Source organism: Adiantum capillus-veneris, chromosome 16, assembly GCF_014529385.1.
Source record: "Adiantum capillus-veneris isolate H3 chromosome 16, ASM1452938v2, whole genome shotgun sequence".
Taxonomy (NCBI): domain Eukaryota; kingdom Viridiplantae; phylum Streptophyta; class Polypodiopsida; order Polypodiales; family Pteridaceae; genus Adiantum; species Adiantum capillus-veneris.
Window position 1 is genome coordinate 107,264,912 of NC_140946.1, and position 72,089 is coordinate 107,337,000.

The window sequence follows — 72,089 nt, forward strand, 5'->3', positions numbered from 1 at the left end:
CCTAATCCAGAAGTGGAAGAGTTCTCCAGGCAGTGGCTCGAGGAGTACGTCAAGAATTTCTTGAAAAATAAGAAGTCCAGTGTGCGGAGGACGGCAAAGCGAACATTTGAATCTGAGGGTCACAACTATCGTCCTAGAAATGTTCACGACGAGGACTGGGAGAAAGCGCAGGGCGAGCTGGAGGACGAGAGAGCGGCAGGTGCTAGGACGAACACTCGGCAGGTGGAGGCGAGGGCGCAGCAAACGCCCACGCATTATGACTCGAGCGAAAAAGCAGCATGCAAAGATAAATTTGTGAGTGCGCGTATTTTCATTTGAATTGATTTAATTTGTGGTAATAAGGTTAGGTTTGTGATATTTTTTAATTGATATATAGCAAAATATTATTATGACCCGCCCAAGCCGAGAGATCCAGAGATACAGAGAGAGCCACTCTGAATATCAGACATGGTGCTGGCTGTATGAAAACAACAAAATCAATCGCGAAGAATTTGAAAATGCATGTCGTACACTACATCCTGTAAGTGTGAACTTTTTTTTTAAATGAGTGCGTGCAGAATTATGTATCCATTTGTATTAATTAAAGGTTTTGTTGTTTTTTTTCTTTTCCAGAGTCAGGGAGTCCCTCGAGAGGTCCCAGGATCCGAGTAGCTCAATCCTCTGAGTGTTTTTGGGCCCGTCTTCTTTTGGCCACAGTTGTATAGCCCCCATGTATCGCCTATTTGGGCAATTTTGTAATATCCAATATAATTAAACACTTGATTTTGGCCCAAAGTCTTCTTTTGGCCACAGTTGTATAGCCGCCATGCATCGCCTATTTGGGCAATTTTGTAATGAACAGTTTCTCCAATATAATTAAACATTTGATTTTGGCCCAAAGTTTTTGTGCAATGAAATTGTTGTTTTTTTATTAAATGTATAGGAAAAAAAAAAGGCAAATGACCATTTGGATGGGTCCTACCAAGGACCATCCAAATGGTCATCTGCTTTTTTTAAAAAAAATACTCGCGTTCGCGGTAATGCTTGCGGTAATGCTTGCGGTAATTCTTGCTGTAATGCCCGTAGAAATACGCACGGAAATATAGCCGGGCCGATTACCGCGTGCATTTCTGAAGGACCATTACCGCGAGCATTGACTATAGCATTACCGCCTCCGAGATTTTTTTACTTGAACTTTTCCTTTGTTTTTGTGCGTCTAGCTGAGCGGTAATGTGCTCCAAATGTCATAGTGTGATTGCACAAACTGGTACAAACTTAATGCATGTGACTGATGCAAGTCTAGGCTATGTTGATGACGACGAGAGACGGGGATGACGAGGCCGACACTAGGGCTGAAATCTGCAATCTTTCTACTGTTGTCCAAAAACGCTATGGGCTGAAATCTGCTAATCTTCTATCTGCTGAATTATGACTCTATGTCAATGACGACGATGCGAGGACGACGCGTTGAAAACGTAGATGCTAAAATCTGCGTTTTTCGAGCTGAAACTGTAAACCTTGCGAAAACTGACCGTGCAACAAGGAACTGCTACGAGAAGGTGAGATCTACAAGGTTCGGGACTTGATCTGCGGGTACTAACTGTTGAAAACTGAAAACGCTGATATTCCTTGACTTTCCGTCGCGAAGAATCTGCAAAACGTTAGGGCTAAAAATATGCAATTATGACGCCAGTTGTCTTGTAAATGCAAAAAGCTAAGCTGTCTGATGTCCTGCTGCTACTAGAATCTGCAAGTGCAAATCGCTCGCTAATCTGGTTCAAAAACACTAGGCTATTGCTATGGAGCAAAAATGCTAGGTCTCTTGGGGGGGTTCTACTGGGGTTCTGCTGAGAAGGTGCCTGTTGAGCATGTGCTCCTACTGCCTCTTCTACCAAATAGTGCTAGCTCTAGTTTGCTGATATACAAACTTAGCAAAATTGCCCTACCTACTTTTGTTGGAAAGTCACTTAAATTAATAAGTGAAAAGTGTCAAAAATAAGAAAAATAGGCTAAATGCACTGGAAAATTCCCCTGATGGAATATGATGGATTCTGATGGGAATATTGATGATCATGTTGTGTGCAACCAAAGGATATGTATCTACACTAAGTGCCTGGACATGCACGGTCTGCAAACAAACTCACAAAAGTGCCAGATCACTTCCTATTCTAGATTGACTGGACCCTGATCATGTTGTAGCTTGTCCACGAACACATAGGGCTTGATGTGTCACGTCACATCCGCTACCGTGCTAAGAAAGATTCCAAAAAAATGCATGTCGAGCTTATTTGAAGCCTACTTGATTAATGGTCAGTGATTAGGGGTTGTTAACCGGCCAAGTTTAATGACTAATGTATGCCAAATGCGGCTTAAAAGGGCCAACATATGTCTTAATGATGCTAAAAAGGAGTATGCTTGAAGTGAGCACAGCCGGGAGATTGTGATCTAGAACTACAGTGCTTGAAGTGCTCTACCGGCCTGTCTTTACGGCTCATCGATTGGAGCTACGGTGCAAAAGTTATAGCAGTTTGAAGTTTAAGTCGATTGCAAATCCGTACCAGATTGGGCAACTGCAGCTGAGGGGACAAAAATGAAGTGAATGTATGGGCCTAAAGTGCTCACTTTGTGGAGAGCATCCATCTTTTCAGATCAGTGATCGGAGTTACGGCTGCCAAGATATTGGCCGTTAAAGATTCAACGAAGCCGGTTCCATACCAGCTTGGTCGTCTCAATTGGTGTGACAACGGAGGGTTTTGGAGCCTTGTCAGGTGATATGTGTGTTCTATGTAGCATATGGAGATCGTAGGAAGTGACGGCACGACAAACAGATTCCGGACGGTGCTTGGTATTGACTTGGCTGATGCGTATGTCAAATGTGGTGTCGTACAGAAGCACATAAGGCTTTTGAAGAGCTTTGTGTTCGGAATGTCGTCTCTTGGAATGCAATGATTGCGGGAAAATGCCAACACGATTGTGGCCTGCTGGAGAGAATGTGGTGCTTGGCGATGCTTTAGTCGATATGCATGCCAAATGGGGTGCCCTTTAAGGGCCGCCCACCCAAAATAAACCCAAATTGGCCACCCATTAATTCAAGAAGGGTTTGTGTGTGTAGAAGAAAAAGAAAAACAATGGCATGGCGGGCACGGCAGCGAGCAGAGCCTGCGCAGGCTGAGGAGATGCTCCAATGGCAACGACCATGAAACAAAAAAACTCCCAGCAAGCCAAGGCGCACCTTTTTGGAGCCTGTCCCAGAGGGTTTCACACGCCTGACGTCCGTCGACTACCACGTCATTGAGAGTTTTTATGCCCCTAGCAACGACAGTGCCATCGTTGCTTAGGGAAGGCTATTAACAAGGGAGATTGGGTGTGAAGCAAGGAAGGAGAGGAGTAGGGTAACAAAAGGAGAGCAAGGCGAGGTGGAGAAGGACGGGAAGGAAAGACAAGGGTGCTCGAGAAGGAGAAACAAGTAAAGCTCCTTCTCTCTCGCTCTCGTCTCATCAGCTAATGAAACAAGCAAAGCTCCTTCTCTCTCGCTCTCGTCATCGGCTAACAAAACAAGCAAAGCTCTCTCTCTCTCTCTCTCTCTCTCTCTCTCTCTCTCTCTCTCTCTCTCTCTCTCTCTCTCTCTCTCTCTCTCTCTCTCTCTCTCTCTCTCTCTCTCTCTCTCTCTCTCTCTCTCTCTCTCTCTCTCTCTCTCTCTCTCTCTCTCTCTCTCTCTCTCTCTCTCATCCTCAGTGAGCAAGGCTTAGGAAAGCAAGAAAGGAGACTGAAGGCGGCTCTCTCTCTCTCTCTCTCATACATAAGCAAGCAAGAGGATCTCTCTCATCCATGAGTAATCAGGTTTCTCTCTCGGATCAGAAGGAATGTCGAGCCTTGATTGAGGAGGTTGCTTTGCATGAGCGAAGGGTACTTGAAAAGAGGTAATCAAAGGCATACAAAGCTTGAAGGCAATAAAAATCAAGTCGATTAAAGGAGAAGTAGAAGCTTGTGAGTGGTAAATAAGGCAGTGCAAAGCGCACGAAGCAGGAAGTTGCTGAACAGCTGGCAATAATTGAAGCATGATGACTGATACAGTGAACTTAAATAAGTTTGCAGAATCTTGAGTGTAGATGAGGCAGATAAAGCGACAAGAGAAAATTTTCATCGCCATCATCAGCTAGAGATTGATTAATCATCGTGTTAAGCCTCGGTGTCGTTAATGGCCCGATTAATTCTGTAAAGCGGGAGCTTAAACTCCTAGTTAGCAGAGCATCCAAGTGATGGTGTTGTTAACAGTCCACCTTGGCTAAGGATTAAGTTGTACTCAAAGCATTAATCAATTGATTGATGATTATGGTATTTGCCAGATCTTTCAGAATCTGTTATTCTCTCTCTTTCACACCTCCCACAGCCAGAGGCCCGACGCCCCAGCTCATGTTTTGAACACATATCCCCCGACAACGTGGCAATGCCTCTAAGGGTTGGCCCTACGTAGCCTTCAAAGTCCCCCAAAAAACTTTAAAAAAAACTTTTTTTTGTCCTGCTAGGAGCACCTCCCATCTCATGCTCAGTGCTTCAGTTCTCGAGTCGATAAGACTCACTGGAACTCTACTTTGTTGACTTCAAGATGTTTAATCTTTGTTGTACCCTTGACTTTGCAACGATGCACGCCAAAATTGAAAAAAAAGCATCTAGCATCGCTTTACCGCAATTGCCCCCCAACTTCAAACTGCTATAACTTTTCGATCCAGGCTTCGATTGATGCACAATCACTTCTTGTGGCCTTCACTTTCCGCATAGAACACATAAAAACCTTGGCAAAGCTCCAAAAACATCAAGTGGCACATCTATTGAGGCGACCAACCCTGCATAAGTCGAGTCCCCCGACAAAACTTTGACTGACCATATCTTGGCATCTAAGACTCGGATCGTCGATCTGAAAAGACCAACAAGCTTCATAAATCAAGTGCTACATACCCCTCCATTGAAACTGGCTCCAACTACATGGCATCACCTGCCCTGTCCGTCTCAGATCTGCAATGCACTCCAACTCTGGACAGCCATATCTTTTGCCTTGGAGCTTCGTTTGATGAGCCAAGTCTGGACCTGCTCCTTCAACACTTTAATCCCTACATTTCAAGAAAGAAACCAGCATCAAGAACCTCCTTCACTCACCACCCTATCTAGACCAATGTGGAACCCTTTTGGCTTATAAAAGCACATAAAGCATACATTTCCGCTGCCACTTGCCTGCCCACGCTCTTCCCATCTGCTCTATCCCTCTGCCATGCATCTATAAGCATACACGTAACTGCCTGTGCCCTCTAATAGGATCGACGCACTTTGCCTGCACCATCATTTCCCAACCCCCTAGTTGAACTTTTATGTTCAATCGAAAAACAGCTTTATCCTTCTACCAATTGCAAAAACTGGCAAACACTATCCAAAACTATCAGCAAACCACAAAAAGACTACCATATGTACACTGCTGACAAACCTCAAGTGGGTTGCCCCACCCCCTTCATTACATAGTCTGCGTCTAGATCAAGAATCTTGTAATGATTTCCTCCATCCATCTGCAACACCCTCCAATAGTGCTTCACCCATGTCCGCAACCATCCATGCACACAATATGCCCAAAGCACTTTAGCATCTCTTCGCACATTACCTGTCTCATCAACACGCTTGGCCCTCCAATCACACCATCTACACTGACCAACAATTTTGACCCTCCCTCCCAACCATGTATATCAGAGTTCATCTCAATGGAACTCCGTATCTAGCAGATAACATACCTTGTTGATGCACTTACAAGCATATATTTCAACCATGTATTGCATACCTCTTTTGATAACTTGGACTGACCCTCGACATCTCTTTTCTTTGCCATAGAACATGCTTGTGGCACTGGACTCTCCACCTGTAGAGGGATTAACCCTCGCATCAAAAGCTTTATCCACAAGCACTTGAATCTCTTCATCCATGGTATCCTTGGGCTCATCAAAGCCCCAATCAGCTTCACTTTCAAGGCATACTTGATCCAAAAAAACCTATGCCCATAGCATCACCTTGGCAATCCGTAAGAACCTCCATTTGCTCTTCTCTTTGGTCAACATCAATCACATCATGAGCTTCAGAAAGATGCCCAACCCCTTCGATTTCTGCTTCACCACCATCTCCCTGTCGACTTGGTAGACCAACTTGGTTACCCCTAGATTCAGTTTATCCGATTTTGCAAAGCTTTGAACCAATTGCACCGCCACAATAATTTCCATTCCTACCTTCATCAACATGGTCGCCAATAGAGCATTGCATGTTCCCTATGATAGCACATCCTCTCTCATTTGCTTTGGCACTTCAAACTGTTCTTCCACATTGGCTATAACCACATCATCAACTAAACAAGAAGGCATCTTTACCTTTACCATCATCGGCTCATCAGACTCGATCTCCTCGCTATAGGGTGTAGGCCCATCCAATCTATATTTCTTGCTTTTCTCCCAAATAGTGGAACTGGCCTCTTCATCTTCATCAGCATCATACCCTGACTCGGTATCAACATCTTCAACCGCTCTGCTCCACAAAACGTGACCATTGTCTAGGATTTGCTCACTTTCTTCATCTACTTTTGAACCCTCGATTTTTGCAACTTGATTGCAATCTACCTTTTCATACAAGCTTTCCACTAGAAGAGTTTACCTCCTCAATCTGCTCTGGAAGCCTAATATCTGCTACCTCTTTGGCACACAGGCTCACTTCAACAAGGGGCTTATCCTCTTCGACAAGCTCATCCATCACTGACACATGCATATCAAAAATTGAAAACCTCCAAGGAACATAATCGATTGTTGGCCTTACCTCAACGGGCTTTTCATTTCGCACAACCGACACTACCTTCGATTGATTAACCATAGAATACTCTACTAGCTTTACAACGGGCACATAATTTGCAAGCTTCAACAAGTCCAGCTCCAGCTTTCGCTTTACCTTTCTGCTCTTCATCTTGGCCAGATACACCATGTCTTCATATGCATTAGCATCGTCTTTCACCTTATCTCTGATCCTCAGATACAAACACTCAAGAAACTTTGACATCTTCAAAAACTAATTGTCTCTCATCCCCATAGAAATCTCTGATTGCTTCCAACATGCTTCAAAATGCTAAAATATATATATATATATTTACTTACATCATGGCACACCGCTTTAAACTTTGCACCACCCTCTACAAGGGTGATCACTTCTCGAAACCGCTCCAAAAATTGCGTCTACAATTTCTTACCATGAACTTTGATCATCATACTTTAGATTGTCGAACCAAATCTTTGCTCGTCCGCACATAGGCAACGACACCATATGCAGTTTCTCCGCATCTGCCAACATATGCATCGACTCCACAATTCAAAATCTACTAACCAATCTTCAATGTCTTCAACACATGTAAATATGAGGTCAAAACCTAGCTCCATCATCTTTGGTATCTTTAAACACAACCACCCAATTTTTTGACCATCCACCAACCGCTTATCAACTTTCAAACACCACTTTATCCTTCAAAATAGAGCATCAATGCCCTTCTAAATAGGGGCACCAGAAGATGGATAAGCGAAAAGGAAAACACACCCAAAACCCAAGTAATCTACCTCTCTATAGCTTAAGATAATCATTGCACCCCAATCCACTAGAGTTCACCTTCAAAACTCACACAATCAACAACAATCCACATCAATTTTGCCCGTTTACAACCGTGCTGCAACACACACAACTCTCTTTCTCTCACATACACGCCCAAGGAGGCACACTTGTCTATCATCGACACCACACATTTGAAATAGGCAAAAAGAAGGGGGGGCACAACAAAGCCTCTTTGATGGCACAACAAAGCCTCCTTGATGGCACCTCTGCTAACACCAAAACACCCCAAGCTCTTCTCCTTCTCCATTGTCCAAACCTCATCCACAAACTCACCAAAAAACTTCCTCCCTTCAAGCCTTCTCTTGCCCAATAGCTCCTTGTTGACCCCCTTATGCAAAAGAAATCCCTATCCTCCCTCCTAGAGAGCTCGCTTCACTTCCCGCAAAGAGGCCGTTCCTTATTCCTCCCCAACCAAAAGGAAAGCTCACCTACAAAAATCAAGGGCCCTAAGGACATGTGTACAAGCCCCCCTCTATTTTCGTTGACATGGTTTTTTCTTTAAATCACACATAAAGGCCAAGTGCTATTCCTAGCTAGTTTGAGACCCAAGTTACCACACAAACTAACCTTTAACCAAGGCACTAACAACACCATCAATGCTCCCCAATTACCTCCTTAAAAATGTTGGCCCACATGCATGTGATAACAAGCCCTCAACTAGGCAATGCCACATCATCTACCAACTAGTCACTATCAACAACTACACCCACCACCACCTTCAACCCCCTACAACAACAAGCATCACCATCATCCCTATCAATTAACAGCTTGACGATGCTACCTACACCCCAAGCCATAGCACATAAGCCAACCAAGACCTCTCCACCTACTTGTGTACCTATTGAAGGTTACGCTTTACACCATCCCCAACTCTCTTGCCAACATATGGGACAAAGGGTTACACCCCATGGCACTACCTCAAGGGTTGGTCCTACCTAGCGTTCAAAGTCTCACCAAAAAGGTTTTTTTTTTAGGAGATGCACTAGATTTATGCTTTTAGAGCATGTTGGAGGTGGCGTCCATGTTGAAACCGAGTTAGTGGTCTCGTATTGCAAATCGTAGGTTGCTAGTGATGGTCACAATTCCCATCTATTTAAGGGACTGTTGGTTGCAAATTAACAAAGTCTCCATCTACACAAGCAAGTATCTCTTTACGTGTAGCTTTTACTACACGTTTTGGTGAAGGGTTGATCGATTGCAATCTCAAAAAATTCTCTTGAAAGGTTGATCGATTTCAATTTCAAAATCGTATGATTTTCACGTGAGTGCAAACGAACGGTTGTTGTAGGTGATGCCTTAGCCTTGAACAAAGAAGGTTTTCTCAAGAATGTAACATGCAGTCATTGACTAGCGGATGAGGTTACGTGGAACAATAATGCAAGGCTGCCTCCTCCCATTGCGCTTGCCTCCTTTTCTCGATCAACTACTCTCTAACATCGCTTTCTTTCAAGAAGCAACTTCATGAGCCAGTACTTATGCCTGCCTTTGAAACACCTCCCATCGTCAAAACTACACCATGTCTTCTTTCACCCTCTATTAGATTGTATGCACAAAATCCCTCAAGTTGACCTACACTCCAATGCTGCTGCTATCAAACACAGATGGTTTCTATTGCTTAATACTAGTCTTCAAAGTTTCTCTTCTTCTACAATCTCTTTTGAAGCTAGCCATCAGAATTTTATTTTTTTTTAAAATGAAACATTTCCAAGCCTTTGAAAACATTTGATGTATCAAAAGCAGACAATTTGGGTGCATTACAAATATTACCTTGCACAAGTAAGTCATTTTTCTCAAATAACAGTTTTTTCTCTTTTCTTTCTTTTTCCTTTCTACACAATTTACCCTATAGGCCTCACAAAACTAGACAATTTTGCAATAAGTGAAGGAGATCCTCACTAATCACTTTGCTTCCTAAACATGCATAAGAGCATATCCCCAAGCATATCCCTTTAGTTAATACCTTAATTCCAATAAGAAAAGCTCCACAGAATACCATTATCATCCTTCACCTTGTTGAGTATGGCGTCTGATTAAAATGGCATCGGAAGTTGATTAATAACACAAAAGGCGGTGTTAAGAAACACCTTCAACGATGGGAGTGATATTTATGCCGCCGCTTTCTTGGGTGACTTTGGGGCTTTGGCTGCCTTCTCGGCCTTCTCTGCGCTCTTCTTGGGTAGCAGAACCTGGTGGATATTGGGCAGCACACCGCCATAAGCTATGGTCACCCCACTCAGCAACTTACCCAGCTCCTCATCGTTTCTGATGGCAAGTTGGATATGGCGAGGAATGATTCTATTCTTCTTGTTGTCACGGGCCGCGTTTCCAGCCAGCTCCAACACCTGCGCACAAACACAAAATCAGCTATGCAGACAGACCTGCTCGGATTAGGAGCCACCCTCTTTGATCTTCGCTCGAAACTTCCAAAATTAAAGAGCGCCCACTTCTCGTGACGAAAAACAGAGCAAGATGAGAACGATGAAGCACTTACCTCAGCTGCGAGGTACTCGAGCACGGCAGCAAGATATACAGGGGCACCGATGCCAACGCGCTTGGCATAACGACCCTTCTTGAGGTAGCGGGCGAGTCTCCCCACGGGGAATTGAAGGCCTGCTTTGGCAGTCTTGGAGACGCCCTTCTTCCTGGCTACCTTGCCGCGCCCTCCCTTACTGCCCTTGCTGGAATCCATACTAAGCTCTCTAACAAAAAACAGGAAGTCTCTAAAGCCAAGGAAGTCACTAAGCTTCACGCCTCTGCTGCTGACCAAGGTGCTGCTCCCGCCTATATGTACCTGCTCGATTTGAATTTCGAATAGCTACTCCCGCTTATCTTCACCGCTCACGCAACCTGTTTCATCGGACGATCCAAACAAGTCCTCACCAACTCGGATCGCCCTTGTTCACACTTGCCTTTCGTCCCAAGGGAGAGTCTCACAACAATAACAATAATCAAAGAAAGTAATACTGGCCCCTAGACGGTGAGGCGAGGAGAGTGAGACGAGGCTTCACTATGTGGTTGCATGTGTGTAACTTAGGTCCCCGCGCTCCGTATTGACTCGCTGGCAAAGGCAAGGGCCGAACCCCCAATTTTTGCCTCACAGTCTCAGAGTCCCCCTAAATCTCCTCTGCATGAAGCAGGCTTGCATGGTAAGCAAAGTCCCTCAGCTAAGGAGGGAAAGAACAAACTCAAAGAGAACTAGATCTCCGTTAATTGGGTGAACAAAAATGTTAACCCCTACCACATCCAGTACCTCCCGAATAATTATTATTGATTATTCTTTGAGGACTCTAATAGTGCCTTGCAAGTTCTGTGTGAAGGGCAATGGCTGATTAAGAGCACCCCTCTAGGGTTTCGATCCCAAGGGGACAAGCCCTCTTGTGTTCCCCAAGTGGGTGGACATCCTTGATCTTTCGATTGATTTTTACCCCTGGTTAAGAAACATAGGGAATATGGTTGGGAAAGTCTTAGGGCAGAAATCAAGAGAGGAAATTAATCCCAAATGGGATCCCCAACTGCTGATTGAAGTTGACATCAATAAGGCTTGAAGGACTTAATCCCTATTAAGGAGAGTATTGGATTTCTTCTACACTCCCAAAAGATCCTCTATGTAAATCTTCCCAATTCCCAATGCATGTTATCATTGCCATGCCTAGGGGCATCTCATCAAAGATTGCCCTATTCTCAACAAGGACAAGGGTCCTTCTCACTCTATTGGTGACAAACAACAATACCAACAGGCACCTAAGAGGAATTCTGGTAAGCAAAGCAGAATCCCTAAACATCCCCAACCCAGAACTAGTAATAGGTTTGATGTGTTGCTTGAAGATGTCTTTGATCCTATGATAGAACTTGCAGAAGACCCTAACTCAAAAAAGGCACAAACTGAGAAAAGCACTACTAAAGTGGACATTAAGTTAAATCAGCATGCTAAAGAATCAGAAGCAAAAGAACCCAGCTTTCCTATGCAACCCCCATCCATCCCCATTATTCATACCAAAGGTTTTTCCTCTAATAGCAATGACTTAGGCAATGATAATGAAGTAATAGACAGTACTCAATTCACTTCCAAAGACATGGAAGAAGATTAACAAGAATTCTCGAAGGAGCTGGAGCAATTTCACAACATTTATAAACAAGAGCTAGCAGCTTCTCTTGAACCTCTTGCTGACACCACTATGACCCAAGCAGAGGAAGAGTCTCTTCCAAAACAGATCCATGGAAAAAGTAAGAGGAAGAAAGAAAAGAACTTTGATTCTACAAGAGCTTTAGTCTCTCTTGCCAAACCTTCAAAATCTAGTAAGCATTGAAGTGCTCAAACATCAAAGGTCTCTCTTTAAATTGCAAGGGCCTGACTCATCCTGTCAAAGCTCTTGCCATCAAGAAATGGCTTTTTGACTCAAAATTGGTGCCTAACTACATCTGTTTACAAGAGGTTAAGGCTGCCAAAAAGATCTTAGAGGTTAATCTTAAAAGAATCTCTTCTAACATGTATGGTTCACCACTAACCACACTTCAGGTAAAGGGGGAGCTACTATTGGACGGATACAAAAGTATGCAGACTATGTCTCTGAAGTCAAATCCTCTGACAAGGGTAATTGATTTCCATTACCCTCAAAGCGCCCTTCAATTACACTCTTTTGAATGTATATGCTCCAAATGCCATATCTGACAGGTGCTCAAGCTGGTTAGAAATGTCTCAATTTGCTAACCCTATTCTGTTGGTAGGAGATTTTAACATGGTGAAAACTGTAGCTGACAAATGGATGCACAAGGGACAGTGTCTCTATGGAAAAGAGAAAAATGCTTGGGAAGACTTGACGTATTAGATGTTTACTTGGTGAGCTCAAGGCTCTTTTTGCAATATCTAAACGCAAAAGCCACCACGTGACAATAGATTTAAATTTATTTATTTTTAACATTGCTCCCATGAAAAGCTCTTAAAAAAACTATGCCGTGAAAAGCTACCAAGTGAATGAAATGATAAGAAAAGCATTTTGCGTTGCTCAATTGCTAAGCAGTTCGCAAGTTCCCCAGAAGAGCTCTGTCAGCAGGTTTTTCTCTGACCACTCTTTGCGAGAGAGAGAGAGAGAGAGAGAGAGAGAGAGAATTTCTACAGACGCAGTCTAATGTTTGCAGCAAGTTCACTGTGGGTAAAGAATCCTTGACTCCCCATGAGTAATTACTATTCACGTGAGTAATTGCTATAGGCTTCACAAGAAGTTTTGGACAGATTCTCACAATAATTCTCACATTGTGACCTTCCTCAACATCATGATCATGAGCTTCTGGGAGGGAGGCACCGCATACCTAGCCACGTACGATTGGGGGTAGGGGACCGCCGGCCCGGCTAGATAGGTATGATTGGGGGTTGGGGACCGCCGGCCCTGTGGGGGGGCTGGCAGTCCCCTACCCCCAATCGTACCTAGCTAGGTCTGTGGTGCCTCTCGAGCAAAAGCTCATGATGTTATGCATTGTATGAAAAAGACTCCATTTTCCTACATGAGAAAATTTCTAAATCTTCTTGTGCTTATCGAAGTGGCCAGCTGAACAATATGTCCAACTTCAACTACCTTACTCAGCTCGACTTATACTCATTTTTGCAAGTGTGACTAGTTATGGCCAGCATTATGCCATACCAAGTATAGCTTATGCAGATTCAATGACCATGTGCCTTGATTGCCCGTCCTTCAATGTTCATGGAAATGATATGCAGCATGTCCCGACTCCCCATGCCTAATTCTCAAGATTCACACCAATTATTTTCCGCGCAGTTTGCCCGTGCAGCAGCAAGCCGGTGTCATGCAGCTCCGTTGCCATGATGAGAAAAGAGCAGAGAAATGCAAGCTAAGCTTCTTTGAAGCCTACACATTAATTGAGCAATGATCAGGGCTTGATAACAGGCCAAGCTTAATGATTAATGTATGTCAGATGCGGCTTAGAAGGGCCAACAGATGCCTCAATGATGCCAAAAATGAGTATGCTTGCAGTGACCACAGATGAGAGATTATGATCTAGAACTGTAGTGCTTGAAGTGCTCTACCGGCCTGTCTTTACGACTCGTCGATTGGAGTCATGGTGAAGAAGTTATGGCAGTTTGAAGTTTGAGTCGATTGCAGATCCGTACCGGATTAGGCAACTGCAGCTCAGGTGGCAGAGATGAAATGAATGCACGGGCCTGAAGTGCTCTCTTTGTGGAGCGTGTCGGTCTATTCAGATCAGTGATCGAAGTCCCGATCGCTAAGATATTAGCCGTTAAAGATTCACCGAGGACCGGCTCCGTACCAGTCCGGTCCGCTCGATCGGAGTGCCATATGATAATTTTTGGGGTTCAACCAAGCTGCTCTAGAATAGAGTGCAATTAAAAGATCCATAAGTGCTTGAGGAGCATTGTGTTCGGAATGTCGTCTCTTGAAATGCAATGATTGCGGGATAAACCCAACAGAAGCAGGGCCAGGAAGCTGGCTATTTTCAAAGACAAGGTCTTTCTCAAAATGCAATTACCTATATTAGCATCTTGAAGCATGTGGCATTGTGCAAGATGATGATACGAGAAGTTAAACCCTTGATGAGATTGTTCGATAGGCGCTGCTAGGGGAAGATGAGGTGTTTGGCAGTGCTTTAGTCGATAAGTACGCCCAAATGTGATGCCCTTAGTAAGTGGCCGCCTGCCCAAATGAAATTTATGGCCGGTATATATGCCGACTGTGATGCTTGGCGATGTTACGGTCAAAATGTATGCCAAATGTGATGCCCTTAAGTAGGGGACATGCTTAAAGGCCGCCCAAGGGGTAGTGGTCGCCCAAGGGCTAGAGGCCGCCCGCCCAATGAGGCAAATTGGCCGCCCAATTAAGGGGCATGGCCAATGGCCACCCATATTAAAAAGGGTGTAAAGCCAAGAAAGGGGGGATGGCGGGCAGGGGCGGAACAGAGCTGCGCAGATAGCGAGAAGAGCTCGTGCAAGGCGGAGAAAGCGTCGGCTGAGGACGACAAAGAAACAAAAAGTGCCCATCATGCCATGGCGCAGCATTTCGGCGTCAGTCCTGCCGACGTTCGTGAAGGCCGAACCCGGCACTGCCACGTCACCTAGGTAGTTCCCGCGCCACGTCATTAGCGCCGGCGCCACTGCCTAGGGAAGGCACGCTATTAATAGTGAGGGATGTTTTTGCATGAAGGGTTATCAACGAGGAGGTGAGAGGAAAACGAGTGAAGCTGGAAGGCAAGAAGAAGAGGGGGAAGGAAGCAAGGGAGCAGAAAAGCTCTCTATCCTCTCTCTCGACCTCGGCTAAAGAAGGCATAACAAGGGGAGGAGAACCAAGCCAAAGAGGACAAGGCAAATCTATTTCTCTCTCCCTCTCGAGCATGAACAAGAAGGGAGCCAAGGCGAGGTGTCTCTCTCTCTCTCTCTCGTATTGAAGGGCGAAGAAAAGCTCGAGGGCACAAAGCCAAGGAGGAGGTAAGCTCGAGCTTGGCGAGGACTGAGCAAGGCTATCTTTCTCTCTCTCGCTCTCCAATCAAAGCATAGAGGATTAGGGTAATGAGGACAGGAAGGAAGAAAAATTCTAAGCAATTACTCTCTCTCTTGGAATCAAAGCCTCGGAAAAGCGGAGAGATAAGCAAGAAGCTTGAGCAAGCCGGCAAGGGATGATTTGAATCAGGATACGACTATTCCTCTCTCGGCCATAATCAAGAGGAGGCATAAGGGAACTAGGCTCGGCTTCAAGCTCACAATTGAATCGGAAAACCTAGGAACTCTCTCACTCAAGAGTAAAAAGATCTCGGCAAGGTAAAGAGTGATGCTTGGCAAGAGCAGATAAGTAGATTCCGGCAAGATAAGGTATTCAAGAAAAAGTGAGTTAGAGGACCAAAGGCGATCAGAGCAAATGGATTAGAGAAGACGTAAAAATTCATAAACGGCAGATAAGTAAGTGCATGCGCACAAAGCAGGATAATTGGTAATAAATGAAGCTTGATGATCACGGTAGTGAGCAGAATTGAAGACTGTAGAATCTACGGGTATTTGAAGCAGATAAAGCAACAGGAGGACATTTCCACAACCGTCATCATATAGAGATTGAATTGACATTCTTTTAAGTCCGGTGTCGTTAACGGCCCGGTTAATTCTGTAAAGCGGGAGCCTAATGTTGGACGGGAGAGACTCACACACCCATGAAGTGCATGCAAACACTACCTAGATCAACATAATGTCAATCGAGGACACAGATGACACGATAGGCACACGGAGGAAATCTCTTTAGCTTGTCAAGCTGAGACCATCCTACACATACAACACTCTGGAAGGCCAACTAAACCACAATCAAGAACCTCACTGCTCTCAACTACACCACCTAGCCACATACACACATACGGAAGGTAACTCACCTAATCATGCCAGATTCATACGAAACTTAAGGAACATCATCCCCTCACTGGGATACACCTGTCCCTAAGCTACTACACTCAAAACCCTCACTCTAAACCCATATGCGGAAAACGCGTAGGATGACAGAGCAGAATTTTGAAAGTGCCCGAAACTGAAATTTATGAGTACCTATGCGTAGCTTATGTCGCCACGATTCTATAGACTACTAGCACGCAGAAAACAGACATCGTTTGATACTTTTACGGACACAAATAGCTCATAGATGCGTCGACGTGTGCGCTTCGTCTCGCGTGGAATGCTTGGCGTTGTCGCGTAGCTCTCCTCGAGCCTACAACAATGGTGCAGTCGGATCTCCAATGCCTTGAGCGAGCAGGGCGTAGCAAGAGGATGAAGCTCACACTCACTCTCTTTCTCTCTCACACACAGTAGACGACAGCGCTAAAGTTTGATTATGATAAAAGTCTTCTTTACAAAATGACCTAGGTACCTTATATACTAAGGCTACCTTAGGTTTAACCAAAAATGGGGTTGAAAGGGTCAAATGGCTTTGTATTTACAATCCGGAAGTGCCATTGCACCCCGGCTTCTGAAACTAGAATAACTACTCATTACAAATGACGTTTATAGCCATAATCCACAGCATTTCATAACTCGCAAAAGATAAGACTTTGGTACGAAACTTGAGTTATGTTGTGTTGTTGACCCAGCGGTCAACATTCCCCCCTTCCGCGTTCATGTCGTCCCCGACATGACCTGATTGTCGATGGCGATGTGGTCTTTGCTGTCGTTTTGTTGTTGTAAAGAAAGTATAAACGATAGCCTTTGCAGTAGCTTGTCTTGTTCGTCCAATCCGATGTACATAGTCTTCACATGATTTAGGAAAATCATAATTGATGACGAACTTTATGTCTTTCACATCCACGCTCCGAGCTGTAGCATCTGTTTCTGTCATTATAGGTCTACTGCCATATCTAAATTCAAAAAGAACCCAATGTCGTTTAACTTGACTCTTATCATCATGGATAGAGAAAGCTCCATCCATCACTTGCTCCAGCAAATCTGTCAATTCGGAGTATTTGTGATTCTCAGAAACAACTTCTACAATCTGTAGAATTGAGTGATTGGCTTTCTGATCTTGTGAGCCAAGGACAACTTTGTAAGGATTTTGTAGAAATTGTATGGCTAAACCCTGAACTTCTTTAGGCCAAGTTGCACTCCAATGCAAAGTCTGTCTGTCATGCCGAATCCAGGACTTAATTATTCTAATTTGAGGTTCAAAACCTTGCCGAGCATTCGATGCACATTATCAAGGACAAGCTTTTGAGATCCTCTGAGTACCCTTATGTCTGCTCTTTGTCATTGAGGACTTCTTTGTTCTTGAGTTATGTTGTTTTGTTGACCCAGCGGTCAACACTTTGCTGTTGTTTTGGCTCCATCTGTTGCACTGCTTGTATCTTTGTCGAACCACAACAAGAACTATGATCCATTAAAGCGGACATCTATCATCATAACCATTCATCTTTTGAGATCCTCTGATTACTTTTATGTCTGCTCTTCTTCATTGGGGACTCATTTGTTCCTGTGCAATCATGTTGTTAGTGTTTTCTGCAGCTTTGTCATTGTAGGCCATTCTTCGACTCGCCATTGAGGAGAAGTATGCTATGATCTGAAATTGGTGCTCCAATTCATTTGTCAATTGATTTGAGTAGCATTTCCTTATTGTTGATGTAGAAGGAATATGTACAAGAGGATAGTGATAGGTGTCTTTAGATTAGGGTCTAAAACCTGGATGACCAAAGGGAAAAAACCCGGTGGGAAAAAAAATGCCTTTGGTATACGCTCTTATTGGAGTTGAGTAGTTGAATGTGATACAAGTTCATGAAAGGTGAGTGCTTGGGTGAAACACGGAAAGAGTGCCTGATGCAAATGCCAACTATGGGACACTCTATATGCATATGAGAAATTTGTCAACAAAAGCATGCAATGTGAAAGAAGGAGATGATGGGCCTTCGAGGAATAAATGTAGCACATGTGACATCAAAAGATGTCTCAATAGCTTCCACCTTTCCAAGAAGGGTTTTCGATGTAGAAGTTTCTCCACTCTTATCTCACTATGCTCAGTATGTGAGTGTCTTTTGGACCTTCTCCTTCACTTCACCAGACTTAAGTACTTAGACTTCGACTCTTTTGCTCACCTATACCAGCATGAGCGACACAACGTAAATATGCTCAACTCTTCCAGCTTGAGCAGTACCTAAAATAGCTAAGACGCTTAGACCACAGAGATTATTACTTGAAGCTTTGGGACTAACACCTCACTCATTTTGTGGCTTAGCTACTCGACTCTGACTTGTATGACTTGTCGGTTACATGTTGACACTGCTTTGTGACAAGTTCTTCGGTTGTTGTAGTGGCTGCTGAAACATACTTCGTGAAGTTTCATCGTTTCCCTGTACCTTCTTCTCTTTGTAGTGCTCAGGCCTCTTGTCAGTCTTTTCGTCATGTGGATTATGGACTTTTTTTATTTTTTTCTTAATAATAAACAAAGAAAATCTGAAAACAACTCAATAAAAGAAAAATCATTCAAGTAGAAATCTAAATGCTATGTACACTATACACATGTCCCTAGGGGCTCATATATGGATTTTGTCCCCATACTCCTCTGTAACACTACTATGAGGGCATATACTCTAAATTTCGTCAAAAAATTATCACAATAAAACACAAAAATTCAATGCATCTCACAAAACATTTCCCTCTAATAGTCATAATGTTAAGTCCGCATTCAGAATGCCTCCCCCCTTCCTATTTGGAGTCATCCTTTATGACAGGGTATCGCAAAGGGTATGTGTTGTGCTTGGGAAATCAAAAGTTGTGCCTATGAAGGCCTTGTAATGTAGTCCTATTATGCATACATAGTCAATGCATGGAAAAGATTTATGTTGTGCAAGATGTGGGTATAAGCAATTTGCTTATTGGAATTTGTTGGCGAGGCTTCCTATTCTAAGCAATGTAATGGTCTTTGAAGCTCTTGTATCGTTGCTTGATTGAAGCGACTTGCTCTCTTCTAATTGTACTGTAATCGTAGGAAGAATTGTAAGAATTCAAGCGGCGATGCACTGACAGCAGTTTTGTTGTTCTTCTTTGGGACCCATTTCTTTGTGATTATTGGCTGTTTTGTTGTTGGCTCTCGTTTGGGAACCCATACTTGCCCGTGCTTTGTTTGTGTTTGAAGAGACTTCTTTGGGATCCACCTTTTTGTTGTGTGAGTCGACAGTGGTCTTTGCTTCAACCCTTGTACGCTTGGTTGGGGACGGGATTTAGGCTTTGAAAGTTGATACTGTGGTTGTTTTGGAATCCAAATGAATTCCTGATTTTTTTGTGCTTGAATCAACTTCTTTGGAGCCCAAACCTGAGTTGTGAAAGCTTGCGACTTTGTGATATTCTTACCCGTTCATGCACACTTTCCTTGTTTTTGTTTTGGTGTTGGATCTTGTGATTTGGCATTAGAGATCTTTGTCTTCTTGATCCATATCTGTTTTTGGCCGATCTGGCTTTTTGGTATCCAGATTTGTCGAGCTTTTTGGCTTTGACTTGTTGTCCTGTTCTTTTGACCTGTCATGGTTGTTGCTGAAGGGGTTGGTGATAGTAATGGCCTGAGTTGATGATAGGGGATGTCGTAAGATTCATCACTATCGCTACTATCCTCAACAAGGTTGACTTCTTGTACTTTCCCTTGGTTTTTTGGCTGGTAGTGGAAAGTTACTCTCTATTTGCTCGTGGGTGGTAGTTTCTTGGAGGACTTTCTAGCCCATTGATTAGAGCATTGTTAGCTCGTTGCTCTGGTCGTATTCCTCCTAGCTGAGTCTTTGCATCTTTATTAGGAGCCCTGTATGAGGATGATTGTGGTGGTTGTGTCTTCACCGAGGACTTTGGAATCCACTTTTGATGCACTTTATTCGTGTAGCGATGACATTGATTCTCGGGTCGTTGATCTTCTTGAAGCTCGAAGTGTTCTACAGAGTCATAGAACTCGTCGTCTTCTTCATCTTTTGATTCTCCACATTTCTTCGTTTGCTCCTTAGTTCAAGAGCTTGTTGATGTCTGGATCTCTTCGTTTTCCTGGATTACACTCACTGCAAAATAAGGAACGACATCATAGCCATTTTCATCACAAAACTTTGTTGTGGGAGCATCCTCCACGGCACACGTCCAGAGTAGCCAAGATGTGTTCCCATCCAAAAGGCTCTAACTCTTCTTCAGGAAATGGTTCTGGGATATAGTCCTTATCCTTTATAACCCGCTCTAGGATACATCCCTCACGTTTCAAGCTACCACATTGTGAAGCTCCACACATCCACAGTTCTTTAGGCTTACCTAACCAAGGTGGAAGTTCTGATCCTGCTACTGTGGCGGAATCAAACTCCTCTACTGGTGTTCTTGTCACATCCCTATAGCTATGGTCCCTCAAGTTTATCTTTGTTATGGTTTCCATATGTCTCAGATATATATGGTCATAACCCCAATCTTGGACCATTTTCAATTGTCGCATGAATGGTCTTCCCAGAATGATTTCATAGTTGTTCTTCTTGCCAAAGTCAACAACAACAAAAGTGTGTTCATATTCAATGCCACAAGAAGTAACAAGTACTTTTTCTAGCAGTCCTAGGGGCTTTTCCTTGTGTTCATCTGCAAGCTGCAGGGTCATTCGTGTGGATATCAAGGCAATTTTTCCCCATTTTTTCCAAACCTCTGTGGTTGCAATGGCCACACCAGCTCCACTGTCAAGGATTGCCATGGTTTTTACACCATTGAATTCCATAGGAAGGGTGGTGTTTCCATCTTCTCCCTCGTAGTACTCGCCTACCTTGTTTAATGGCACTGGCCTAGTATTTAGATGAGGCATTTCAAGCTCTTTGATGCCTTCCTCGATTTGAGTCATTGGGGATTTTACACCAAATTTCTCTAGACATTTACCCACATTAGCCCACATGTTTGGTCTTATTCTGAGCAACTCGGCTAACATTATTGTACAAGTGACTGGGGTAGATAGAATATCTACTAGCCCCTTTGAATCGATGGCTTTGTTGGGAGACAGTCTCTTTGATGGGACTGCAACCACATCTGACTTGGTCTCGTACTCTCCCATGTAGGATGGTAGTGTTCTTAGCGAATGGGGTTGACTATCCATAGATTGTACAGATCCTTTCTCGCCCCAATACGATTGCACGTCTAGATTCATTTGAGATCCAGTCTCAAATTCCTCTATTGGTGGTAGAAACACTCCTTGTTCATCACCAGTCTTGTCTACTCGTCTTCTTAGGTCATCGGCTTCATTGGCCTCTCTGACTTGTTTCCACAATTTGTCAAGACCATCTATCTCTTTACAATCCTCAGGTATAGCTTGGTGAAATCCCTCGAAAGAGTTATCCATGGTATTCAGTACTATCCTTGGTTCTAATGCTGGGTCTTTGAGGTTTGGTCTGTGCTCATGACTAGAATCTGGCTCTTTTAGTTCCTGGTTTGGTGGGATTACTTGTGTAGGCATGACACGGATCACATCCTCAGGTTTTGCAACTGGTGGTTCTAGTAAAGCTTGGGCTGTTTGAATCATTTTCTGGCACATTTCAAACCTTTGCTTTTCTAGTTCCGCATAGGGATATGTCATCCACCTGTGTTCTTGGGTTTGATTGTTTTTGAGCCCCACATCATAGGCTTTCAAGAGGGCATCTAATGTCTCATTAACCTTCTCTACCAACACAGATCCTCCTGAACTAGCACTTCTTGGTTTCTCATCCGTGGATGGTTCTTCTAGAGGTTTAACCATCTGTGTAAGAGAAGGTGCCTCCTTTTCCTCGTGTTGTTTTATCTTCTCCTCAGCTTTGATAAGCTTCTCATCTAGGGATTTTTGCTCTCGTTCCCTGCGTGCTTTCATCCTAGTCTTTCTAGCTTTCCAACTATTTCGTTTGCTCTTGGTTTTTTGACTTGGTGCGTCTGTCTTTGGTCCATCATCTGTCTTTGGACTCGTGTCACTTTCCACGTTCTTTGTCTCTGGATTCTCATCAGCTTTCTTTCGAGCTTGTGCTCTCGTAACTACTTGAACTGGTACGACATTTTCATTTTCTGAGCTACTAGGTAGCTGAACAATCTCTGATACATTTGTCGTGCTTTTCCTGATTTGGTTTGGGTTTTTCGGGCAATCGGGGATCAAGTGAGTGATTCCACACTCAAGACAATAGGCATTTACTTCAGTGATCTCCGTATGAGGACATTGTTTGACCAAGTGGTTGTCACGACTTTTGTGACAATCTGTCTCTGGTTGAGGAGATTCTTTTAGCATTTCCTCTTGGCTATAAGCAAGCTTTGACCTAGATAAGCCGCTATTTGCAATGAATCTCAATGTCCTTTCGTCCATTTCATACCTTCTTTCTTTCGACTGAAACCCAGGAGGTGGAGGTTGTACCGGCCTCACCACTCCATGTGTTTCTCTCACATTTTGTTGCTCCGAAGGATAGTACTCACTTTGGTTGCTATACCACATTGTAGTTGGTACTGGCGTTGGTTTATTTGATGCTTCCATCATTGGCATGTATCTCATGTCTACCGGCATTCTAGCACCTGGCAGCGGAGGTTGTTGTCCTAAGACAAGCTGTGGTCTTAAAACTCCTACTGGTCCTGGCGCATTCCCCGTAATGTATCTAGGTGGAATAGGTGCTTCTGGAACAGGTTGTACATACCTCTCCCTAGCATTTTCCATGCTATAATAGCACTCTTCCCCCGTATGGTTCGTCCATTTTCTCTCAATTTCACACCACTTCGGCTCTCCCGAATCAGACCTTACAAGAGGAATCAACCTCTTGACCAAGTCGTCGATAAACTTTTCTTGATCAATAGGTGCCGTTGTCTTGTCAATGGGCTCACTTATCTGTGAAACACTGTGCTGAGAGGATGTGTCATCTCCTTGACTCTTTAAGTCCTTTTCTTTGTATGCCTCACAGTTATCCACTAGATAAAGAGCTTCTTTGATCAACTCGTTTAGTGTCATCCTCCTTATCATATGCAGATCCTTCTGAAGGCCCGCATGTCTCATTCCCTAGATAAAGATCAGCATCAGTCATGCTTGCGTAGGTAATTCCGCTCTCGGACAGAGCTTAACATATCTCTTGAGCCGTAATGATGCTTTGCGTATTGATTCATTCTCTTTCTGTTTGAATCTATGGATTTGTGAGACCGTGTTGTGAGCAATGCCTTTTGGCGAGAATTCTTCAATAAACTCCTCAAACAACTCATCTAGGGTCTCAAAATCCCATTTTTCCACCGAGTCGAACCATGTAGCTGCATCATCTTCTAGAGTCAATCCAAATCCCGCAAACTGTGTCGCAAAATCTGAAACTTCCTCTGCTCTAATCACTATTCTAAAAGCCGTTACATGATGTCTCGGATCTTTATCTCTGGAGTATTTTCTGTTTACCCATTTCTGGACTTGGGATGGTCTAACTCGTCGATTGTCTACAAGTCTAACCAGAGACTCTCCCAATCCTTCTCTCGTTATCGCTCTTGAAGGGAATCCTGGTGGCTCTCTTCTTGGAATTCCTATAGGAATTCTCGTGTTTGGTGGAGGCATTTGTGGTCCTTTATTGACCAAATATCCACCTCTTTCTAGTACAGTCTGTGGATTTGTGCTTTCTACAACTCTGTATTCTCGTCCATACTTGTCGACAACTATAGATCTCCATTGACAGTCGACTCCGTATGTGTAGACATATAAGAGCTTGTAATCCGTTATCTCTTCTAGGTATGGATATGAGCACCTATAAAGATTGACCTCATTGTCCTCAATGTATCTATATAGTCCTTCACTCTCATGACCAATCATCCAAACTCTCTCAACAAGATGGATCTTTATCAATTGCAAGTTTGGAAGATCCATTGTGGGAGGATATTCCTCTATCGTCGGGATCTCCAAGCTTGTGTAAGCTGCGTTTGAATCTAGGGTAGACATAATTTCTGGGCTTAAGAGCTTTTGCTTGGTTCAACTAGACTTAGTCCACTGTGTTCAAGTGCTTTGGTTAGGGAAAAGTCGAAACTATGTCCAAAACTTTGGTTAGGGAAAAGTCAAAACTTTTCCGATCCGATACCGTTTGTGAAAGTTATGGCCAAAACAGTGAAATGCAGTTTAGACTGGTCAAAATGAGTCCAAATTCAATTTTAAAAGAAGATTTGGGATCTTTGTGACACTGTGAACACTTGTGTATGGTCAAAATTTCAGTTGGACCCTAAAACTGGCCTAGAGACATCCTACGCGTAGGATGTCTTTTTGCTCAGAATTTAACAAAATTTGGTCCAGAGACTCCCCTTAAGTCCAACAACACAATGGTATGCTCATAATTTCATTTGGACTTAAAAATGGCCTTGAGACATCCTACACGTAGGATGTCTTTTTGCTCAGAATGACTTGAAATTTTCACCCCAGCTTCTCCTTGATGTGCTGATCACAGTGGTGTGCTCATAGGTTGGTTTGGAGTCCTAAATCAAGCTGGAGACATCCTACGCGTAGGATGCCTTTTTGCTCTGTTTCAGCTCAAACTTGCACTGTAGCTTCCCCTTGATGTGCTAAACTCACAGCTAGTTTTACTTTTTGATTCTGACACCTATAGGTTGGTCAAATGATCAAGAATCTATTCCAAAAGCCTGATGTCTGTTCTGATGAATTCCTAAGTCAAATCAACTCCAAATTGGACCAAATTTGCCTAGGAGGCTTGCCTAAGGCTATACAACACCCTGCTATGTCCACAGTTTGAATTTGGCCTCTAAATCATGCCTTAGACATCCTACGCGTAGGATGTCTAACTGCTCAGAATTGCCCCAAATTTGAACCACAGACTCTCCTTAAGGTGTTGATCGTTGTGGTATGCTCAGAATTTTGTTTAGAGTTCAAAATCACACAGAAGACATCCTACACATAGGATGTCTTTTTGGCCTGTTTGACCCCAGACTTGTCCCACAGCTTCCCCTTGATGTCAGTAACCCAGTGGTATGCTTAGATTTTGGTTTGGATTTCAAAAGTCCCAATTTTTAGCTATTCTTGCCTTTTTCAGTCAAAAGTGTTAAAGTCAGCTTTGAACCCAATTTTCTCACCCAAATGAGCTAACAACTCTCACATGCATTCAATACAACATTTAGAACATGCCTTTGGAGTCATCCTATGGCTTGGTCTCAAAATTAGGCCTTGGACACAATTTGGGTAGGATGTCTAGCAATTCTCGTCTTTTGGCTTTGATCTATAAAAATTTGGTCAAATTTCCACTTTCTAGGTGAAAATAGGGTAAAACCTACCTTCTGAACACACTGGTAACCTCAGATTTTCAAAATTTCCACTAGATCACCCTGTAGACATCCTACGCGTAGGATGTCTACTGTCGATTTTTTGAGACTGAAGTGTCCCTGATGCTTCCTTATGCTCTCAGCAAGTGCAAGTATGCTTCACAATTGCAAAAACATGCAAAAATCACTCAATTTAAGCCTTTTCTGAAATTTTGCGTTTTCTGACTCCGCCTTTTGGCTTTTGGTCAACAAAAATAGGGAAAAACACCCAAGTCAATATGTTGGGTAAAACCTACCCTCTGAACCCACTGGTGCAGTCAGAATTTTCAAATTTGGTCTCCAGAACCCCCTTGAGACATCCTACGCATAGGATGTCTATGTTTACAGAATTGCAGGTTTTCTTCACAGAACCCTTGCAAATGCTCTTTTATATGCACAGCATCAGTCAGTCATACAAAAATATCCACAAAAGCTTGTTTAATGCATTTTTACCCTCAAAAGCACACTTTTCCGTGATTTCAAATGCAATCAAGCAATTTAGCAAATAATTCAGTGTTGAATAGCTCTACATCAGAATCGGATCACTTACCTAAAGCTACTCCTACAAATCATATGGGGTTTTGCATCTATGAGTAGAAAAACGCTTCACTGCCACACACGGACTAGTAAATGCTTTTATCACCTCACAAATCACTCGACCACCAACAACTACTCTAATCCACAGATCCTAACTAAACCTATCTAGTCGCAGACCCTCGGCAAGACACACGCTTCCTGGCTATCCACTTGATCGCGAAATATCCTCTTCCGGATCCACTTAAGAAAAACGCTTTCTTTAGCCGAAACTAAATCAAGCAACCATCACACGAGTGTTAGTAGGAAACCTACTTAGGTCCTTGTGTCCCCGGCAACGGAGCTAATGTTGGACGGGAGAGACTCACACACCCATGAAGTGCATGCAAACACTACCTAGATCAACATAATGTCAATCGAGGACACAGATGACACGATAGGCACACGGAGGAAATCTCTTTAGCTTGTCAAGCTGAGACCATCCTACACATACAACACTCTGGAAGGCCAACTAAACCACAATCAAGAACCTCACTGCTCTCAACTACACCACCTAGCCACATACACACATACGGAAGGTAACTCACCTAATCATGCCAGATTCATACGAAACTTAAGGAACATCATCCCCTCACTAGGATACACCTGTCCCTAAGCTACTACACTCAAAACCCTCACTCTAAACCCATCTGCGGAAAACGCGTAGGATGACAGAGCAGAGTTTTGAAAGTGCTCGAAACTGAAATTTATGAGTACCTATGCGTAGCTTATGTCTCCACGATTCTATAGACTACTAGCATGCAGAAAACAGACATCGTTTGATACTTTTACGGCCACAAATAGCTCATAGATGCGTCGGCGTGTGCGCTTCGTCTCGCGTGGAATGCTTGGCGTTGTCGCGTAGCTCTCCTCGAGCCTACAACAATGGTGTAGTCAGATCTCCAATGCGCTGAGACAACAGGGCGTAGCAAGAGGATGAAGCTCACACTCACTCTCTTTCTCTCTCACACACAGTAGACGACAGCGCTAAAGTTTGATTATGATAAAAGTCTTCTTTACAAAATGACCTAGGTACCTTATATACTAAGGCTACCTTAGGTTTAACCAAAAATGGGGTTGAAAGGGTCAAATGGCTTTGTATTTACAATTTGGAAGTGCCATTGCACCCCGGCTTCTGAAACTAGAATAACTACTCATTACAAATGACGTTTATAGCCATAATCCACAGCATTTCATAACTCGCAAAAGATAAGACTTTGGTACGAAACTTGAGTTATGTTGTGTTGTTGACCCAGCGGTCAACACCTAAACTCCTAGTTAGCAGATGATCCAAGTGACGGTGTTGTTAACAGCCCGCCTTGGCTAAGGATTAAGTTATACTCAAGCGTTAATCAATTAATTGATGATTACAGTGATTTCCAAATTCAGTTACATCAGTTGTTCTTGTTCTCTCTCTTTCACACCTCCCACAGCCAGAGGCCCGACGCCTGCCCGGCTCACGTAGCGAACACATATCCCCCGACATCTTTGAACCTGGGGGATATGTTTTCGCTACGTGAGCCAGGCAGTCGCCGGGCCTCTGGCTTTGGGAGGTGTGAAAGAGAGAAAACAAGAACAGATGGCTTTGCCAATCACCGCAATCATCAATTAATTGATTATTAACTTGAGTACAACTTAGTCCTTAGCCAAGGCAGTCTGTTAACAACACCGTCACTTGGATCATCTGCTAACGAGGAGTTTAAGCTCCCGCTTTACAGTATTAACCGGGCTGTTAACGACACCGGACTTATCAGAATGTTAATTCAATCTTTAATGGATGACGGTGATGGAATTTTTCCTTTGTCGCTTTATCTGCTTAGATTGCCCGTGGATCTTGCAGTCTTAAATTCGGTTCATTGCCTCGATCATCAAGCTTCAATTCACTCCATTAATTGGCGTTCTCCTGCTCTTGACCTCTTGATTCTTTAGGTTGAGTCACTTGCTTATGCACGAGAGAGGAATAGCCGTATCCTGTTTCAAATCATCCCTTGCCGGCTTGCTCAAGCTTCGAGAGCTTCTTGGTCAAGCTCCTTGCTTATCTCTCCCCTTTTCCGAGGCTTTGATTCCGAGAGAGAGTAATTGCTTAGAATTTTGCTTCCTTCCTGCCCTCATTACCCTAATCCTCTATGCTTTGATTGGAGAGCGAGAGAGAAAGAGAGAAATTAACCCTCATTGGCTTTGATTGCTTTGTTCGAGCTCGAGAGGGAGAGGAAACTCCTTGCTTGTCTCGAGGACGAGAGCGAGAGAGAGCTCCCCTTGCCCTTCACCTCCTCGCCTTGGCTCCCTTCCTCTACACCTTGGCTTCTTCTCTACACCCTTCGATGATAGCCCTCATTGGCTTTCCTTCCTCGAATCTTCTTACGCTTGCCCTTCTTTCGTTGATGCCCTTCTTCTCCTATGCCTCCCCTTGTTTTCTTGCCTTGAATCCCCTCTTCATGCAAAAAAAACCCAAAACTATTAATAGCTCTCCTCAGTAGAGCCGGCGCCATTGACGTGGCATGAAATGGGTCTATGACGAGGTAGGGCCGGCTGCGGACCAACGCCAAAATTGGTGACACATGTGCCAAAATGGTGCGCCCTACTGATCCGCGCAGTTCTTGTTCATGCCACGAGCTCGTCTGAGCATCACGGTGCCCAGCTTCTGGACCTGCTCCTATTGTGCATATCCCACAATGCATTTCAATGCTTTGCATCTGTTGAAAACAACAGCCTAGAGATTTTTGGCACTGATCTTCTTGCGCACATCCCACAATCAGTGCATTCCAAGAGAAGACATTCAAGACAAGAAGCTGCTCAAGCACTTTTTGTGCTTTCTCAAGCACATCACATTTGGCATACATCTCGACCAAGACACTGCCAAGCAAGACAGCCTCTGGATCTGCTCTTGTTGCACACATCCCACCATCAATGCCAGATAGAAAGCTCATCAAGCACTTTTTGTGCTTTCTCAAGCGCACCACATTTGACATACATATTGACCAAGATAGTGCCAATCATGACATCTTTTTTCAACAGCCTCTGACTAACAATGTAATTGTGAATTTTTGTGCCCATATCAGCATCTTGCGTAGAACCACATGCCTTTGAGGTGCATGCATAGGTGATTGTAGCTAGAGAGAGGCCCTCGCTTTGCATACATATCAACCAAGATAGAGCCAAGCATGACATGTCTTTTCAAGAGAATCTGACAAACAATATAATTGTGATTTTTTGTGCCCATATCAGCATCTTGCGTAGAGCCGCATGCCTTCAAGATGCATGTGTAGGTGATTGCATCTGGAGAGAAGACCTCTCTTCGCATACATATCAACCAAGACAGTGCCAAGCATGACATATCTTATCAAGAGCCTCTTACTGACAACATAGTTGTGAATTTGTGTGCCCATATCAGCATCTTGCGTAGAGCCACAATCTTCAAGATGCATGCATAGGCGATTCCATCTGAAGAGAGGCCCTCGCTTCACTTGGTACTCAAGCCTCCAAGACAGTGCCAAGCACGATAGCTTTTTTCAATAGCCTCTAGCGGCTGGGCTGCGGCCTCTCTTCGCATACATATCAACCAAGACATTGACAAGCAAGACACCTCTTATCAAGAGCCTTTTACTAACAACATAGTTGTGAATTTGTGTGCCCATATCAGCATCTTGCGTAGAGCCACAATCTTCAAGATGCATGCATAGATGATTCCATATGAAGAGAGGCCCTCGCTTCACTTGGCACTCAAGCCTCCAAGACAGTGCCAAGCACAACAGTTTTTTTCAACATCCTCTAGCAGCCAAGCTCCGTTCCTACCTTAGCTTTACAAAGCTATAGAGAGCCCTCTTTTCAAGAACCTATGAGTAACAACATAGTTGTTAATTTTTTGTGCCCACATCAGCATCTTGCATAGAGCCACAATCTTCAAGATGCATGCATAAGTGATTCCATCTAAAGAGAGGCCGCCCTCGCTGAGCCCTCGCTACACTGGTTGTTTTCAAAACTTCGCCCTTCAAGACAGTGCGAAGTAGGACAATTTTTTTCAACAGCCTCTTAACGCGGGTTGGGTTGCATTCTTGCCTTGGCTTTAGAAAGCTATAGAGAGCCTTGCATCTCCCTGCAAGCTTGTAAAAATAGCCAAGAGTCCATGCTCCGGCCCTTCTCCATGTGCGTATCGTTGTCCTAGGTGCATCGATAAAACGATGGAGCCCGTGTGAAAGTCTGTCATGTTGGCCCACCCTTGCTGGGAATATCCTCCTATAAGTGCAGTCCAAGAAACTACATTTTGGGAGAAAACCTCTCTCCGCATTCGTTGAAAACACCCCTTAGCTTCCTGGCCCTGCCCCTGTCGGGTATATCCTGTAATCAGTGCATTCCAAGAGACTTCATTCCGGACAGAAAGCTGGTCAAGAACTTGTTGTGCATTCAAAAGTACACCACACTTGGCATACATGTCAAGCAAAGCCTTGCCAAGCACGACATCTTTTTGTAACAGCCCCTGCCTAACAATCTCATCATGACTCTGCTTGCCCATGATAGTGTTTTGCATAATGCCACATGCTTTCAAAACACAAGCATAGGTGACCGCATCCGGAGAGAAGCCCTCACTTTGCATCCGATAAAAACAGCCAAGCACTTCCTGGCCCTGATCTTGTTAGGCATATCTTGCAATCAATGCATTCCAAGAGACTGCATCCCGGACATAAAGCTCATCAAGAACTTGTTGTGCTTTGGAAATTACTCTACACTTGGCATACATGTCAACCAAAGCATTACCAAGCATGATAGATTTTTGGAACAGCCCCCGACTAACAAGCTCATCATGAATTTTTTTTCCTGTGTTGACGTCTTTCAAAGAGCCACATGCCTTCAAAATGCAAGCATAGGTGACTGCATCTGGAGAGAAGCCCTCGCTTCGCATCCGCTAGAAACATCCCAATGCTTCTTGGCCCTGCCCCTGTTGGGCATAACTTGCAATCAATGCATTTTAAGAGACCACATCTCGATCAGGAAGCTCATCAAGAACTTGTTGAGCTTTCAAAAGTACACCACACTTGGCATACATGTCAACCAAAGCATTGCCAATCATGACAGTTGTTTTCAATAGCCCCTGATTGACAATCTCATCATAAATTTTTTTGCCCATATCAATGTCTCACATAATGCCACATGCCTTCAAAATCCAAGCATAAGTGACTGCATCTGGAGAGAAACCCTCACTTTGCATACAATGGAAACAATTCAAAGCTTCCTGGCCCTGGCCTTGTTGGGCATATCCTGCAATTAATGCAATCCAAGAGATGACATCTCGGTTGGGAAGCTCATCCAGAACTTGTTGTGCTTTCCAAAGTACACCACAATTAGCATACATGTATACCAGCACATTGCCGAAGCACGACATTCTTCTCCAACAACCTCTGACTACATCCGGAGAGAGGCCCTCGCTTCGCAAGCGATGAAAACAGCCCAGAGCTTCGTGACGCTGGGGTTTTTCTTTTGAAAGAGGAGCCACGTGGGCTAACGAGAGGCCAGGAATTTGGAATTGCCCACTACACTAACGAAGTAACCAAGAGGTTGGATATAGGTTCCACCACCAATGCCAATAATCCCACGTAGATCGAAACTAAAAAGACGATTGAGGGTCTGAAGCCTTACAAAGAGCTAGAAAAGCCAAGCGTAGTGCTGAATAACATGGAGAATTCATCGAGGGATCTTCATCCTACCATGCCTAAGGAATATAGAGAAGAGGATGGTATGGATGACTTATGGCGACAAATCCGTGAGGCAAATGAAGCCAATGAGCTGAGTCATCGAGCGAATCAATTCGGTAAGGGGAGAGATATCTTTCTTCCTCCCATCGAGGAATTTGAGGCAAGGTTTCAAGTGGATTTAGAAATGCAATCATATTTTGGATATAAGGGATTTGTCTTGTCTGTAGACAGTAAGCCTCGTTCCTTGAGAACCCTACCCTCATATACGGGAGAACATGAAGCTAATAAGGAAATGTTTGGAGAAGTTTGGCATAAAGAATCCAGAAACTCAAATCGAAGACGGGATCAAAGAGCTTGAGAATCCTTTGCTCAACACTAGGCCAGTTCCATTAAACAAGGTTGGAGAGTATTGTGAGGGAGAGGATCACAATACAACTCTTCCAATTGAAATTCAAAGTGTCACGACTATGGCCATATTAGACAGTGGAGCTGGAGTTGCCACAACAAAAGAGATAGGGAAAATCGGCCTTAAGAGCAACCATAATGAAATTGCAGCTTGCAGATGGGTACTTGAAAAAGCCCCTTGGTCTTCCAGAAAAAATAGTTGTAACCTCTTGCGTATCGAGTACGAGCATACATTTGTGGTTGATTTTGGCAAGAAGAACAACTATGATGTCATATTAGAACGACCATTCATGCGGCAGCTGAAGATGGTCCAAGATTGGGGATACAAAAATATATATCTGAGACATTTAGAAACCACAACCTGCATAAATCTAAAAGACCATGGCTATAAGGACGTCATAAGAACACCTGTTGAGGAGTTTGATTCCACTACTATATCCGGGTCCGAACTTCCAGTATGGTTGGGTAAGCCCAAAGAGCTATGGATGTGTGGAGCATCTAATTGCGGAAGCCTCAAACTAGAGGAGCATATACTAGAAAGAGCTATAGAGGACACATATTACATCCCCGAAACTTTTTTCGGAAGAAGCTAAGAAGGATGCACAACCTAGCAACAATAGATGTATGTGCCACAATGGATTGTCCAACGACAAAATTTTTCAATGAAAGCGGATACGATGTGGTTCCTTATTATGGTTTTCGTGTGCTAATAGAGGGAGGAGAGCATTCTCAATTGGTTTGTAAAGACAAGTTCAAGCAGGGTCTTCAGCTGCAAGAAACCAAGTCCACCCAGCAAACTCCAAATATCACCATAAAACACAAACCGGAGGATAACTATATAGAGCCAATTGTCCAAGTAATGACTGGTTATAATAAAGTGCAACCACTAGCCATGGTTGATACAAAAGCACTAGGAAATTTGATTTCCTTCATATTATACAACAAGCTTGCTGATGTGGAATTACAAGCCACATACGAAGATATCGAAGGATTTATTGGTCATCAAGCTAATGTTATAGGGTCAGCAATAATTCCACTACAATTGGGGAATACCATGTGTACACACCAGTTCTACATTGTCTTTGATACACAATATCAATTGCTATTGGGACAACCTTGGCAAAAATCTTATGACACCCAAATTGCCTGCTCACAAAGTGCTCTACAGATTCAAACATTCAAAGGAAAGCACACAATGGCATTTGCTGATAAAAAGAAGACTCATGAAAGTGCAAAACCTATAGAAGAGTCAGCTTCACAAAAACCCAAAGAAGGACCAACTCTAGATTCAAAAATGGCAACCAATATGACAAAGACAGTCCCTACAAAAGCCCAATCAACAAAGATTATCCCCAAGATCAACCAACCCTGGTACACACTGCCAAATTTAGATACATAAACAACATCTTGGCCAACCGCAAATCTGGATCAAGAAAGAAAAACTCTCACAAGAGACATCTTCAACTTTAACATCCAAGTGTCAACAACAAAGATCACAGAAGAGACAATCAAAGCAAAAATTTAAGTCTCCAAAGCATAAACATACATATTCACATCCACAGGGTTATTACAAACGGGTATGGGTTCCAAAGACAGTACTTCAGGCACAGAAGAATCAAGAATATATTTGGATACCTAAACAAGCCACTACAAAACCCCAAGATCAACGGACCAACCAAAAGAAGAAGTCTCCATCAAGGGCACCAACAAGGACTCCAACAGTTATGACAAATAAAATTTGGGTACCCAAGAAGCTATATCAAGCCCAAAAGAACTACTATCAGATTTGGGTCCCAGTGACAAAATCTAAGGAGGTATGCAGAAGATGTTGAATCCTTTTTACAGCTTTTTCCCATGAAATGCAAGGGGACTGAAATGAGTCAAACTACAAAAAAGAGACATCTTTGACTTTTTCTTTTATAGCTTTCAGCTTTAGAAGTGATTGGTCAATGTGAATCCATCCTACCCTATGGGTATTCTTTGATCTAATTAAATAAAAAATAATTGTCTTATGATCAGACATCAAAAGAGAAGAGTCTGCTTTACACTCAATAGATCAGTGATCATGAAGCGAACTTACTGTCATATACACCTTGTCTAGCCTAGTAGCTCTATAGCATGACCGATATTGTCTATTGCTCCAAGTGCATCCACAATTTTTTGAACTAGTCTTGCTTGGTGGGCCTCCCTATATAACATCTATAGAATGTAACAGGACATATGCAAATTGACATTTAGCACTGAAGGTAACAAGAGCATGACTAATTTGACAAGGGTGGCACTGTATGAAAGGGATATACATTTGAAAATTCCTATAATATTTATTGCAAGTAGTCATGCACATGCAATTCATTTATAATACATGCACCCAAGGTGCAATTGATCTCATCTATGGCTTGTTTTCTTTCACGAATAATGGTCAAGAACTGAAGCAATTTAGGGTTCGTTGCATTCTTATAGAGCATGACATCTTGTACAAAGTTACATATAGCCAGTGGACCGAGTTTGTGATATGGCATGTGTTACAAAGCTCCAGTGTGTGACTACAAACTGGGGGTAGTTGGATAAGATCACCAAACAAGAGAACACATTTATTGTTGAAGGGATATGACAATGTACTGCTTGTTATGTTGACATTTTGTCTTATGATAACGTCAAAAGTTGTTTAGGTTAACATGGATAGCTCGTCTATAATTATAACATCTGTCTCTTTTATGTCCAATTATCTCTCATCAGTCTCATGAATAGAGAGGGCATACTATTAATTCATGGTTGGTATCTTGAATTGGTAATGGACTATAGATACAATGTTGCTAAGTCTTGTTGTTGCCCCTCTGATGGCAAAGCGCCCAAAAATAATACAAAAGTGAGGGCAGCAGGAGTGTCTTTTTCATTTGTCTGTTGACCTCGATTATTGCTATACATGTAAGTTATGCCACCGTGCACGAAGGACATATCTATATTGTGAGCAAAGATGTCACATTGCATGCTCCAATCTTTATACAATGCAGTAATTTTCAAACCATGACCTAGCATATGGACGGTAAGCTAGTTTCAAGCTGGTTGTAATTTGCTCTCTAGCTTATTGACGCTTGGAGTGTAAGCTTTTAGCAGACACCTAGTATGGAGAAACAAGGACATATATAGTATGTCATCAATTAGTTAGACACCTAGTATGGTATCAATTGCTTAGAGATAAAGAAAGGTGCACAAGGTGAATTCACTATTGTGATACATCACATGCATTCACTACTTGTGCATTCACTACTGTAATACATCACATGCATTGGCTAGCAACCGTATACAAAGAGTTGCGTGTGTAACTAACATGTGTAGATGTTGATCGACATTGAGTATATAGTTTTGAGAAGGAGATCCAAATAAACCGAAGTAAAGGAAGTAATGCAAAAAAATTCTAAAACAAGCAAATAGATAAAGCATGAATGATAAATGAGGTGCTTTGCTGACCTGCAATGTTATACCGCTGCTTTTCAATTGTCCAATCTACAGGTCCATATGTGAGTCAAGCTACAAAAAATCAATGTGAATAGTTAAACGTATCATCTTGCACTGAAACGTCACGAGCTAAAAGTGCAAAGTATACAGTGCTCGTCATATAGAGGTGCCAACAAAAGTATGGTGGAGAGTTGGCACTGTGGTCTCTCCAAAAAATTATAAGAAACGAAAGCCGTGCCCTGCCCCGTAGCATTTATGTGTTGCACCAAGCAAATGCATGCGCATGGGAAATTGGATGCAGATAACGGACCTTGCAGTGTTGTTGAGCTGGAGTTGTGCTTTGGCAATTGGAACGTGTAGTGTTGTGAATATATGTCCTCCCTGCCATACACAATACACGTAGATGCAACTTTATGTGCTATGTCCTCTGATTAGTATTACATTGTGTGTGTGTGTGTGTGTCTGTGTCGCTCTGTGCATTGTAAGCTAATTCGGTCAGGAATGATATCTTCTTGCCTCTTGCTGACTAACCTACGTTATGTGTCATGCTTTCTAACTGCACACGATAATGGTCATCTTGAGGTCGTTTTTCCCATGGCGGAAGGCACCATATCCAGTTCGCTCATCAATAATCCAAACGTGCATTTGGTGAACTACTATTATGTGACGCTCATGGGTATTTGTACATGTGGTGTTCTGCTCGATATCATTCACCTTCAAAGCAGAGCCAAAAAGTGGCGAGAACGCTATCAAATTTGGCAGGTATGAAGTTCATACTACCTTGCATTCAACTTCTTACTAGGCATTGTGGCAAGATATGACCAGCTAGAACTTGTAAATGCCCCACATTATACTTCTCAACACATCAACCTATGGTTCAAAGCAACCCGACGGTGAATTTGTCAGTGTGTTTGACGTATGTTATTACCAAGGGTTTCAATCAGGGTCTCAATCAAGTAGCAATTCTCTTCAACACCGCCTAAAGGGGAGGGTGTTTTTGTGGCCATACAAACGGTATACTCAAGCTCGTCACCAACAATTGTAAAAGATCTATTGATGCCTTTGACAATGATCTCACTTTCAAGAGCAATATATTTGTTTTTTGCATTGAACGTTTGATTTTGGACTTTCGCGAGTCTCGTGCTTTGAGTAGTAATGAGAAAAAAACCACTCTAAAGATCCGTCCATTGCATGATTGACTACTTGACTTCCGCTACAATGTTGATGCATCTCCTTGGAGCTACACATTAACCAATTCCCACAGACAACAAATTTTGCGTTGAATTGCCGGCCATGAGAAATGTTTCTGCTTGTCTGCAGAATGTTTTGAAATGCTTGCCTCATCAAATTTTCAGATAGGCTATATATTATCAATAGAGCTAGACGAGGCTCTGCTAAAAGCGCAAGCAGCTAGCATTGAAGTCGCTGGCTTAATTACTTCAAGATAACCATCATAAGCTTCAGTCTGATCGATCTTGGTATCTGTCCTCATGTCCACATTGACGTTTACTCTTTCCATTTCTTCGAACTATGTTATCTGCATCGCCAATTACAACCGGATAGCACCAACAGAAAAATGTGCCGAATGGGCCTGCGAAGGCAATGAGTTTTGGTTTTTTGACTCCAGCTGATTAGGCCAACTAATCATCAGTTGAAATCTGATATCTTCTCTTTCAATAGATGCACTAGAACAGACCCCTGCCATGGGTTGATTGCACAAAATATATGATCTTTGAGAGTGCTCATCATGTCGGCAAGCATCCGATGTACCCTCCAGCTTGATGATCTGCGAAATATAACTGGGGTTTGAATTAAGGTCTCCGGTACTCCTTTTCGGTTCTCCCCGGTGTCGTGCAGCTCCGCTGCCATGATGAGAAAAAGAGCAGAGAAATGCCAGCTAAGCTTCTTTGAAGCCTACACATTAAGTGAGCAGTGATCAGGGCTTGTTAACAGGCCAAGCTTAATGATTAATGTATGCCAGATGCGGCTTACAAGGGCCAACAGATGCCTCAATGATGCCAAAAATGAGTGTGCTTGCAGTGACCACAGATGAGAGATTATGATCTAGAACTGTAGTGCTTGAAGTGCTCTACCGGCCTCTCTTTACAACTCGTCGATTGGAGCTACGGTGAAGAAGTTATGGCATATTGAAATTTAAGTCGAATGCAGATCCGTACCGTATTGGGCAACTGCAACTGAGGTGACAGAGATGAAATGAATGCGTCGGGCTGAACTGCTCACTTTGTGGAGTGCGTCGGTCTTTTCAGATCAGTGATCGAAGTCCCGGTCGCCAAGATATTAGCCGTTAAAGATTCACTGGGGACCGGCTCCGTACCAGTCCGGTCGGCTCGACCAAAGTGCCATCTGGGAGTTTTTGTCTCTCGACCGGGTTTTGGAATGCAATGATTGCGGGGAAATGTCAACACGGTTGTAGCTTGCTGGAGAAAAATGAGAGCTAGGCAGTGCTTGGCCGACATGTGTACCAAACATGATGCCTTTTATTTGTTGCTTAACATTGCCCGGATGATATGCATGCCAGTTGTGGTGCCGTTACGAAAGCGCAAAAAGTTATTGTTGAGGTCTTAGTCGAGAATGTCGTCTTTTGGAATGCGATGATTGCCGGCGGTGCCTAGGTTGATATGCATGCCAAATGTTCTGCCTTTATGAAGTTTAAGGGCCGAGCGGCCTCTCATATGCACCATAGGCCAAGGGGCATGGCCGCGGCCCCAAACCAAACTAAATGGGCGCCCAAAGGCCACCCAAAGGGAAAAATGAAAGTGGGAAAGGGAAAATAAGGGGAAAAAAGACATGGCGAAGCCAGAGGCAGCGAACGCCGACGGGGGATGAGCTTGGGATGCTCGCGCTGGGCACCGTGATGCTCAGACGAGCTCGTGGAATGAACAAGAACTGCGCGGATCAGTAGGGCGCACCATTTCGGCACCTGTGTCGCCAATTTTGGCGTTGGTCCGCAGCCGGCCCTACCTCGTCATAGACCCGGTTCATGCCACGTCAGTGGCGCCGGCTCTAGTGAGGAGAGCTATTAATAGTTTTGGGTTTTTTTTGCATGAAGAGGGGATTCGAGGCAAGAAAACAAGGGTTGGCATAGGAGAAGAAGGGCACCAACGAAAGAAGGGCAAGCGTAAGAAGATTCGAGGAAGGCAAGCCAACGAGGGCTATCATCGAAGGGTGTAGAGAAGGAGCCAAGGCGTAGAGGAAGGGAGCCAAGGCGAGGAGGTGAAGGGCAAGGGGAGCTCTCTCTTGCTCTCGTCCTCGAGACAAGCAAGGAGTTTCCTCTCCCTCTCGAGCTCGAACAAAGCAATCAAAGCCAAGGAGGGTTAATTTCTCTCTTTGTCTCTCGCTCTCCAATCAAAGCATAGAGGATTAGGGTAATGAGGGCAGGAAGGAAGCAAAATTCTAAGCAATTACTCTCTCTCTCTCTCGGAATCAAAGCCTCGGAAAAGGGGAGAGATAAGCAAGGAGCTTGACCAAGAAGCTCTCGAAGCTTGAGCAAGCCGGCAAGGGATGATTTGAAATAGGATACGGTTATTCCTCTCTCGTGCATAAGCAAGTGACTCAACCTAAAGAATCAAGAGGTCAAGAGCAGGAGAACGCCAATTAATGGAGTGAATTGAAGCTTGATGATCGAGACAATGAACCGAATTGAAGACTGCAGGATCCACGCGCAATCTAAGCAGATAAAGCGACAAAGGAAAAATTGCATCACCGTCATCCGTTAAAGATTGAACTAACATTCTGATAAGTCCGGTGTCGTTAACGGCCCGGTTAATACTGTAAAGTGGGAGCTTAAACTCCTCGTTAGCAGATGATCCAAGTGACGGCGCTGTAACAGCCCGCCTTGGCTAAGGACTAAGTTGTACTCAAGTTAATAATCAATTAATTGATGATTGCGGTGATTGGCAAAGCCATATGTTGTTCTTGTTCTCTCTCTTTCACACCTCCCACAGCCAGAGGCCCGGTGCCTACTCGGCTCACGTAGCAAACACATATCCCCCGACATCTTTGGTGAACCCGACGCAAAACCGAGCCGGGGTGGGAAAATTGTTGAAGCATATGTCTACACCACAAGAAGCAGCCATGCAGCAGATGATGCAGCAGTTTGCAAAAGCAACAGGCTGCCCAACAGCAACATAATTTGCAAGAGCGGATTCGTAAAGCTCGTCAAAATGTTACGGAAATGCAACGGTTTGAAGGCCGAGATATTTCAAAATTTTGCAATTTGTATGAGCAGTCTATGGAAGATAATGGTATTGAAGACCAGGATTCAGTGGAAGGATTTCATCTGATTGCAGTGCCAGAACTTAGGGCCCGGATTAAAGAAATTCAAGCAGCTCAAGGGCCGAACTGGCAGGATTTTAAGAAGGCGCTGCAAGAGGAATATTTTCTGGAAGATTCTCAACGGGTGACCAGACAGAGTTTTAGGAAGTGGGTACAGAAGAAGGGTAAAAATTTATCTGTACAAGAACTGTTGCGAGAGTTTGAAAAGAAGTTTGATCAGTTATCGTCAGTAGAACAACGTTCCTTGAAGGATCAAAAGGTGGAATTGTTTATTCAAGTTGCTGATCCGCGACTACAAAAGAATTTGGTGCAATTATTGGAGGATCCAGCGGGAGAATTGGGATTGACATCAGATTGGAAAATAGTATCTGAAGCGGTGAACATGATCGTAAAACGAAAGAAGTGGGCTGATAAGCAAATTGTGATCGAGGTACTGAATGATGATGAAGAAGAGCTTAAAGAGAAGCCGCCCTCTACATTACCCAAAGTGGAGGGGCCTGTTCTTGACGATCTCGTTAAAGGTATTCAAGAACTAAATTTGAATTTTAAAACTGTTAAACTTGAAGGGTTAGCTGCAAAGGCGTCTACTTTTGAACCTAAGCAGCAGCAGCCACCACGTAAAAATTGGGATCGATGCATGTGGTGTGATAGTGAAGACCACAGGTTTGTGAGAGAGTGTCATGAGTTTGATGAAGCTTATAAGAAGGATGCGGTTTTCTGGAAAGACAAGAAGATTCATCTCAGGTCGACAGGGGAACCACTCCGCTTGAACTTTGGCAGAGGCAAAATGAAGAAGATAGTGGAGGAAATACAGCATAATGTTGCCCTTGTGGAAGCAGCTGCATATGGGCTGCAAGTTTGTGGTAAGGAAGATGATGATGGTACAGGTGCAAAGGGCCAATTTTGGCCATATGCTCTAAAGACAGCAGAAGCAGGAAAGGTAACATACGGGAAGCTACGACAGGTGGGGAATTCAATTCGAGAAACCAGTGGGTGGACCGATCCAGTGGATTCTCTTTCGATATATGCTTATATTGCTAAAGCTCAAGCCAATGAAGCTATGGTGGAAGAGAAGCGGAAAAGAGATGAAGAGGTGGCTGGGGCGTCAAAAAGGTCGACGAGATCCAGCAATAAGAAAGAAGAAGTGCCAGCTCCTAAACCTGCTCCGGAGGTGGTTATGGAAGAGGCTCCGAAGGATAAGAAGCAAGGTAAGCCTAAAGGGCCCTCGTATAAACTCAAGTCTGATATTGAACTGGCTACAGATTTGAAGAAAGTTTTTGGAGAATGTATCCTAAATAGTAAAGTGGAGCTCACCTTGGGGGATATTCTTGGAATTGCTAAGCGCGAGTTCCATGAAGAGATCATCGACATTATAAAAAGAAAGCGGCAAGTACCGAGTGATCAAGAGTCAGATCCAGTTAAAAGAGCCAAGTGGTTCGTCACATTGAAGCAATTTTGGAAGACTATAAAGAGTACTTAGCAGATCTTGAGGAGGAGGAGCCAAAGCATGTGGTGGTTCTCGGCCCGATTATACCTGAGGTAAGAAACATGCATTTTAATGACGGTGAAGATGAAGAAGTTATACCCAAGAGTCACTTTTCAAGGACTCATTGGGCAAGAGCAATGACAAAAACAGTGGTAAAGCTTGGCGACATTGAGGAGCCGGTCTTAGCCCTCATAGACCATGGTTCAGAAATCAATCTCATGGCAAAGAATTTGCACCAAAAGGGGAAGTGGCCTATTGATGTGGATCACGGGTGGCGAATTCAGCTGCCAACATGCTTCTTGGAGATCTTTATCGTGCATGTGCAAATGTTAAGGTAACTATTGGGGCTGTCTGTGATGAGCAAAACATTTTTATACAGGAGCATTCCTCCTACCCGTTGATATCCGCCTATTGTTAAAGCTTTAGCAAAGGCATGCCAGGGACATATTGGTGATTGGCCTAAACTCCTACCATTTGCTTTATGGGCTGATCGAATTACACATAGTTCTGTTACAGGTTTTATGCCATTTAAGCTAATGTACGGGCAAAAACCCATTATGCCTACAAAGAAAGCGGTTATCTCTTGGACCATAATGCCATGGGAAGAAGGTATGTCTACAGAAGATTTGCTTGCATTGCGCATACGCCAACTTGAGAGACGTCAAGAAGATATTGAGCAGGCTAAAGTAATGCTTAAGGAAGCAAGGTTGAAGAACAAGGCAGCGTTTGATGATAAGCACAGACTACGACGTCATGCTATTAAAGATGGGGATTGGGTCCTTGTATATGACAGTAGCTTGGAAAACCAGTACACTGCTATGCGGAAAATGGTTAAACAATGGTTTGGACCATATGTAGTACTTCGTGTTTATGATAATGCAACCTACAAGTTATGCGAGCTTGATGGCACTGAGCTCAAGGTGCCTATTGCAAGGAAAAGAGTTAAGTTGTTTAAGCAACGAGATGGTGAGATTAATATTGGAGACTTCAACAGAGATCAACCTCCTAAAGACAATGTTATGTACGTATCAGACGACGAGTCTGATGATGCTCTAGATTTATGCTAAGTCAAAAGAGTTTTTGTTATGCGGTGAAGCTTACATGGCTGGCTTCCAGCTGACTTCTTTGGATAATTGATGAAGTATCTTCACTTTTTTTTTGAGATTGGTTCTGCTAACAGAACTTGGGTTAAAGGACTTGACGGCCATTCCGTGTGCAGACAGAGTAAGGCATACTTGAGCTTGACAGGGTTCCTTAAAGAGAGCTTAATGGTCAAGCCGTGTGCATCATTAACTAGAGCACTTGAGTCTGGCGGGGTTCATTAAGCAAGTTATCCATGATTGAATGCTTTGAAAATACGACAGATGTGGTTCATAGATTTTTTATGGACAGCTACCTAATAATTAAGGTAGGACATTGATGATAGGGTATAAGCCTTATTTCATTTTTCGTAAGTTTACTAGTTACGTGATTCTGATGATGGTAAGGAGCTTAAGGTACCTAGAGCAGATGCTGATTGAAGTGCTATTGGCACAGACCGGAGGCTGTGAAGGTTCAGAGGGGGTGGATGTTGTGCAGCTCCGCTGCCATGATGAGAAAAGAGCAGATAAATGCAAGCTAAGCTTCTTTGAAGCCTACATATTAATTGAGCAGTGATCAGGGCTTGATAACAGGCCAAGCTTAATGATTAATGTATGCCAGATGCGGCTTAGAAGAGCCAACAGATGCCTCAATGATGCCAAAAATGAGTATGCTTGTAGTGACCACAGATGAGAGATTATGAATTGTACTGCTTGAAGTGCTCTACCGGCCTGTCTTTACGGCTCGTCGATTGGAGTCATGGTGAAGAAGTTATGGCAGTTTGAAGTTTGAGTCGATTGCAGATCCGTACCGGATGGGGCAATTGCAGATGAGGTGACAGAGATGAAATGAATGCACGGGCCTGAATTGCTTTCTTTGTGGAGCGTGTCGGTCTTTTCAGATTAGTGATCGGAGTCCCGATCGCCAAGATATTAGCCATTAAATATTCACCAGGGACCGGCTCCGTACCAGTCCGGTCCGCTCGATCGGAGTGCCATATGATAATTTTTGGGGTTCAACCAAGCTGCTCTAGAATAGAGTGCAATTAAAAGATCCATAAGTGCTTGAGGAGCATTGTGTTCGGAATGTCGTCTCTTGAAATGCAATGATTGCGGGATAAGCCCAACAGAAGCAGGGCCAGGAAGCTGGCTATTTTCAAAGACAAGGTCTTTCTCAAAATGCAATTACCTATATTAGCATCTTGAAGCATGTGGCATTGTGCAAGATGATGATACGAGAAGTTAAACCCTTGATGAGATTGTTCGATAGGCGCTGCTAGGGGAAGATGAGGTGTTTGGCAGTGCTTAAGTCGATAAGTACGCCCAAATGTGATGCCCTTAGTAAGTGGCCGCCTGCCCAAATGAAATTTATGGCCGGTATATATGCCGACTGTGATGCTTGGCGATGTTACGGTCAAAATGTATGCCAAATGTGATGCCCTTAAGAAGGGGACATGCTTAAAGGCCGCCCAAGGGGTAGTGGTCGCCCAAGGGCTAGAGGCCGCCCGCCCAATGAGGCAAATTGGCCGCCCAATTAAGGGGCATGGCCAATGGCCACCTTAATTAAAAAGGGTGTGAAGCCAAGAAAGGGGGGATGGCAGGCAGGGGCGGAACAGAGCTGCGCACATAGCGAGAAGAGCTCGTGCAAGGCAGAGAAAGCGTCGGCTGAGGATGACAAAAACAAAAAGTGCCCATCATGCCATGGCGCAGCATTTCGGCGTCAGTCCCGCCGATGTTCGTGAAGGCCGAACCCGGCACTACCACGTCACCATAGGTAGTTCCCGCGCCACGTCATTAGCGCCGGTGCCACTTCCTAGGGAAGGCACACTATTAATAGTGAGGGATGTTTTTGCATGAAGGGTTATCAACGAGGAGGTGAGAGGAAAACGAGTGAAGCTGGAAGGCAAGAAGAAGAGGGGGAAGGAAGCAAGGGAGCGGAAAAGCTCTCTATCCTCTCTCTCGACCTCGGCTAAAGAAGGCATAACAAGGGGAGGAGAACCAAGCCAAAGAGGACAAGGCAAATCTATTTCTCTCTCCCTCTCAAGCATGAACAAGAAGGGAGCCAAGGCGAGGTCTCTCTCTCTCTCTCTCTCTCTCTCTCTCTCTCTCTCTCTCTCTCTCTCTCTCTTTTTCTCTCTCTCTCTCTCTCTCTCTCTCTCTCTCTCTCTCTCTCTCTCTCTCTCTCTCTCTCTCTCTCTCTCTCTCTCTCTCTCTCTCTCTCTCTCTCTCTCTCTCTCTCTCTCTCTCTCTCTCTCTCTCTCTCTCTCTCTCTCTCTCTCGTATTGAAGGGCGAAGAAAAGGAGGCGAAGACCTCGAGGGCACAAAGCCAAGGAGGAGGTAAGCTCGAGCTTGGCGAGGACCGAGCAAGGCTATCTTTCTCTCTCTCGCTCTCCAATCAAAGCATAGAGGATTAGGGTAATGAGGACAGGAAGGAAGAAAAATTCTAAGCAATTACTCTCTCTCTGGGAATCAAAGCCTCGGAAAAGGGGAGAGATAAGCAAGGAGCTTGACCAAGAAGCTCTCGAAGCTTGAGCAAGCCAGCAAGGGATGATTTGAAGCAGGATACGGCTATTCCTCTCTCGGCCATAATCAAGAGGAGGCATAAGGGAACTAGACTCGGCTTCAAGCTCACAATTGAATTGGAAAAGCTAGGAACTCTCTCACTCAAGAGTAAGAAGATCTCGGCAAGGTAAAGAGTGATGCTTGGCAAGAGCAGATAAGCAGATTTCGGCAAGCTAAGGTATTCAAGAAAAAGTGAGTCAGAGGACCAAAGGCGATCAGAGCAAATGGATTAGAGGAGACATAAAAATTCGTAAACGGCAGATAAGTAAGTGCATGCGCACAAAGCAAGATAATTGGTAATAAATGAAGCTTGATGATCAAGGTAGTGAGCAGAATTGAAGACTGCAGAATCTACGGGTATTTGAAGCAGATAAAGCGACGGGCGGACATTTCCGCAATCGTCATCATATAGAGATTGAATTAACATTCTTTTAAGTCCGGTGTTGTTAACGGCCAGGTTAATTCTGTAAAGCGGGAGCCTAAACTCCTAGTTAGCAGATGATCCAAGTGACGGTGCTGTTAACAGCCCGCCTTGGCTAAGGATTAAGTTGTACACAAGCGTTAATCAATTAATTGCTTGTTACGGTGATTTCCAGATTCAGTTACATCAGTTGTTCTTGTTCTCTCTCTTTGACACCTCCCACAGCCAAAGGCCTGGCGCCTGCCCGACTCGCGTAGCGAACACATATCCCCCGACATCTTTGGTGAACCCGACGCGAAACGAGCTGGGGTGGGAGGTAAGATGGAGATGCCAAAACAGTTAAAGCAGTTTATTGAAGATTTCAATGCCAATGGATTTGATAAAAATCTACCAGTTGCAGATTTGCCAAAAATGATGGAATTAGTTCAGGGATGTCTGCAGGAAGCAAAAGCCATGCAGATAAAGAAGCAGATTGATGATGTTGTAGAGCTAGCACTTGATGCTGTTCGGGAGCAATATTATAATTTTCAGGGATATGATCCAAAAGGTTTTATTGCATGTTATGAAGCTGAGATGAAGAGCCGAAATGTTCCAGAAGATCGGATGATTGCAACTTTTGAAGAGGCTGTAAACTAGGATTTTAAAAAGCAGGTTCAAGAACTGGCAGAAGAATATCCCACACGGTGGGAGTATTTTGCAGAGGAATTTGTTTACGAGAGCTCAAGGATTCTAGATCGGGAAATAAAGGAGATTACTGAACGAAATAAGGTTGTCTTCAGTAAAGGTGAAGGGGATCAGATGCAGATCCTCAACTATGATGAATTCTAGGAGCATATTTCTGCAAGAAGTGAAGCCAAAGAAAATTCTAAAGCTAGAAGCTGTTATCGATGCATGTCTTCTGTAAGACAAATCATTGTCGCATGCAGATGATGATTTCATAGTATATACTGTTTATGCTCGATTGGGATTGTCTTCTTTATTCCAAAGCAGATATGACTCTATGGATGCTAAGCATGCAGTCATATCCTCTCAAAGTGACATAAATGAGGAAGCAGGTTTCTCAGAGCCAGTACATGGTTTGCATACAAGCATAGTTGCTAGCAGTGATCAAGCAACGTGTTTGTCAGAGTCAATATGTGATGTAGATACCCATTTGGAGTGCTTTTGGGTGTAGACCATGAAGAGAATGCTTATGCAACATTACATGCAAAGGCAATTGTTTTGGATGATGCGATACAAGAGGGTTTCATGTCTATGGCTGCATTTTAGGACACTGGTGATGATGTAGATGTATTTGATGCTCAACCATATGTATTTGATGTGAACCAAGACAAAGATTATGATTATGGAGATGCATATTCAAAGGGGGTGATGGATGATAATCAGTCTATGACTTCTACAGGTTACAGGGTTTGCTATGATGATGCTATGGAAAAAGAAATTGATGCTATCTTTGTAATACATGCTGAGACTTGTGCTATTGAAGTGGAAAGATATTTGATTGGGAGTGTGAAGTTGCCTAAACAATTTGTGCCTATGTATGCAACAAGCCATGAGGTTTCCTGTGATAATACTCACAAACTAGGTGGTTATTCCAAGGAGGAAGATATGGAGCTTATGGATCTGCTTGATGATGCGCTAGAGGAATTTTGAGTTCCTTGTGACTAGAGTAGTGAAGAACATCCTGCAACATATGATGAAGAGCTTATGTCTCTTTTGGATGAGGGTCTAGAGGAGTTTGTGACTACTAGAGAAGGCAGCCATGTAGCATTTGTGGTATCAAATGAAGTGATGGCATTCAATGACTCACAAGTGCACACTAATATTTTGGAAACCATAGTGATTGAATTGATTTTGCCTCTGGGTTCTGCTATGCTGGGAATTTGGGACTTTCTCTTGCTATGCTATGAGAAAGTTTGTGGAGATGCAATATACTTGAAATATGATTTTCTACCACCTCATGACCCAGGAGGCTATCATGCTAGTTACGATTCTTGGCAGTTACTATATATGCCTTATGACCCAGGAGATTATCATGCTAGATTTGATTGCTGTCAGTTACTATATATGCCATATGATCCAGGCGGTTTGCATGAAGATTTGTGGGCTAACTTATGTTTATGCTCTACTGATTGGAAATTATTGCATCTTCCCTATGATCCTGGAGGATGGTGCACAATTTTTAAAGGAATGCTCAGAATGGGGCAAATGCTTGGTTTCTCGTTTGATCCCGGGGGCTACTAAAGTGCCAGTTGTGGATTTGAAGAGTACCAGTTATCTGTTGTAGCAGGTTGCATGGTACAAGATTTTGTTTTCTAGATCTATGCTAAGTCAGAAGAGTTTTCGGTTATTCATTCAATAAGCTTACATGGCTGGCTTCCAGTGGACTTCTTTTGATAATTGATGAAGTATCTTCACATCTTTTGAGTTGGTTCTGCTAACAGAACTTGAAGTAAAGGACTTGGCAGCCATTCCATGTGTAAACAGAGTAAGGCATACTTGAGCTTGACAGGGTTCCTTAAAGAGAGCTTAATGGTCAAGCCGTGTGCATCATTAACTGGAGCACTTAGGTTTGGCGGGGTTCACTAAACATGTTATCCATAATTGAATGCTTTGAAGATACGACAGATACAGTTCAGAGAATTTTGATAGACAGCTACCTAATGATTAAGCTAGATCATTGATGATACGGTATAAGCCTTATTTCATTTTCCATACGTTTACCAGTTACGTGAGTCTGCTGATGATGGCAAAGAGCTTAAGGTACCTGTAACAGATGTAGATTGAAGTGCTATTGGCACAGACCGGAGGCTGTGCACGTTCAGAGGGGGTGGATGTCGTGCAGCTCCGCTGCCATGATGAGAAAAAGAGCAGAGAAATGCAAGCTAAGATTCTTTGAAGCCTACACATTAAGTGAGCAGTGATCAGGGCTTGTTAACAGGCCAAGCTTAATGATTAATGTATGCCAGATGCGGCTTTGAAGGGCCAACATATGCCTCAATGATGCCAAAAAAGAGTATGCTTGTAGTGACCACAGATGCAAGATTATGATCTAGAACTGTAGTGCTTGAAGTGTTCTACCGGCCTGTCTTTACGGCTCGTCGATTGGAGCTACGGTAAAGAAGTTATGGCATATTGAAATTTAAGTCGATTCCAGATCCGTACCGTATTGGGCAACTGCAGCTAAGGTGACAGAGATGAAATGAATGCATCGGGCTGAACTGCTCACTTTGTGGGGCGCGTCGGTCTTTTCAGATCAATGATCGGAGTCCCGATCGCCAAGATATTAGCCGTTAAAGATTGACTGGGGGGCCGTCTCCGTACTAGTCCGATCGGCTCGACCAAAGTGCCATCTGGGAGTTTTTGTCTCTCGACCGGGTTTTGGAATGCAATGATTGCGGGGAAATGCCAACACGGTTGCAGCTTGCTGGAGAAAAATGAGAGCTAGGCAGTGCTTGGCCGACATGTGCACCAAACATGATGCCTTTTATTTGTTGCTTAACATTGCCCGGATGATATGCATGCCAGTTGTGGTGCCGTTATGAAAGCACAAAAAGTTATTGTTGAGGTGTTAGTCGAGAATGTCGCCTTTTGGAATACGATGATTGCCGGCGGTGCCTAGGTTGATATGCATGCCAAATGTTCTGCCTTTATGAAGTTTAAGGGCCGAGAGGCCTCTCATATGCACCATAGGCCAAGGGGCATGGCCGCCGCCCCAAACAAAACTAAATGGGCGCCCAAAGGCCACCCAAAGGGAAAAATGAAAGTGGGAAAGGGAAAATAAGGGGAAAAAAGACATGGCGAAGCCAGAGGCAGCAAACGCCGACGGGGGACGAGCTTGGGATGCTAAGCTCTAGAATGTTTTCCACTTCCTACGCATAGTGTGGTCCACAGGAGAAAACTTAGTCTATTTACACCAAATGCAATCGCGTACGCGTGCATCTTGAAGGCATGTTGCTCTATGCAAGATGCTCATATGGACACAAAAATTTAGATTGATATTGTTGGTCACGGGCTGTTGATGAAAAATTTCGTGCTTGGCAATACCTTGGTTGATATGTATACCAGATGTGGTGCACTTGAGAAAGCATAAAAAGTTCTTGAGGAGATTCTTGCAAGGAATGTCGCCTCTTTGAATGCACTGATTGTGGGATGTGCGCAACAAGAGCAGGGCCAAAAAGCTCTACGCTATTTTGAGCGGAAGCAAAGCATTGGAATGCACTGGTTGCAGGATACACACAACAGGAAGCAGATGCAAACAAAAGGCTTCTCTACAAATGCATTCACCTATGCTTGCACCTTCAAGATTAGTGGCCTTATGCAAGCTGTTGACATGGGTGAGAGAATTAATGACGAGAAGATACCTAGTTTAGCGTTGTTGGTAAGCCTATGTCGTGCTTGGTAAAGCTTGGTTGATATGTATGCCAAATGTGGCACTGTCATGAAATGTCGCCTCTTCGAATGCATTGATTGCGGGATGTGTGAAACAAGAGCAGGGCCAGAAAGCTCTAGGCTGTTTTCAACGGATGCAAAGCATTGGAATGCATCGGTCATAGGATACACACAACATGAGCAGTTCCTGAAAGCTCTAGGCTATTTTCAGTTCATAGGTATTCATCTTGAAGGCATGCAATCACCTATGTGGCTCTACGCAAGATGTTGATATGGGCAAATTATTCACAATTATATTGTTAGTTAGAGTCTGTTAAAAAAAGATGTCGTCCTTGGCATTGTCTTGGTTGATATGAATGCTAAATGTCTCCTCTTGAAATGCACTGATTGTGGGACGTGCGCAATAAGAGCAGGGCCAGAAAGCTCGAAACTGTTTTTAGCGAATGCAAAGCAAGTGTATCTCCATAAACTCAATCACCTATACTTTCGTCTTGAAGGCCATGCTTACATTTTGGGTATGTGGCTCTCACAAGTTCTCGAGGAGCTTCTTGTGGCGGAGTATGGACTCTTGGAATGCATTGATTGCAAGATTTTCCCCAGTGTCATGGCTAGAAAGCTCTTGTCTGTTTTCAGCAGATGTGGCCTCTTGGAATGCACTGATTACGGAAGGTGCGCAACAAGAGCAGTACTGTCTTGGTCCATATATATGTGAAGCGAGGGCTCAAGGGCCTCTCTACAAATGGAATCACCTATGCATGCATCTTGAAGGATGTGGCTCTACGCAAGATACTGATATGGGCACAAGAATTCACAACTATATTGTTAGTCAAAGGCTCTTGAAAAGAGGTGTCGTGCTTGGCATTGCCTTGGTCGATATGTATGCGAAGCAAGGCCCTCTCTCCAGATGCAATCATCTACGCATGCATCTTGAAGGCATGTGGCTCTATGCAAGATGCTGATATTGCCACAAAAATTCACAATTATATTGTTAATCAGAGACTATTGAAAAAAGATGTCGTGTTTGGCACTATCTTGGTCAATACGTTTGCCCAATGTGGTGCGCTTGAGAAAGCACAAAAAGTGCTTGATGAGCTTCCTGTCTGCCAACATTGATTGCGGGATGTGCGTAAGAAGAGTGGCTCTAGAGGCTGTTGAGAAAAGATGTCATGCTTGGGACTGTGTTGGTCAAGATGTATGCCAAATGTGCTGAGCTTGAGAAAGCACAAAAAGTGCTTGAGGAGCTTCCTAACCAGAATATTGTCTCTTGGAATGCACTGATTGCGGGATGTGCGCAAGAGAAGTAGCTCCAGAAAGCTCTAGGCTATTTTCAAGGGATGCAGAATATTGTCTCTTGGAATGCACTGATTGCGGGATGTGCGCAAGAGAAGTAGCTCCAGAAAGCTCTAGGCTATTTTCAAGGGATGCAAAGTATGGGAATGCACTGGTTGTGGGATCTCTCTCCAGATGGAATCACACACGCATGCATATTGAAGGCTTATGGCTGTACGCAAGATGTCGATATGGGCTTGAAAATTCTCTTTAATAGTAGTTGTTACAAAAAATTGCCGTGCTTGGCAATGCCTTGGTTGATATGTTTTCCAGTGGATCTGAAGTGAGGGACTCTTTCCAGATGCAATCACATACGCGTGCATCTTGAAGGCATAAGTTTGTACACAAGATGCCGATGTGGGCCTCTCTCCATATGGTATCACCTACGTACCACATTGCAGGCATGTGTCTCTTGTTCAGAGGTTGTTGAAAAAAGATGTCGCGCTTGGCACAATCTTGGTCGATGATTATGACACGTGTGTTGCGCTTTAGAAAAGTGACGGTTTCTCACCAACCGAAGTCTCTTGGAGTGCTTTTATATCCAGTTATGTCAAGCAAGGGCAGGTGAGGAAGCTCTGAAATTAATTTCAAAGATCCAATATGACATGGGCATGTTCTTCATGAGCAATTAGCCCGAAATGTTGCTTGTCGAATGCATTAAATGATGGGAATGGCGTCTCTTTCAATGCATTGGTAGCGGGATACGCACTGCAGGAGCAAGCCCAGAAAGCTCTAGGCTATTTTCATCTTTCTATCTGCAGTGTGGACTCCTTTAGTGCACTCACTGTGGGGTGTGAGCAACAAGAGCAAGGCCAATGAGCGATATAGGAAAGAAGTTGTGCTTGGCTTTGCCTGGGACTATGTGTATGTCGCATATGGTGATCTTCAGAACGCACGAAAAGCGCCCAAGGACCTTCCTGTGCAGAACGTCGCCACAAGGGTCTCTATCCAGATGCAATCAACTACGCCTACACAAGAATCTGGAAGGCATGCGCGTCAACAGATGCAATCACGTACGCAACTATAGTTATTAGAATTCACGATATGATCGCTAGTCAACGTTTGTTGGGAGTACAATTTCATGCTTGGTGGTGGTTTGATCGATATGTATACAAAATGTGGTGTCCTCACAATAGCACAAAAACTTCTTGAAGGGTATCCTCCCTGTGGTGTCGTCTCTTGTAACGGGTTAAGTGCGGGAGATGCCCAACATCGTTGATACAAGGAAGTCCACTGGTGATAGACATTCAATCGCGCGGTGAGTAAGCATTATCATTTTTTGATTTTTGACACTGAGAACGCAGTTAATGAACGCATTGAAAACTGCACGCTGCCGTGGGAATGGCACGTTCCCTCGTATTATAAAATTTGGGGAAGATTGTGCAAACTCCCCAATGCAAGGAGACTTGTATGTTTTCTTTTTTTGAAACATAAAAAAATGGAACAACAAACAATGACATTGACATCTTGTATGCTCATGAACATTGAGCTTGACAAAACTCTTAACACTCCTTGTGGTTTTTGGCGAGGTACCCCTCTGAAGCATTACAATCAGTAACCAATTTTTGTGGAGGTACACCACTGAACCACGACGATCGGTATCCCAAACACTCTCAGGTAAAAAAATTTAACACTCTTTCATGAAATCTCTCTCTCTCTCTCTCTCTCTCTCTCTCTCTCTCTCTCTCAGTTTCCAATATTTTGTTCGATCTCATTTTGATCTAACATAGCTAACGAAGCATTCTAGTTTTCCAACTAGAGGTGTTATTAAGGCTTGTGCTATGTGAATCATCTTTTGACACATCTCTAGCCGTTGGAAAGGGGGAATTGTGAATACACCCAGCACACACGGTGAATGCCTTTCTATAGCCTAGTGATCCTACAACACCCTTATCCCCTATTCAACACACACCTAGACTCCTGATCTGCAAACAATCATTGCCCGACCTCGTTCCCGACCAACCAAGACTAAACACCTACAATCGCAAGGCATACCATAAGGGCTGATCCTTTAGAACAACTTCACCCCCAAATACAAAACTCAATACCCAACAACACACATAGCCTTTCATAATCTCTAGCATGCATCCACTCTACTAGAACCTTGCACCTTCTTTACACAGACAAGCCCCACACAAGCACACACTAGTAGATGTATAAGGGACCTAGACAGAGCCAACATTACCATAGACAACAGGCACGAGATAAGCTTAATGAAATAGGATCAACATTGAGCATAACAAAAGGCCATAGGTGGAATTGGCATGTAAAAGAAACATGTAACACAATAATGGGTTTGATGATCCTTTTCTGATGCAACCTCACCAATTCTCCTTATTTGCAGTTGATGGAAACAAGAAAGAATCCTAGAGAAGATTTTATTTTCCTGCTTTACATGGTCGGCTAGTCTCCCTTTCACTTGCTCTTACAGAGCATCCATGACTGCCCCGTTCGTTGCTACGAGCCTTTCATTCTGTCTTCATGCTCTCTGCCGACTCTTCAGCTCCTCATTGTGATCAGCGGCAGTACCCTTCCTCTTTGCCTTGCAGATTATCCCTACTCATGTTTCCTTTATTTTTTGACCTCTTGTACTCTTTCCTTCGTGCTTTCCTGTGCCTTGGCGTCTAGCTAACCGCAGCTGCACCTTTTCAACTTATGGGCATCCCTGACATGCTAGCCCTTTGCACAACAACTCCCTCCAACCAGCACTATCTAGCAACCTGCAGGTTCGAACCCCTAGATGGCAAGGGGAAGAGAAAGTTGGAAGGTTGGGAAGGGCGTTGCATCGGCTCGCAGGTCTGATCAGCTCTCCCAGGCCAGCGCAACACCCCATTTCCAGCTCACGGCCCTCCATCTCTTGGGGCACGACCTCATGCTCCCCGAACCTCCTCACAACCAGCCCTCTTGCGGCCCTTTAACCTTCATCTCTCCGAGCTCCTCTCCTCCTCGCTCACGCTGTCCTCAGCATCTGTCCTCAGCCCTGGCCCCACCTTCTCTCGGCCTCACCAATCCACTTCCTGGCGAACAAGGCCGCCAACCTCCTGTAGACCTCCGCCTGATCACGCTCCTTCCTGTGCATGCAGTTCAAGGCCTCAAAAATTCTTCTCTCATCTGCAGTCACAAGAAGTTTTGGACAAGTTTTAGCTTCTGATCGTTAAAACAAGGTCGTCTACAGGAGACGAGGGCACTGCCTCTGATTAAAAATTGGAATAGCTAGTTAGAAATATTATTGAACAAGGCCGCCAACCTCCTGTAGACCTCCGCCCGATCACGCTCCTTCCTGTGCATGCAGTTCAAGGCCTCAGAAATTCTTCTCTCATCTCCAGTCACAAGAAGTTTTGGACAAGTTTTAGCTTCTGATCGTTAAAACAAGGTCGTCTACAGGAGACGAGGGCACTGCCTCTGATTAAAAATTGGAATAGTTAGTTAGAAATATTATTGAACTATTATCCGTATTCAAAATATCTAAAACAATATCCCAAACACTATTTGGATCTTCCTTCAGTGTTGTGGATGGTCCTTTAAATTTGGGGCTATATCAAAGTAATTTTGGCACGTTAAAGGTCTTAGTGCACTATGGGTGAAGGTTGGTGGTGTCGCCAAGGAAAAGGTGGTCCCGGCAAAGTGGAGCTATTGGCTCATTCAATGGAATCTGCGCGCACAAGCCTTGCTTCATCTTCGGCTGGCCTGTCTAAACCTAGCCTTAAGCAGATTATTAGTTTGCTCTGATTGTTTCTCTTAGGTGTGCTTACTTTTATTTGAATAGGTACAAGCTCGAGCATCAGGCTTGACTAGAGTGCAGGCAATGGCCAGTCGAGCGAATGATAATGCTGCATTGCACTTAGAGAAGATTGAAGCCAATGGAGCTCTTAAGTTGCCTCCCTCTGTCACTACCGACTACACGGCTTCGGGATATGGATTTGTAGAAGATATGCCCGGAGTTCATCCGGACATCTATGTCTGGAAAGATCCAAAGATTCAAAGCAGGCTATTCCACACTCTGGCAGAGTATTGCTGACAAATTGCTTAATGTTTGTGCAGTGCAACTCTGAAGTGGTTGCTATTGAAAGAGCTCCCAATAATGACAATAGCATTAAGGTTACAGTTAAAATAACTCATCAATCATTGCTCACAGAGCTCGTGTTTGACAAATTGATTTTAAATGAAGTTATGCCTTTCAAAAGTAGGGGCACCACATACAGATCACCATCTACAACAGCTAAATCTGGTGAGTCTGAACATAAACTTTCTTGCATTTTTGTGGGTGTATGTGATGCATGTTTGCTTGCTTGTGTTAAGTTATGCATGAAAGTTGACAACTCTGATGCTTTAGATATGCTATATCAACCGACAACAATTATATATATATTTTTTCACACAGGCAGTGATTCAAAGGAATTTATGAATTTAAGCACCAAAGAGCTAGAGCTTTTTTCCAAGGTAAGAATCATAAAGTATTTCACCATTGTCCTGTGAGTAAGCGGCCTCGACCTGCCTCAAGGATTCTATTATTGTAGACCATATGTTGAAGATCCATTAACCATTGGTCACCCTATAGCTATGCAACGTTTCTATACTGAGAAAGATATCTATTTGTTCTGGTCGTATGGCAACTCAGTAATTGATTCCAAAGAGGTCACCGACCTTCTGTATAAGGATGTCAAATCTGTTGGGGTATAGGCGCCTGTGCCTTGCCCGGCCGCCCAGAGTCTGGGCGCCCACTGACTTGTATACCTTATACATAGCATAAGTGTATAGGGGGCTGCTCACTCTTTTGAGTCTCCCCACCCACATCGTGTGTGTATCTCCTTCTCTCTCTCTCACTCTCCGTCTGTGGTGCTCCCCGATCCCCTTCAATTGGTATCAGAGCTATGGTGACCGCGGAGAGCACGACGGCTTTGAGAGCTTCGAGGCGATAGCTCGCTCGCTCTCGACGGTGGAGTTCGATCGCGGAGTTTCACGGAGAGCGATTTTAGCTTGAGGAGCATTGTCTTTGGAGCTTAGGAGCTTGGTGTGGTCAAGCTTGGTTGAGGAGGCGGTTGCGGCTTCCTTGGTGAGAGGAGCTTTTGAGCTCAGTGGAGCTCGTTAGAGAAGTGCTCGGCGGAGGAGAGCTTGACATTCGAGTGCTTGGATGCTGTTGTGGCAAAGCTCTTGCGTTGGAGCTTGCATTGAGAGGACATTGCATAATGCAGAGTGGAGCAGGAGTAGGTTCAAGACTGTGTGCAGCTCGTTTTTGCCATTTTCGGGCTCTAAAACACAGTTTTTTGCGTAGCTCCGTCATACAGAGTCAGATACATGATCCAGGAGTCTAGGTCAGGGTTTTGGCACGCTCCGGACGCGATGGTGATGTCTATTTGCTGAAATTATGCTTTGAATTACAGCAGGTACAGCAGCAGGTTTATTTGTGCACTTTCGGGTCCCAAAAACAATGTTTTTGGTATATCTCACACACACGGAGTATTTTCTGCAACAACCATCAAATTCATAGGTGTACACAGGTTTTTGGATATACATTTTTCCAGAGAGCCACTCATGCGAGAGTGAGCTATGTTGCCATGGTCTTGGCGGTTTATGTATGCCATATATGGATTTGTGTATTTGTTTATGGCTGAGATTATTTGAGTGGTACTCCGGCAAGAGCGGGTATGCTCATATGTATGACTTCGTGAGGTGATTCCGGTCGAGTTTATTCCCGGATTGGCCATCGTGGCATATATTATTGTCTCTTTGAGGTTTACTGTTGAGATTTTGCTCCAGTTACAAAGGAGACTCTGCCAAAATTTTGTCAGATATTTATGCGCGATTAAGTCATATTGACTTGTGATTTTGTGCAAGGTTTTGCACGGTTATTGGTGCAACTTTGCATCAGGTTTTGAGCCATATTTGCAGACTTTTGTTGATGCGATTCGAGCCAGTTTAGGGCTGACTTGTATTGACATTGTGGGAGCTCTATTTTGGAGTGTATATCACAGGTTTTACATTGTGTTTCTGGCCATATTGGTAGACAGTTTTCAGGTGTTGTTGGTGAGGTGGTTTTGCTTTCTAGTTTGCTACATTGTGCTCATGGCAGAGACAGGTGATTGATCAGATTGTGACCTCTCACAGATGCGCATGTCTGATGGGTCAGACTTTGCGGCATGGAGAGAGTGTATGCTTGATGCATTGACACAACGAGGGTTGCATCGACCATTGAGTGGTGATGTAGGTAGACCTTCAAACATGTCTGACGATCAGTGGCAGGAGCTAGAGGAGATGGCACTATCTACACTCTCTTTGCACCTTGCGAAATCTGTATATGCTCTTGTTATGTATGAGACTACTTCGAGAGCACTTTGGCGCAGATTACATGATATGTATGATAGATCTGAGTCATCAAGGACTCATGTGAGACATGTACATTCACGAGCACGCCGACAGGTGACATGTTGGTATTGTGGTCATTCTGGACACGTTAGACGGCGTTGTTTTCGTCGTATGCGACATCGTAGGAGACATGGCAGTCTCAGAGATGTATGTAGTGATGCCATGGACTCAGTTGCTTTGACAGTTGAGGCACATGTAGTGTCGGAGTATACTAGTGACGGGGATGTCACTTTTACCTCGAGCTATGCACGAGATGCTATACATGTGGATAGTGCACTCCCTTCGCAGTGGTTGCTAGACGCAGATGGTATGTTTCATGTCACGCCGCATCATGAATGGTTTTGTAGCTATTCTAGCGGGATGCTTGGCAGTGTACGTTTGACCGATGGATTGGTGTATGCGATAGCAGGTGCAGGAGATGTGAGACTGTCATTACCGAGTGGTGCATCTTACTTGTTACGACATGTGCGCTATGTACCAGATTTGACAGTGAGTTTGATCTCGATTGGTCAGCTTAGAGATTGTGGATGTCAGATTTCGCTACGAGAGCGAGATTTTGTGATGTGTTTGGGTTCGCTAGTGATTGCGAGAGGTGCCAGGAGTGGTACAAGTTACCCATTGCATGTGGATCACACGAGAGACGGTGTTGTCTCTGTGATCACGCAGCCAGGTAGAGAGCGAGAGAGCAGGCGAGTCTCTTTTGCTTGTGGGTTGCAGGATGCTTTGCATGGAGTGCAGAGTAGTGAGCTCGTTGTGCACACAGTTGGGGCACGACTTGAGCAGTCACACAGAGAGGTGACAGAGTCAAACATGCATGCTTTGCTAGTGACTGAGCAAAGCAGAGAGTCATTTGTGCGAGATACTACTATGCAGGATAGACAGGTAGAGCGGTCTTACTCTAGTGAGTCACGACAGGAGGACGTTGTGCAAGAGTCAATGCATATGGAGTTAGAGCATGAGAGCTCTAGTGAGTCACAGCAGATTGAGTGGTCCTGTTTGCAGTGGATGATTGCAGAGGAGGCTGAGATGTCAGCGATTATGCAGTCATTCCTTTCTATGCTCGACAGTGAGCATGGGGATATAGTTGTGCAGGATATGTCTTCCAGTAGACACCTAGAGCAGCTGGTTTGCTCTGAGGTTGCACGACAGGTTGATGCGTCTTTTGTGGACAGTCAGGAGATGCATGTGGCTGACACGCCTTGTCAGTCAGAGATGCCTATTGCCAGGGATATATATGTTGATGCATGCTCCGTAGAGCTAGTAGGGCCCGCTAGCATTGCATCGGCATTTGGTGGTCTCATGTATGAGATACTGATCTTGAGACCGGATATCGCAGCTGTAGTGGGAGCATTTGCAGTTGGGGTTGTCAGTCGTTTGTTGACTGATGATGGCATAGTGCACGAGGGAGATATGCAGGTATTGTGTACATACTTGCAGTACGTGTGCAGTACGTCTGGTGGTGTATGGACTTACATGGGAGCAGGACAGCCGGATGCACACTATCAGAACCTACCAGTGGGAATCGGTTGAGAGCGGTTTTCTCTCACCTTTTGTAGTCTTTAGACTAGGTCCCCTTGCTTAAAGGCACAATCGCCTTTAAGTGGGAGGTTGTTGGGGTATAGGCGCCTGTGCCTTGCCCGGCCGCCCAGAGTCTGGGCGCCAACTGACTTGTATACCTTATACATAGCATAAGTGTATAGGGGGCTGCTCACTCTTTTGAGTCTCCCCACCCACATCGTGTGTGTATCTCCTTCTCTCTCTCTCACTCTCCGTCTGTGGTGCTCCCCGATCCCCTTCAAAATCAATGGGAGGAAAAACTCAAGAATTTATTCACCATAGCAAATGGGATTATTCCCCACATGTTTCTACTGCAGGTGATAGGCCTTGACTCTTGGACATGAGTCAAAAAGCTAACTCGTGGCTTTAATTGAGCTTGCAACACTGATGGGTTCCCATTTATGCAGATATGAAGGCAGGGTTTTATGATCTACTAGAGAGTCTACAAGGGGAAAACAATACTGTATATATTGGGGGGCTTCCAGCTTTTGAGCTTACAGAGCGCGTTGCTGCATATTCCATTTAATCTATGGCCAAGCACTTTGGCAGTGCCTCACCACATTTGAATTATGTTAAGGTATTGTGGACTGGATCACTGTTGTTGAATGTGTGTATACATATATATACACACACATATATACATACATACATATAGATATATATCTTTATGCATATTTTTCTAAATAAGTGATTGCCATTTTTCTTGCACCAATCAGAGACTGTTTACTCTTCCTTAAAAGGGAGCATGCTCTGCCAAAGGACCTCTCAAAGCTTCCTAGCATTGACAAGTTCCCAAACTTGCCATCCCTTGATGCTTACTTGCATTTCTGGGCAAGTTATCCTGTTGTCGGTAATGAGGTTCTCTACACGTGGCTTGACAAAGAAGGCAAAGAGACAGACAATATCACTTATGCAGAGCTAAAAAGCCAAGCCTCTATCATTGCAAGATATTTACGAATGTCCAAACATGGGCTCTCTCTCGGAGATAGGGTCATCTTACTACATCCACCCGGCCTTCAATTCATTGTTGCATTTTTTGGTTGTTTAAGAGCAAGGGTAAGTTTTGAGCTGATTGACAACGTTATTGTTGATTCTATTGCCAAATTAGTGAGATGGATCCTCAATATTTACTGGTAAGTTCATATTTTTCTACCAATGCAGGTGTTGCCAGCTCCTTTAATACCTCCTGATCCCATGCAGCGGCCTGGACAAGCATTAGAAAAAGTAACCAAGGTTGCTAAGACCACCAATGCCAAAGCTATTCTCTCGACATCTTCTTACCACACAAGTGTAAATCTTGGATATTTTAAAAGCTTCTTCTCCAATAAACCCTCCTTGCCATGCTGGCCGAAATTACCATGGCATTACACAGACACTTGGATTGCAAAGGGGAAATCTTTCTTGGCAAAGGTTTATCCTGAGATGGAAGATTGTGCTCCCCCTTTGAAAACTGTATCAATCCGATGGTTTGGTCAGTAGAGTCGCAAAAACAGGCATGCAAAAAGTCAACAACAGTATCCATTAACAATGTGGAAGACGAGCTGGAAGAATTGTCCATAGAAGACATTGAATTTGGCAAACCAAAACCCGAAGATGTTTGCTTTTTGCAGTTCACATCAGGGTCTACCGGAGATGCAGAAGGTATGACAATAAGCCACAGTGCGATCGTTCATAATGTGAAGCTCATGAGGTCAATGTACAAGAGCACCTCTAAGGCTTGAATCCCACATTGGCCACAAGGAAACTATTTGCCTAAGTGAATTCTCATTCTTCATATTAGTGACTTGCAGAGAGCTAAGCTACTCTTGAACCAACATTGATGGCTGGGATATTGCATCAAGTTAAGATCTCCCTCGGCTACTTGTTTTAGGGTCCAAAAAAAGCTTCCAAGAGAGCTTTCTACTTAATAGCGTAGGCATGCTTGATAATTTCAATTTCCATGAGAACTTTCTCCATCCTTACAAGACTCCAGTTGACTCTTGTGCAGATAAAGCTTCAAGGGTCCAAGCAACACACTTCTCATGTTGGGCGCCCTCTTACTTCTTTCTCTTTGGACTCCTTCCATAGCTTGCATGCGTTTTCATTGTTGTACGTGTAGAGATAACCGCAGAAGCTCGACTGTCATTTGGGCTCGCCCCTTTCATTAACATCTGGTCAACGAGCTGCATGCCCTTCTATGTATGGCCTTGTTCTACCTCAATCATGACAAGCTCAGAGAAGTTGAAGCGTTGAGTCAGCATATAGTGCATACTATATTACTGCAGCTGAGCATGTATATAAGACTCCCCATATTTGACTAATAATAAATGAAAGCTCGAAAAGTTATAACAGTCCGATTGCGGAGCAAGAAGAAGACGTGTGTGTGAGAGAGAGAGAGAGTGTGTGTGAGAGAGAGAGAGCACCTGGTCTCGACAAAAAGAACACCTTTCATTTTGGGGTGTTGAGCGAAAACAATGCAGAAACCACAACACGAAAATGTACTTTTCAGTCTTCACACCCAAAAGACCCAACGAAAATAGCAATTTTTCATGCATGTCCTCCACCTAAAAAAAACTCTCTCCCATTGCAAATTTTCATTGTCCAAACCCCCTATGGCCATGCTAGCAAATTTCCTCCCGATAGACCCTGCCTTACGGCAGTGCCAAAAACTCCAGCTTGGTCTTGTTACACACACCCACAACTGCTGATGGTCGAAAAGACTTATAATTATTTTTCTTGTCTGCACACCGTTCAATTTCCGAGCTCCACCAAAACTTCATGCCTAGCTCCCTTTCATGCGGCTAGAAAAGGACCATCGCTGTTTCAAGTCGAGCCGATGATCATAGGTAGGACCGACCTCAAGATCTCTAGTAACTTCAAGCCGCAATCACTTGCCACAAATGTCAATTGGAAATTTGATATCCATCGATCTCCAAGTATCCTCAAATCTTGAAACTCGCCAAAAAAGTGCAAGCTCTCAACATACATATCATGGCCTTTGGTATGCTAAAAGCCACATTTGGCATACACATCCCAATCGCGTTTGCTACAATCTGAATCTAACACCTATTCAAGCATTCCCCCATCAGGCTACTGATTTCCACACCACTGCTACTGTCACTTCCACGGTGGGGTCAACACAGATTGGGTGCACCACTGTTGCTTCTCTAGCTTAGCACGACTTTCTTCATGCTGTCTTATTTGCTCCTTTGCTTGCGTAAGCTTGTCCACTAGGGAATTCCTCTCTCATTCCCTACGTGCTTTCATCCTAGCCTTCCTAGCTTTTTGGCTATTTTGTTTACTACGTGGTTCTTTGCTAGGTGCATCCGTTTTTGGCTCTTCAACTACAGGTTTGCTTTTTGAGTATGAGCTCTATTTATAGCCTGAATAGGTGCAACGTTATCATTTTTTGAGCGGCTAGTTGTATAATCCCTTTGACCTCCTTTGTGTCCATCCCTCTCCTAGCTGGGTGGTGTGGACAATTAGGATTCAAATGTGTTTTTGCACAATCAGTACAATAGCCATTTACTTGAATCATCTCCTTGCAAGGGTATTCAAATATCGGGTCTTCTTATATTTTTGGATGACTGTAAACAGGTTGTGCCATAGTCATGGACCTATTTGAGATAAATGACAATGTTCTTGCATCCATATTATATCGTTTTTCTGTTGGTTGGAATGTTGTGTACCTTGGTAGAAGAGGTGTTATTGGGGCTGGTTGTGCATATCTCTGATTATAGTAACACCCTTCCATTGTATGATTTGTCCATTTATGTTCGCTTCTGCACCATAGAGGTTCTTGGAGGTCAAATTTGACTAGAGGAGCAAGTCTATGAGCTAATCCTTCTATAAGATTCATTTGCTCACTAGATACCTCTGGCTTTATTGTGGGTTGGGTTCTTGGTAAATCACTCCTCTGCGAAGATGTGTCACTCTCACTCTCAGTATCATATCTTCTCAAGGTTCTACTCTGATTTGGATAGCAGTAAGTTATAGGGGATGGTGGTGGCACATTTGGTCTTGTTGTGACTGTAATTCCACCTCTATGAAAGTCAAGTTCTATGGTTGCATCTGTGTACAGCCATAGTGGCAATGTAGCTGGGCTTGTGTCAAAATATGGATAGATTGGCATTTCAGCACCACTTCTAGCTTGGCTTGCCATACCTCTGGTCATATCTAAAAAGGATTGGTAGATTGGCTTTCCATCCTAATGATCTTAGCTTTCTTAACGTCAAGCCCACTCAATACTCTCAAGATAGTCATTAATAAGCACCTTTGGCCCTATGCCAGGTCCCTAAAAGTCAAGTCTGGTTGGTTTTCTAACCTCTGGATACTAGTCTTGGGGTACCCTAAAAGTTTGTATTTAGGAAACCTGGGAAAATTCAGCTCTAAAACCTTTTGCCCGCAAGCTTTTCTCTTGGCTATACATGACTCAATTTGGAGTTGTCTATCAAAAGTTAGAGCAGTTTTGGTGAATTGCACTTGAAACAGCACTCAAAAGAGTTTTAGGATCAAGGATTTTTGCTTGTATCTTGACCAAATGTGACCCAAATTTGTTAAAACTTGGTCACTAAGTTTACTTTACAATGCTTAACACTTCTAGAAGCTCAATGTGAGTTTTCACCTCCAAATTAGGGCTAGAGACATCATACGCGTATGATGTCTATTGTGGCCAAATCAAGTGATTTTTAGTCCAAAGGATCTTTATCGCGTGGGCAACTCTCAACAACTTTCAAAATTGAATTTGAACCAATTTTGTGCAAGTTATGATCAGTTCAAGCCTGACTCTTGCCCAATTTTCGTCCTTTGGCACTTACTGGCCCAAATATGCTCCAAATTCCATGAAATTTTGGCTATTGGCTTCTAAGTCCCTCAAAACACTAGGGTATGCACAAATTTAGATTTTGGAGTCAACATTGTAAAAAACACATCATACGCCTATGATGTCTTTTTGCTCAGAATGAAGAATTTATTGCAGACTTGTGCTTAGAATGGTGTGCTTATACACCCTGTATAGTCGAAATTTCAAAACATGTTCAAAATCACCAAAAGCACCTCATACACGTATGATGTATTTTTGCTCCAAATGAGATGAATCTTGTTTTAGAGGTGAGCTGTGAGTTCCTTAAGTGGTGCACAAAGTTATTTTCAGTTTTTGCCGCTTTTGACTTCTCGACTCTTGTGTTTTAAGTGTTTTCTGATGACCAAACTTCAAGTTTCAAGGTTTTTCTAGGGTATGACCCTTTCTGAACACACTCGTACAATCAATTTTCACAATTTTGGTCTCTTTTTAGCCCTTAAGACATCATACGTGTATGATGTCTAGCTTTGCAGATTTGAGATTTTTATGTGCAGAACCCTCCCAAATGTCTTCTTATGTTCTCAGCAACCCTCAGCCATGCAAAACCTTTTTGTGAACTTTGTTTTTGCACTATTTCGACTAAGAATCAAATTCTTTTCAAGATTTCAATACAAACAAACAAATCAAGCAAATCTTCATTGATGGACAGCTCTAGATCAAGATCAAATTATCTACCTAAAGCTACTCCTGAACATAAAAATGGGATTATGCAATTGTGAGTAGAAAAACACTTAACTGCCACACACTCACTAGATAATGCTTTTATCACCTCATCAACCACTCAAACACCAAAACATATACAAATCTAAACTAAAAACCATCGACATGGGTGACCTAGGCAAGACACACGCTGGAGAGGGGGAATGGGGGAACACACCCGACACAAACACAAAGGCCTCTCTATAGCTCAGGGTATCCACATCACCCCTATCCACTCAGAAAACACCTTCAAAAACACACTTTTCACTAGCAGACCACTGCCTGTTCTTTTCCAATGCTTACACACTCCACAAGTCCACCACAACACACACCTACTGCCACGATCGGGGTCTCCACCCTTGCACACGCAAACAACCGCTCAATCTCACTCTCTCACACAAAACACCGTCGATCCGGGGGGACACACACTTCCACACTGCTAGCACCACTAGGAAATAGGAGAGCAAGAGAAAGAGAAGGGGGGAAGGGGAAACAACAGTAGAACGGGGCAATAGTGGCTTGAATATACTTCAAAAGGCATGTACAGATCTTGCAATGCCATCACCATGGCCATTTTCATGAGAAAATACCAAGGGATTTGACAGTCCTCTGCCAAAAACTCCACTTTGCAGGCTTCAAATGGCACAAAAAAAGCCCCTAATTTGATTAAAAAATGACTTTTATAGTGGGGGGCCTTCAATTTTAGAATCTGCTCTCTCATTTGCCCATCTGGCATCCCAAGTTGGAAACTAAGGAAGAGGGGAGCCGCTTCATTTTTATATGCTCTCTAACTCTCTTTTTGCATTTTGAGGGGGTGCACTAGCGACATCACTAGTGTCCCTTGGCATCATTTTTTATTTTATTTTTATTATTTTTTCTCTTTTATTCTTACCCTTTGGTAGGCTCCCTCTTGCATTGCTTCTTTGAATTTCCCTTTGACCATCTTTGTCTGTCCCTTTACCTGATCCATCCCCCACCAGCCTTCTCTCTCTCTCTCTTTCTCTCTTGGTCCCGGTGGCCCTGTGCTCTGCTCGGCTACCTTCCTCCTGGCCATCTCCTTGGACGGCTCCCTTCTACACTTTGCTCACATGGCGCCCCCCTTGGCCACCCTTTGAAATGGCCACCCTTTGGGCTCCCTGCAGCGTGGACTCGGACTTCCCTCTCTCTCTCTCTCTCTCTCTCTCTCTCTCTCTCTCTCTCTCTCTCTCTCTCTCTCTTATTTCATGGGACGCACCCTTACCCTACCACTAGCGATATCGCTAGTGGGGGGGGGGGGGGAGTGCCTGCTTATCTCCAAAGTTCGAGGGGCCGTCGGGGACACGAGAACGGCCGCCCAGTGGGGCACATGACACGTCATCACTTTGCAAGAACACACTGGCGCCGCCACCGTCAGCGCGCCACCCATTGCACCACCATAGCATTGCCACACCAGGCCCGCTATGGCTGAGCACAACGAGAGTTCTCTTTCCCCTTCATACCTGCAAATGGGCACACGCCCCTGCCCTTATACCCCGAACGCCTGTCCTTGAGCCCCGCATGAGGGACTAGCCCACCTCCACGTGGCTGCTGCTTGTGAATTGTCTCCAAGGACTCCCTTCACTTGAAAATGCTTCAATAAAAACCTCTCCAATGGCCAATTTTTTTGTCTCTTTTGACCTGTAATACCTCCCTGCTCACATGCTCAATGAGCAGTCTGCCGAGCTCAGTGGGAAGAACTTCTTGCCGGCTCTGAACCACATGAACCTCGTCACATCTCGGCCTTGGTGTGCCTTCGAACAATGCGTGCAAAAAGCCAAAAAAATCATCTGACACCCCGCTCTCATTGCCAACTGCCGACTTTGACTGGCCAAAACTTTATGCTCTGGATTACTATTAATGCGCAATCACTTCATGTTGGCTCCACATATCACATTCTACCTTCTTGAACCTAGTCGAGGCCCAAAAAAATGACAGATGGCTTGATTTCCAATGCGGTCAGGTGGGCCTCAAACCCGGTCCCCAGCAAAACTTCGGCTGGCCATAACCTGCTATCCAGAGCTCTGATTAGCAATCCAGGATGATAGGCATGCTCCATAATTTGAGCACTACACATCTATCTTCTGACATCTGCTTGGTCCATCTGTCCCCAACTGCCCTCTCCGTCGGGGATCTGCTATAACTTCTAACTTTGAACTGCAATATCTTGAGCACCGGGGCTCCGTTTGACGAGCCGTCTGGACCGGCTTCTAGAGCACCTCCACTACATTCCAAGACACTGATAGAGCACTTCAGGCACCTTCACCTACTTGTTGGGGTATAAAGCCCAATGTGGTCGCCCAGGTAAGTGGGCGGGCCGCCAGGTATGTACACATATTCTTTTGTAAAAACCTAATAAGAACTCACTATGCTCTACACATCACAGTAGAGCGAGTTCACCATATCGTCGTGCTCTTCTTCTCGCACTCTCTCTCGCGTCACACTTCCGCTTGTACTCCTTCAACTGGTATAAGAGCTCAGATTGAGGCTTGGGGCAGCACTGCAGGAGGCTAGAGTCACCAGCTCAGATTGGAGTGAAATTCAACAGGCAAAGACACGGCCCCAAATCCTGTGGGCAAGGCCGAAGGACTTGGTGTTCTCAGAATTTCATTCTGAGGTCATCTCGGCCACCGTTCGGCTTCGACAAAGTTTTGCGCAGGCCATTTTCGACTATGTGGTCTCGACGGGTGCAGATCCAACTGCAAATTTGGGGTTTTCGGCCTACGACTGCAGGTGCTTAGGTTATCGACACTCCCAGAGTGCTGATTTGTGGTTGTCTACACATCGAAGGACGGCTCACAGTTCTTGGAGGTGTGTCACATACAACACGGACGCATCTACACACAGGCTGTAGGCGACATCCACTAGTTCATCAGGTAGCTTGTGTTTGCTGCTTGATATTCCAGATTTCATCCTGACATTGCAGGTACTTCCACATGGGATGTATTGTCAGAGATGATGTATGTCTGTTGAGGGTTTGCTGGCTGTGAGTCACGCAGCAAACAACCGCCGCAGCGGTTACAGCATATAGTGGGAAATTTGTGGATGTATGATTTTGTGGGAAGTCTATGTACTGTCAGATTTACTGCAGCCTTTGTTGAGGGTCGAGTGAGGTTTTATTGAGCTGGGGGATTCTCGAATGTTGAGATCCTTTCGGTGATACAGGTCTTGGAGTGATCCCTCGAGCACCCTTAGATAGGCAGCTAGGATGTATTGATTGTGAGTTAGACAGTTGGGATTGCATCTTTGCTTTAATGCCATTGAGGCATTGTCGCAGTCTATGCTTACTGGACAGTGACAGGACAGTGAGAGACAGTACAGGTGCAAGACAAGTTTACCCACAGCTTACAGTGTTAGAGAGACATTGGTTTTTTGAGCTGTTTTTTGGTCTGTTTTTTGAGTACACCAGAGCCATTTTACAAAGGAGACTCTGCCGAAATTTAAGCAGAATCTGAAGCTTCCTTGGTTCATTTGACAGGTTGATATTGGTTCAGAGGTCAGTTTACAGGGAAAACTCTGCCTCATTTTTCCAAGGAAAGTAAACTACTGTGAAGCGTAGCTATGGCTGGATCACAGGACACTGCTCTTTACAATATCAAGAAGCTAGATGGAACCAATTTCCCATTGTGGAAGAAGCAGATTTGGCACGTGTTGGTACAAAAGAAGTAGATAACACCTATAAAGCTCAAGGGGATAAAACCAGAAGATATGGACGAAGATGAATGGAGCGAAATGGATGAATTGGCACTTTCTACCATTATGCTGACTTTGGCAGAAAGCGTTTACTTCAATGTAGCAGATGAGATGTCGGCTTATCAAGCATGGACAAAGCTGAGTGATCTTTATGAGAAGCAGAGTGCAGCTTCACATGTATACTGGCTTAAGAAGCTTGTTGACTTGAAGATGAAAGAAGGGACACCTATGTCTAATCATCTGAATGAATTCAACACAATCTATAGTCAGTTGTCAGCTCAAGGTGTCAAGTTTGATGAACCTGTTAGAGCTATGTTCTTGTTGATCACATTGCCGGAAAGTTGGGACACTTTTCGCACAGCTTTGAGTAATTTTGCACCTCCAGATGGTTTGAACATAGCAAGTGTAGAAGGAAGTCTGCTTACTGAAGAAACCAATAGAAAGACAATGGACAAAGGCAAAGGAACAGCCTTAGTTTTCAGGGGAAGGACTAAAGAAAAGTACAAAGGTGGAAAGAGGAATCAGTCTCGTAGCAAGTCCCGCAGTGCTAAAGGCAAGAGTGACATAGAATGCTACCATTGTGGCAAGAAGGGTCACATGAAAAGAGACTGCAGAGAATGGAAAGCAGAAAAAGGCAAAGAGAAAGCTGAAGACCATGGTGAGAAGAACAAGTCCTCAGTGAAGATTCGAGAAATAAATGTGACAAACACTGTTGCAGAGGATGACAGTCTAGTGTCAGGAGACATCTACTTCTTGAAGAATACAATGGACTCGGCTCTTCTTACAGCATCTGATGGAAATGCATTGAGTGACTGGATTATAGACTCAGGGGCATCACTTCATGTGTCTCCAAACAAGGAGTGGTTTACTTCTTATGTGACCACTAAAGATCATGTTCGGCTAGGCAATGGGCAGACATGTGAGATCTTAGGTGTTGGAGATGCTCAATTGAAGTTTCAGAATGGCTCTTCTTTCACGCTGAAGAATGTGAGACATGTTCCCGCAATTACAAAGAGCTTGATCAGCACAGGTTTACTTGATGATGCTGGCTACGTCACCACTTTTGGACAGAACATGTGGAAGATATCCAAGGGTTCTATGACAGTAGCACATGGAGTAAATTCTGGAGGACTTTACATGATTTATGTATCAAATGTCTCTAAAAATGTAATCAATGTAACCAAGCAGCCGAACGTTCTTTGTGGCATAGCCGGTTAGGACATATGTCCAAGAAGGGAATGGAAATCTTGTCTCGTTCTGGTTATTTGCCTGGCTTTTCATTTAATGATTTTGAATTCTATGAACATTGTCTGTATGGTAAGCAAACACAGCAGCCACATAAGCATAGAAGCAGTAGAAGAGATACATAGTTGGCACTTGTTCATAGTGATTTGTGTGGACCTATGCCTAACCTATCTCTAGGGGGAGCTTTTTACTTTATGACATTTATAGATGATTACTCGAGGAAAGTATGGGTTTACTTTCTCAAGCACAAGGATGAAGCGTTTAGTGTTTTCAAAACGTTTGTGACACTTGTGGAGAATCACAGTGGCAAGAAGCTTAAATGCTTACGCACTGACAATGGTGGAGAGTATGTTTCAAAGGCCTTTCAAGACTTTTGTGAGTCAAAAGGTATAAAACGTGAACTTACTGCTCCTTACAATCCTCCTCAAAATGGTGTTGCTAAGAGGATGAATAGGACCATACAAGAGAAGGTCAGAAGTATGTTGTCTAATGCACAGCTGCCAAATGGGTTTTGGGCTGAATCTGTATCATCAGCTGTTCATCTTGTAAACAGATCTCCTAGCAAGGTTTTGCAGAAGGATTCAGTGCAAGAGATGGTATGGTCAGGCAAAATGCCCTCATACAAGCATCTCAGAGTCTTTGGCTGTGAGGCATATACTCACGTTCTAAAAGAATTTAGGAACAAACTTGAGCCAAAGAGTAGAAAGTGCATCTTTCTAGGCTATGGTAATTCTGGTGAGATGGGGTACAGACTTTGGGATCCCGAATCCAGAAAGGTTATCCGCAGCAATGATGTTCACTTTAATGAATCCAAATATCATTCTAAACCAGAGAGGGTTGAGGAGATTAGAAGAGTTGTCTTCCAAGAAGATGGACCTGTACGTGCAAGACAAAATTTCAGGGCTCAAGAGGAGCAAGGACAGGATAGATTGGAACCACAGGTTATGGCTAAGCCTGAGCCACCTATTGTGCGTAGATCTGGACGTATCACGCGACCTCCTGATAGGTTTGTTCCATCTATGAACTATGTCATGTTGACTGATTGCAATGAGCCTTCATGCTACAAGGAAGCAGTGCAAATGAAGGACTCCGGGAATTGGCAATTGGCCATGCAGTCAGAGATGACAACTCTGCATAAAAACCAGACATGGAAGCTAGTTAAATTACCACAGGGCAAAAAGGCTCTACCTTGTAAAAGGGTTTACAGGTACAAGATCACCGCTCATGATAGTCAGCCAAAGTACAAAGCAAGGCTTGTTGCCAAGGGCTTTAAGCAAGAACAAGGCGTTGACTTTGATGAAGTCTTCTCTCTGGTGGTCAAGATGACTACATTGGGATGCTTTCTTGCATTGGTTGCCATATTAGATTTGGTGTTGCACCAAATGGATGTCAAGACAGCGTTCTTGCATGGTGATTTAGATGTGGAAATTTACATGCAGCAGCCTGAAGGGTTTGTTGAGAAAGGCAAGGAAGATTTGGTATGCCAATTGTTAAAGAGTCTTTATGGCTTAAAACAATCACCGAGGGCATGGTACCATAAGTTCTACAAGTTTATGCTTTCTCAAGGCTACAAACGTAGTGAGTTCGATCATTGTCTATATACAAAGAAGGCTAAGGATGGCAATTGGCTGATCCTTATTTTGTATGTGGATGACATGTTGATTGCTGGCAAGCACTTGGAAGAAATTTCAGCTTTGAAGTCAAAGATGGCAAAATCGTTTGACATGAAAGACATGGGTGAGGCAAGTCATATACTTGGTATGCGCATTGAGAGAGACAGATCAAAGAAGTTGATTTGGTTATCTCAAACAGAGTATATTGACAAGGTTTTGCAACGTTTCAATATGGAGAAGGGAAAGGCATTGAGTGTTCCATTGCCACCATATGTGAAACTTAGCAAACAAGATTGTCCTGTGTCTGAGGAAGAACAGGTTGAAATGGATAAGATTTCATATGCGTCTGCAGTGGGTAGTTTGATGTATGCAATGATTGCTACTCGCCCAGACATTGCATTTGCAGTGGGAGTAGTAAGTCGATACATGTCAAACCTAGGCAAGAAACATTGGGAGGCAGTGAAAGGAATATTGAGATACCTGAAAGCTACAAAGAGTATGTGTTTATGCTATGGGAGTCAGGAGCTAAGTGTAAAGGTTTTTACAGACTTAGATTATGCAGGTGACTTAGACAACCGAAGGTCTACGTCAGGGTATGTCTTTACAGTGGCTGTGGAGCAGTATCATGGCATTCTAGATTACAAGATTGTGTTAGTCAGTCTACTACAGAGGCTGAATATGTTGCAGCATCAGAGGCATGCAAAGAATCAATTTGGCTTAATCGACTAGTAACAGATTTGGGAATCAAAGAAGAGATGCCTGTGTTATATTGTGATAGTCAAAGTGCTATACAATTGGCTCACAATCCAGTTTATCACTCAAAGACAAAGCATGTGGATGTGAAGTATCATTTCATCAGGGAAATGCTCGAGGATAAGCAATTCAGCTTGTCAAAGTTCACACCACAGAAAATCATGTTGATCTACTTACAAAAGGACTTCCCTCAGAGAGCTTTGCGCATTTTCGCAAGCAGTTAGGTGTA

The 72,089-nt window shown here is 43.8% G+C and overlaps 1 protein-coding gene and 1 pseudogene across 1 annotated transcript; one reads left to right on the plus strand and one right to left on the minus strand.

Annotated features, from left to right (window-relative positions):
* Positions 1 to 8,908: 8,908 nt before the first annotated feature.
* Positions 8,909 to 12,567, minus strand: LOC147439600 (histone H2A-III-like). The gene is made up of 2 exons (XM_086485422.1): positions 10,145 to 12,567; positions 8,909 to 9,995 (listed from the first exon to the last, which is right to left on the minus strand). Exons 1-2 carry the CDS (start codon positions 10,340 to 10,342, stop codon positions 9,759 to 9,761), a joined length of 435 nt encoding a protein of 144 aa, XP_086341548.1. The 5' UTR covers positions 10,343 to 12,567; the 3' UTR covers positions 8,909 to 9,758.
* A 33,794-nt stretch (positions 12,568 to 46,361) lies between these two features.
* On the plus strand, positions 46,362 to 46,917 carry LOC147439601 (uncharacterized; annotated as a pseudogene).
* The last annotated feature ends 25,172 nt before the right edge of the window (positions 46,918 to 72,089 follow it).

Coding starts and splice junctions, on each gene's coding strand:
- LOC147439600 (XM_086485422.1), bottom strand. CDS start 10,342: ATGGATTCCAGCAAGGGCAGTAAGGGAGGGCGCGGCAAGGTAGCCAGG. Junction 9,996..10,144: donor TCGAGTACCTCGCAGCTGAG/GTAAGTGCTTCA, acceptor GTTTGTGCGCAG/GTGTTGGAGCTGGCTGGAAA.